This window comes from Thamnophis elegans, chromosome 1 (assembly GCF_009769535.1).
Source record: "Thamnophis elegans isolate rThaEle1 chromosome 1, rThaEle1.pri, whole genome shotgun sequence".
Lineage (NCBI taxonomy): Eukaryota > Metazoa > Chordata > Lepidosauria > Squamata > Colubridae > Thamnophis > Thamnophis elegans.
The window spans coordinates 63980462-64052550 of record NC_045541.1 but is presented as its reverse complement, the minus strand read 5'-3'; the positions used below and the strand labels follow the sequence as shown (position 1 = coordinate 64052550).

Genomic DNA, 72089 nt, shown 5'->3' with positions numbered 1-72089 from the left:
TCAAGTGTGGTTGTTCCACACAACCTCTGCCCCAAGCAGAGAATCCTCCTAATCAACGTTACCACCTTTTCCTTGATGGGATCAAGTTAGTGGTCTGTCAGAGCTAAAGGCTCCGGATGTGACAGTCTGGCATAAATTCAGTTTACAAGCAAAAGTAGTTGACAAATTACAGCAACCAAGCAGGACCTGCAATTGCATAAAACGGGGATTATTACTCTCTAATTGATGGATTTTTATCTTAAGGCTATCAGATGCATGTTAGAGATACAAATCTGGGGTACATATATCTGTAGAGCCAGTAGAGGGAACCAGAGAGACAAGGCTAAATCATTGGCTTCCATATAATGGTCACATGGAGATTTGCAATCTATATCTGGTGGCTCTAATGAAACTTCCATAAATTCCTCCTATTGGCTAGGCTGCCTGGGATACATGATAGAGTAATAGCATCTACATGGCCAAAAATTGACAAGCTTGAAGAATCATTAAATAATGAGCTGCAACTCATCCTATTTGTTTAATGGGGGAGGAGGCAACTTTGTGCTGGCTGGCAGCTGCCCCCCCACACACACACACTTTAAGCTGTTATTCTGAAGAATCTACCATAGTGCAAAGTAAGGGAGGGTAGCTTTTCTGTTTGAGTCTACAAGGTTTTTAACTATACCAAAGCTACATAAAACAAGGCTTTTATTTGGTTTCCTGCCTGAAAATGGCAAATATTTGTCTGAGCTTCAGTGGCATGATGAGAGAAGGTTTTGGAGATTGCAAAGTAATTCTGAAGCTGAATGCAGATCCAATACCTGTTCATTTTTGCTACACTTTACGGTATATTTCACCAGCATATATTATCATATCATACATGCACTCCTCAAATATGAAATGAATGAATGAATGTATTGCATTGCTGTAGAAAAGAAAGATAGCAGCATTATGACTTACTGCAAATGAAACTATTTCACAGAAATTTGTCCCTTCTGTGTTCTATGTGTGAGATAATGCATTGTCGGTAGTGTAATTTCTGTCTTTTACAAGTCTGGTTTCCAATCTGATAATATTTCCTGCTCTCCGATCTTGTCTTTAGAGCTAGAGCAATTAGGAGCTTCTGGATGTTTATTCAGGAGTAAATCCCATTGATTTTGGTGCAATTTACTTTGAAGTAAACATCAGCAGGACACAGTCCCAAAAGGGAAAACACCTGTAAAAAGGTGAATGATCCTAGGAGAGCATAAGAAGAAGGGGAACAGCCTGGCTGGGTCTAAATAAGTTTGGTTCAGCAGAAATGTGAGGCCACAAAGCCTTCTTATGCAGGAGCTGGAATTCAGATGCATACAATTTTTATGAAATCCCTTTTAAACCCTTCAGTTAGTAGCCATCATTCTATCCTACAGTGGCCAATCCCCTTATTTCACTATTTGTTTTATGGAGTACATTGATTCACATTATTTGCCAGCTGCTGTTAGTGCATTTATGAATGAGCTCTTCTGGCATTTCTATCAAAGGGAAGAAGAAGATGAGAAATGAATATCCAGATCTGCAGCCTTTCAAATACAGAACAGATTGGCATAGCTTCCTATATTTAAGCTACTGTTCTATCTTTAAACCATAGGAAGGAACTTTTAGGAAGAAGCCTGGTTAAAATAGCAGTGTTATACCTATATCAGAAGAAAGAGCCTTTGCCTTGCCTGATCCCTGACATACATGAATGAATGAATGAATGAATGAATGAAGATTATTCCATTATAGAAGCAAAGCCTCAAGTAGAACAGTCCTAAAATAAATTCATCCCACCTATTATTTGTGCAAGGATGGCTAAAATAAACCTTGTGTAGCTCTACTGGATGCAGTATTAGTGGTGGCAATTAACTGTTGACTGAATACTATTTGCAAAATAAACTTTTTTAAACTTAAAGTAAGTAAAACCAAGTAAAACCAAATCTTGGGTTATCCAGGTACACTCTGACCCACTCCTTGTTCAAGGCTCCCAAACACCCCCATATCCACCACGTTCTTTGTCCTTATCAAAAGATCTGAGGTATGTCATCCAGTCTTTCTTGGCCATCAATGCATGTTGACATATTTTTTAAAATCTTGTCAACTATTTGAAACTAGTCCAAGCCTTTGCACACGCAGGATTTATTTTCGTAATATCGCCTATCATTGTGAGCCATTGCAAATGTCTATTTAGACAAGTTTGTTTCCTCATGTTGCATCTCACCTCCTGGCTTGATCCAAAGGAGAAATGGGGGGAAATGTACAGAGATGCATATTTTCGTAGACAAAAATATGTATTGGGAGTCCTCTATGCCTTTTTTGTGGAATTTGTCATCAAATAAAAATATCAAAGCAAGAGTTATATGGAAGATGTATTTCTTCACCAGTTTGTTAGTCCAATAAAACTTTCTATTCTTGGCATTTCATTTTCTCATGTGATGGTTTTTATGAACTTATTCCTAGACGCTGTAAACTGGAGATGAGGTCCTTTAATTTAGGCCATTGTGAAACATTGTAACTGGTAAATGGCAATGATAATCTTCCTTCTTCCCCACTTACCAAGCAGAGTGCTGGGTCACCCTGAGATAGGATCTGATCCTGAGAGATTGTAGAATAAAGGCTTTATTACTTGAATCCCAAATCAATGTTGGCACTAACACCGTAGGTACAGTAAGAATGGGATGAATATACTGCAAAATGGAGATTTGACCAATGGAAGGCAGAAGCTTGGGATAAACATCTAAGGCAAGCTAAAACTTGCTGTAAGATTATATTTATCCTGAGAGATTAGCTACTTGGCTATTTGGAAAGGGCCAGACACTGTGCAGATAATCTGCTACAGGCAACTTGCTTCAAGATGAATATGTAACATGTCTAGATCAATATAGAAGTTTGCTCCCATCGATCTCGGTGAACTTCTCAATCATCTTTTGAATCATTGATACCCAAATACACTTTTGTGAGATAATCCGAGTTTAACAATTGATACGTAAACAATTGACAATTTATGGCTCTTCATTGACATATGAACTATACTTTTTAGCATCATGCACCATCAATCGTATTGATTATAAATGAAATTCACCAATATAAATGAAATGAAAGCAAGTGTGTGTAATCACCCTTATGTACAGAGTAGTGATGTCTGCTTGATTCTCTAAGACTGTCCTGTAGAATCTAACGAACTTCAGTGTGATTTATATTTAAAATATATGTTGTCAGTTCAGGGTGGATTTGAAATGCTATCAATATGCCATTCCAATATGCAGTTCCTTCCAGCAGTTCCAAAAAGGCTCCACAACCAATTGCACTACTCAAGTGACCCTGAGGACACAGATAAATCTCCAAGTGGCCTCAGCGACTCTCTAAAAGAATGCAAATGACCAGCTCTGTGCAAGGAACATAAATCCTTCCATTCCTCACCATTCAGTCAGAGCTGAAGAAGCTTCTTGGATAAGCAAAATGTTGTTTCAAAGAAAAAACAAGAAAGTCCAGTTGCCTCTTGAAAAAGCACCTTTGGGACAACCATGACCTGGACATTTATCAATATGTTAGCCACACCCAATTACCTTTTTCAGGTAATTTCAATCCAGGTGCAGAAATGGTGCCTCTAGAAGAAACACTGACCTGGAAGAAAGCAAATAGTCTCAAATATATTCCCACGCTTGTCTAACACTGCTACTGCAGAGCTCTTATGACCTGGATGAGGCATCAAAATAGCCTCTGGACACAGTATTCTCCTCATATTAAGCTATGTGGTCTGAACATGCCCTAGTATGTAACCCTGCATCTAGAAGCCAAGCAAAAACTTGTGGCCATTGCATTATTTCTGCATTACTCATTTCTTACCTACTGAAGGTACTCTAGGAGTTGACTTGAAGAATTGGGAGTTCCCAGTTAATAAAGACTTCAGTTACCAATCTCATGACAGAGATTAGGTGGAAAACTCAAGGCTGTATCTATGTTTACTAATTTGTGTTCTGACCTGTAAGATGCTGATTAACTTTTCAATTGTTTTCTGCCCGATGCACAAAACAGATGCCTTGGTTTGACTTCAACTGTCAGAATCTTAACACAACATCGCTATATTGAATTGGGATTATAGGATTATAGCGGGGGGGGGGGGAAGAGACCTGCGTTAGAAGTATAGGGACCTTCCTTAGAGGGGCAAGGGGCATGCTTAACGACTTCTAGACCTGCAGCACGGCATATTTATTTATGGGTTTTCCCAAAGCCTCCTTTCCTAGCCCTAGCTACGCCAAGATGCTCTTTAGGAAAAGTACTGCTCTGCGCAATTGTCTGACATTTTGTACCAGGCATGAAGATTATTTAACCACCCGGATGTGCCAGCGCGTTACAGTCAATGGCGTGGGGGATAACGCGGGGCATCCATTTCGGAAGATCTGAACGTGGCCTCCGCCAAGCCTTGTAGGGTCACGCCCTTGCCTTAAGAGCCGATGAATGAAATTACAGCTTGAGAAGGAACGGGGGCCTGAGCAAAAGCCGAGCTTCCCTTTCCTATTTTTATTTGGAAGCCCCCCGGAAGAGAGAGGCGTCCCCCCTGGAGAAAAGGAAGCGGCATCGGAGCGGGCGTGGGGGGGGGGGGGCGAATGCTGTGCCTCCCGGCCATTGGCTCCCGGGGAAAATAAGCAGAGGCTTGGGATTGGCTACCCGTACAGAGGCGGGGCGGGGCCAGGGCGGCTTTCGCTCGGAGCTGCGGGCGACTTCGGAGAACGCTCCTCCTGATCGCCGGTTGACCCTACTTTCTCCAGCCCGGTGGACTTCGCTGCGGCGGCTCCCTTCGGGTCTCAAGGCGCCGGCGCGGCCATTGCGTCCCGCCCCTGCCCATGGCCGGTGTGCGGGGCGCGCCTGGGCAGAAGCTGTGAGGACCTTCCCGTAAAGCAGCAACTGGGGAACCCGCCGCAGCCGCCTCCAGGATGGGTACAGTGCTATCCCTGTCGCCCGGCGGGTCTGGGAAGGGCAGCCATGGGGTGCTCGGCGAGAAGGCGGCTCCGGGCAGAGCTCACGGCAAAGGCGAGAGCCGCTTGAAGCGGCCCGGCGTTTTGATTTCTGCCCTCACCTGGAAGCGCCTGGTGGCCGCCTCTGCCAAAAAGAAGAAGAACGCGAAGAAGGTGACGCCCAAGCCGGGCTCCGGAGGCGCCTCGGATCCTCTGGTGCAACAACGCAACCGCGAGAACGTGCGCAAGTCCCAGCCGGACGGCACCAAACAGGGTCCCTTGGCTGTCCCGGTGCCAACTGTGCCCGTCTCGGTCCAAGACAACGGAAAACCGCCGCCGCCCCCGCCGCTGCCCAGCAACCGCTCGGCCGCGGGCTCCCCGCGGAGAGTGATCGTGCAGGCTTCGACGGGCGAGCTCCTCCGCTGCCTCGGGGACTTCGTGTGCCGCCGGTGCTACAGGCTCAAGGACCTGAGCCCCGGCGAACTCATCGGCTGGTTCCGCAGCGTGGATCGCTCGCTCCTGCTCCAGGGCTGGCAGGACCAAGGCTTCATCACCCCCGCCAACCTCGTCTTTGTGTACCTGCTGTGTCGCGAAGCGCTGCAAGGCGACCAGATTGGCAGCCAGGCGGAGCTTCAAGCCTCCTTCCTCACTTGCCTCTACCTGGCCTACTCCTACATGGGCAATGAAATCTCCTACCCGCTCAAGCCCTTTCTGGTTGAGGGTGACAAGGAGCGCTTTTGGGACCGCTGCCTCTCCATCATCCAGGGCCTGAGCGCCAAGATGTTGCAGATCAACTCTGACCCGCACTTCTTCACGCAGGTCTTCCAGGACCTCAAGAATGAAGGCGAGGGGGTGTCCACAAAGGACTCCTCCAGCACCAACAAACACTGGACTATAAGCTTGGACCGTTAGGAAATTCGGGGGGGGGGGCTCCACAACACTCCCAAACTTCTAGAAAGAGCTCACCTCTTCATCCCCTTCTCACCCAAAGGCTTGACTCAACTAGGGCTTCCCCTGGAAGAATTAAAACCAGGGGTGGGGATTGGGGAGCTGCGGGGGGGGGGGGGCATAGCCCTTAGTCATCCTCTTTTGTACAGGGAGCATCATGGAACTGCTTCCCATTCTGCCCCACAAGCCTTTGGTAGGGTTTGGTCTGTGTATGGGGATGGAGGAGGTTTGCTACAGCCACTCTTTCAACACTCCATTTGGGGGGAGGGCACACCCAGAATTACATCAAGCCCTTTTCACAACTGCAGCAACTAGATGATTTGAGGATAGGTAAGATGGGATGGTTTGGCCCATATTGTATCTTTCATCTATGAGCAGAATCAATCTTTGACAGCAAGCTGCCATGGACAGTGTGGATACATTTAGGGCTATATATATATAGCCCTAAATATATATATATATATATGCATTGGGGAAGGGTGTCCTTTTCTCTTTCTTCCAAATGGGAGAATCCCTAGACATATTAATAGATCAGCCTGAGGCATTATTTATCGGTAAGGTTCTGACTAGTGCGGGAGAAAACAGCGGCTATGCCCTTGTTTGAGAAAACCCAACCTGTCCGCCTGATGGTTTGGGTCTCCCTGCTGCTACTGTGAATCACAGTACAGACAGGGAATTTATTCCCCTCCACCCACCCCAGTTAAAGAAATCCCTGCATGTATTTATCCTTCCTGCTGTTGGAGCTCTGCCATAGTGGTTCTAAAAAAAAAAAAAAGATAATGGTCACAAAAGACCATTTACTGCAAGTCACCTGCCTTTTGTAATTTTCCTTTCTTTTCATCTTGGCACAAGGGGGCGGGGGGGGGAGGTGTGTATTCATTCCCAACACTGAAAATAAGTGCTGGGGAAGCTCTGCTGCTATCCTTCCAATGCTCCTCCACTTGACCTGTTCTCTCCATCTTGCCACCCCCACCCCTCAACCGCCTCCCATCTAAAGCAGAGGCTGGGAGCTGTCCATGGTGCTAGCCTCTTAGACCTATGTAGACATTTGCACATTCTTGAAGCTGAAAAAAAATCAAGCCATCTCATGGTGTTTGAATGTAACAGAACAATGTCTGACTTATGGGATGTTTGTGCCAATGTTGCTCAAATGTACAATAACATATTGTTTTATATTGTATATTTAAAAGAGATAAAAGTAATGAGTCTAAACAGAACTCCAAAACCGTTTGATATTGAGAGATTCAGCTGTACTAGGAGAGAATACTAAATGCATTGGATCTATGAGAACCAGTGAAAAGGGATGCAAGCAATAGCAATTCATGCTGAGGCTTTACTTCAGGATGGAGGAGGCATTAGTAGCTGGCTGATGATTTCCTAAATGGCTGTGTTGGCAGGAGATCCCAGACTTGCTAATGGGATTTGATATTGAATTGCAGTCCATCTTATTACAGAGCCCTTTTAGGCAAGGACATGCTCTGTGTGTTAAGATTTGGCCTTAACAAATCTCAGTTAAAAAAAAGAAATTAAAAAAAAACTGATTTAACTACTAAAATGTCTGAAAATGTAATTGTTGATAAAATAACAAATTCCTTGCCCACCTGCTTTATTGTTTGACATGTTATCCTCTGTAACTCAGGCCACTTAAAGAGGCCATCAAAGTTGGACCTATTTTGAATTGTTTCTAATTTCAAAAACTAAAAGTAATCCAGAATTTTTCCTACTGGCATCCTGATCTTCTTTCAAAGGGCATCTAGTAAAAATGGTACATTTATTAAGAATACGTTGATAGTTTTTTGTCCTCTCCTTCCAGATAAGAAGTATGCTTTCAGTTTGGCATCCTTAATTGCTGACCCTCTGAAGAATGCTGATGGGCAGGTGTCTCTGCTGTGCCTTATTATTCTTTAATATTATTTTAGGGTGGCAGGCTTGGGTTACTTTGCTTCTTCGGTCTCTCTATTGCCACTGTCGCAGACGTTTTTCTTTTCCAATTTTCATTTCATAAAGTGCTATGATAGCACTGCATAAAAGATTTATTATGTTCTCAACCCTATTTTTTTTAACAAAAAGGTGGAATTTGATCAACTATTCTGTTATTAACTGGAACTGTCAACAATTTTCAGATAATTTTGTTTTTTCATGAAGGAGTTTACTGCACCATTTCACATCAAACAGGCAAAAATATAGCAGCAGAAATTTTAAGAGGAATTCTTTTTTTCACAACAGCATTGAAGTTCGCTGTCCATCTAGTTAAGACCTCTTATGGATGCTTGCTGTGATGGAGAAGTCCATAGTGATTAGTTAGCTGATAGGATTAGTTGGTAAAACTTAGCTGATAGGGTTAATTGCTACAAGTTAATAAACAATTTGACTCATGTTTTAACCAAGTCAAAATGGTTTAGGAATTTATAGACTGATTTTTGAGCTTGACATAAAATAATTTAGAGAAGACTGCTGATTCTGGATTTACAAAGATCAGCAGAGAAACCAAGTCCTCAATTCAAAAGATTCTACCTTGCCTCATGACGCTGTCTCTGTAATTTTGATTTGAAAAGGGTTTTGATCCCAGAATCCTGGCTCTGCATGTGTTAAACAACAATGGAAGACAGCAGGATGCCTGCTGTTTTTGTAAGAAAGTTATGCTATTTCTTCTTCTTTGCATACCTCTCTGAAGGATTACATTATCAGAAGTTTAAGCTTTGACATTTTGGCAAATAATTCAAATAATAAACTTGAAAAAATGGTGAACAGAAAAGAGGAGTTTTGTTTCAGAAGCATGTTCTTAATTATAGTGCAGATGAGTTGTTATTATTAGGTATAAGTAAGTATAAGTATAATCTTTATTGTCATTGTACTTAAATACGAGATTGGTTAGTATTATTAGTAGTTACTCTTCTGAAGTTAGCCTGCCAATTTGGATACCTGTGTTTTAATACACCTGACGTATATATATATATTTTAAAAAAAACACGCTTGAGCTAGAATAAGAGATCTGGGTCCAGATCAAAGTTACAAAACAATTCACCATTTACATCTTGTATTCTACAAACCTATGCTGATACTGATACTTGTTCCTACTTCTGCTAACATATAGTTATTCTGTTTTTAATTTGAATATTGTTGAAGTTATTTGAACTCAAATTTCAATGGATCATATTCTTTGCCTCAAGACTAGCAATATATTCAGGGTAGTTTCCTCCCATATGGGACTTTTTAGGGTTGTCCTGATTGCAGTCTTCAGCAGGGAGTTTTCATCTCAACCCATTTCGGAATCTTTTTGCCTGCCTTCTTGGTCAAGTGCTGAAATGCTGTGAGTATATCTCTCTTTTTTGTAGCATTTAAGTATTTACATATTGTTTATTTTTAAAACCCCACTGTGATTTATAATAACATAACTACATATATAAACAACCCAATGATTATGAAGAAACAGCAGTTGAAGAATACCAACATACATTCTAAAAGAGGCAATGGTTATATCATTATTGAGGCTAGAGAAGAGGTCACTCCATAAGGCAGATGTAACTGCAGAGAACAGCATATGCTCTCTAACTGAACTTGCAAATCATAGCAAGGCCCTCCCTGAAAATCAAAGATGACTGAGGGCTGATGTAATTGGAGCGATTTTTCAAGGTAGCGGTGTGTGCTACATTTAGGACGTGTCTAAATGATTGTACAGTTCCGTTTATTTATTTATTTTGCTGATTCGCTTTCCCCTCCCCTGCTATGTGTTGAATGAAAATGATTTTTCAGCAGGCAACAGTTTTTAAAGAGAAGTGGCAAATATATCTGAAGATGAGAAAAAATAGAAACTACAAATTATACAGAATGTACAGCTCACAGGGGCTCCTTCCAGAAAGTTCTTTCAGAGAAGATTATCATTATGGTATCAACAGTTTATTTCAACAGGGTTTTTCTTTAAAATTACCGTAGTTTTCGCCGTCTATGGTTATGGAGGTCCAGAACTGATGAATTCAGTTCAAGGGCAAGTTGTTGTCTCATATATGGTAAACCAGTAAGTATGGGCAGACTTCTCAAGGAAATACCTTTGAGTCTTGCTTTCACTATCCAGCTTTCCTGGTAATAGAGAAGGTGTCCTATCCCAAATGGTTTTCTTGAGTTCTTGGGCTACTAGCATTTCATCTTTCTATTCTTAACCTGAATCAGAGATCCAACCACTGCTGGGTCTGCTATAATGCCCATCATCACTATTGCAAGCCCTCAACACAGCTGACCACTATGCCTTCCTGCTGGCCAATATGGGTACACCAAAATCAGCTTGGTAGTGAGTGTGAGAGAGAGAGTACATGAAGGGCAGCTATCTGAATGATCACAGGAAGCCCTTTGTTAGAGCGCTGAGATTCTATGAGAAGTTAGCTGGAGGGGTTAGCTAAGAAGCCAAGAGGAGGTAGTTCTGGGATTTCTTATCAATGGGAAATTGATTCAGCACCAAGTACAGTAACTTTTTGCCATTCAACATTTTGGAGAGTCAAGTTGCGAGAAAATTGGTTAGACTGCTTAGAAGGATCATACCATGGGAAGCCAGGAACACAGTGCTACTGTAAGCAAAATCAAAGCCCTTTCAAAGTACCATTCACATTTTTGGGTTATTCTCAGTTCTAATTCTGGATCTGTTCATTGATCATACCTCCTACTTTGTCCTTTGATTTTGACTGCTGCTTTGTCTCACAGCTTCAAGTTTCCCTCTCACTTCAGCCTCAACACCATAGGTAGGGTGTTACCATTAATACCCAAAAATGATCTTTTACTGATTTGAACCACTGGTTCATCTACGTATTGGCTGTTTTGAGCAACAGAATTCACTCAGGTTTCCAACTGCATGGTATGCAATTAAGAGAATTTAACAGGTGTGGTTGACAAGTGGGTAATGTAAGGATTTAGGAACTTTTTTAGAATGAGGAACTATAGTTCTGTATGGTGTTGCTTGTAAAACACCATAGAGAAAACTTGCAGATGTGGATTTTGGAATTCTTTCCAACCCCAGAATACAGTAGTAACTATTCTCAGTCAAATGATCAGGAAGTAGAGGGACTTAAGAATGGAGCAATTGGAAGCACACCAGGGCTGTTTCCCAACTACTTCTCCTATAAATTGAATTGGGAATTATTTTCCTTTTGGATTTTTTACTCAGTTCTCATTCCATTGAGGTATCCAAACTAGCAAATTTGCTGTATCATTTAGACCACTTTTATAAGCAAAGCAACCCAGTAAAGTCTGCATGTAAAGCTGGACAGGGTGGGAGATGGGAGATGAGCTTTGCTACTTCAACAGAACGTATCAGGTAGTGGTAGCAAAATTTTGGCTGAAGCAGTATGCTTTGGGGGATCGTGAACCTGGACCAAAATGCCTTGAGCGTTGCATTTTCTACTGCTGGACCATGCTGACTGAGCATGACTTCATAACTCATGAATGTGTCAATAAACAATATCGGACACCAGTTGTGTCCCTAAATACTGTCTCCAACGTGAAACATGGAGAATTTTATAAATGTTGTGTCCTCTCAATCACTGGAATCTGAAATCCAATAAAGCATTTGTTCTATAAAAGATTATCTTTCTTCATGTCTGCATCTATTCCCAGAACTTTCATGTTCTAGGTGCATTCTATATATTTTCATTTTGATTAGGTATCCTGATAGGGTCGGTACATTCCAGGTCCCTTCCCTTAAATGTTGTCACCTAGCAGGGCCAGGACAGCATGCTTTCTTGGTAGTGGACCCTGCCCTTTGGGATACCTACCCTCCTGGCTTTCTGAAAAACGATAACATGGCTTTTCCCACTAGCCTAGGGGTCTGTGAGGCTGCAGTCCAGAAATGCACTCAGGTTTCTTTCTGGAAAAGTGGTGATATATTGCATTTGGGGGGAGCCACGAAGGCTTTTTGGTTGGTTATTATGTTTTCTTTATTATTATTTATTGTTACTTTATTGCAGCTTGGGAGTTTCTTAGGCTTATGCTGTGTATGATGGGCAGCTACAGAAAACTCTTAAATAAGTAAATTACGTCAATATGGCTTGGCATGATGAGTTAACACCCATCAGGAGTTCAGGTCATGTATTTAAGACCTGAATTGCAGATGGGTGTGAATATATCATGCCAAGCCATATTTATGTAATCATAAATTGTCAAATAAACCATAACTTATTATATATGACACACTAAGCCAGGGGTGTCAAACTTACATCGTCACGGTGGCGTCATGTGACATATCGGGACTCCCCCCCCCTTTTTCCAAACCGGACGACACCAATGCATGACGCATATGGCCCACGGGCCAGGAGTTTGACAGTACTGCACTAAGCCATGTAGATGTCAGGGTTCCAAGTAACACTCCAATGAAAGAAGACTCCAAGTCTTGAAGTTCCTCAAAGTTCCATTTTATTAGAGATGTCATATTGGCACAGCTGGAAAAACCCGAATCTGAAAGCTTCCAGGTTTTCCCCACCCAAAAGAAAGTCCAAGCACCTACCCAGCACCCACATGCCCATCACATGGTCCAATCAAAGCACCGTCCCAACTGGAGATGCCTCCCAGTCACATCCCTCCAGGTGCAGGGCAGAATGTCCTTGACTCTCGGAGAAAGGAATGTTATTATGACTGTATCAGAGGAAAGATGGAAGGAAAAAGAAGAGGATGACCAGCACAAGACAGGGGAACTCAGTTACAGTGGCAATGAGAGTGCCATTTGGGAGTCTTGAAAGAGCATGTCAAGGATAGATTGTAATGGAGAAAATGTATCTATGAGGGCCCTAGGAGCCAATACCATTTCGATGGCATATAATTTTTTTTTACAGACATTTTTTTTTACAGACATTTATTACGATTTATAGGCCGCCCTTCTCCCTGAGGGGACTCAGGGCGGCTTACAATCACGGGAAGGGGGTGCAATAATACAAGACAAACAGTGAGTAAACAAGATAGATACTAAAACACCAACTTGCATTCAACAGTCAACCAACACTCGGGCGGGTAATTTAAAAACTTATCCCCAGGCCTGCTGGGAGAGCCAGGTCTTAAGGGCCGTGCGGAAGGTCTGGATGGTGGTGAGGGTACGAATCTCAACGGGGAGATCGTTCCACAGGGTCGGAGCTGCAACAGAAAAGGCTCTCCTCCGTGTAGTCGCCAGTCGGCATTGACTGGCGGATAGAATCCGGAGGAGGCCCAATCTGTGCGATCTAATTGGTCGAAGGGAAGTAATCGGCAGAAGGCGGTCTCTCAAGTATATAATCAATATCTCAAACTCTCTTTGGCCTCATATTTATCTTTGGCTATTGCCTGCAGCAGAGAACATTAGACCAGAGATGGCTGCTAAGGAAAAAGTAAAGAGATTCAAAAAGAGGCATGAGGAACTGCACTGGAGGGAAAGAAGTCGTAATTTGTTTTAGTGGTCCTGAAGTTGCCATCACCAAATAAAATCCAACAACTCAGTTCCTAGTGCAAATAGAAAGATAATTCGGGTCAATTTTATAGTGCACCATCCTATGGCTGATTCAATAATAATATACATTTTAAAATCTTATATTGTCTTGTTACACCATTTCCTTACTTTATGCTTGAATAAAGACACAGTGGTTTCTTTGGCTATATTTTTTTAATTCTTGTCTCCAGGCTTTGATTGCATTTTTCCTGACAAATACTCTAAGAACAAGTTATTTACACTTTAGAACATGTTTATGGCCACTGGGCTACTAAGACCATATCTCTAGACTTACAAAACTCTTTTCAGATGCAATTAAATGCAGATAAGAGATTAACTACAGAGAGATTAGCTATTCATGGAGCAGATTCTGAAGAAGGAAATAGAAGGGGAATCCTTTTGAGTTCTAAGGAGTTTTGAGATTTTATTGTAATCAGAGATGTAATGTTCCCAATGTCAATCACATTTTGTTTATAGGAGAGCAAAAGGTTCTGTCTATTAACAATTAACAAAAATAGCTTATGTTAAAAAATATCTCAAGGCTTTTGTCTGAGTGAAGAGATTTGACAGATTATCAACAAAGTGGGAGCAACTGATCAACCAATCTGGTAGGACCAAGGCTTCCCATACTTTGATTCAACTTAGACACTGGGTGCTGTTAGTGCACCATTATCATTCACCACCAATCCCCCAGGAATAAGTATTATTTTCTTTAGAACAAGTAATACCTAAATTTCCCAGCTCTGATCCCATTAATCATCATCTTCCCAGCTGGAAAATAATTCTGCTTTGATTCCTTCCTCCTACACATATAAACACAAGGCAATAAGTTTGGAGGAAAACAATTATTTATTGCTGTGAAGCAGGTTAAGAAGTTGGAAGCATGAAAAAAAATGCCCTGCTTCTCTTCAAAAGCCATCCCACATCACAGAGGAATCGAATGTCACACATCACATTGAACCATTGTATGGGCAAGTCTCAATGGTGATGAGCTAAGCCCTAAACCATGATTTGTAACCTGCAGAAATTAGGGTCATATAATCAGCTAAGTCAAAACCAAACAATCTAATATAATTTCTCATCTTAGATACTGATTGTAGGGGTTAGTGCCTTCCATAGGTTATCTGTGTTTGATAAAAACTTATGATTTGATGCCTCTGCAGACTTACCCATGACCTTAAAAATGGCAGATATATTGAAATGGTAGGACATATGTGCATATCTTCAATACAGTGTGTTCTGTTTATCAAATTATTGTTCAGTTTCTCAGCAAAGGAATGAGCAAAGGAGTGTTGTTTCTTTTTCCCTCTCAAAAGTTAAGCAAGGTTGAACATGGCTAGTACCTGAATGAGAGATTACCAAAAAATTCCCAGGGCTATACTTAGTCACCAAGAAAAATGTTGATGAAAGAAAACAGCAGCCAATCATTTTTGTACTATTCTTGAAACAACTATATGGACATGTCCATGCAATCACCATAAGCTTGACTTAAAGAAGTTGTATTTGTTATAAGCAATGAAGTTATTTTTCAGAACACATAGAGGGCTTGGATACATATACAATGACATCCTCGGGCTGTCACTGCTTTCATCAGAATGATGAAAGAAGCATCACAGTATTTCATCACAGGCTCTTTTCCTTTATTCAATAACTTTTGCATGTATTTTTTTCTGCTTGCTTTTTTTTGGTTTGATTAACGAAAGCAAGAAAAAGAATTTAAAAATAATAATTTTAAAAGAAATTAAGGCATTAGGGAAGATCCATAGGCAGTGTTAAATGAGGCTTCCCTGTTCGTAGGAAGCAATAGAAAGTGGAACAAAAATCAATCAGCTAGTAAGCCATCCAGGCAGAACAGATGCAGTGGTATAAAAGAATGAGCAAAGGCTTGCTGCCCTGCCCCAATTCCTTCCCTGTTAATGAAATACCTCCCCTCCCCCACTGCAAATGGAAAAGCTGAGACTCTGGCTCTGCAGTCTCCCCAGCTGTTCAGGGCATGGCTTTGCATTACTGGCTAATTTGGCAATTGTGCGCTGTATATTTATCTGACTCTAGCTGACACGCTAGACTAGAGGAAGTGCTGAATGGCGGCTGTCCCCCACCCCCAGCCCAGGGACAGTCTGGGACAGGTCCTAGAATAATTCCCTTGTTTGCATCCTTCAGAGCCTGATTAGAAAGCTGCAGATTGAAGGCGAGCTCCTTCTTGACAGTTCAACTTCATAAACTTAGGCATCAAAGCACGTTGGAGGGCAGGAAAAGTCTGCATAATTATTCCCCATCCCTGGGGAGCTCTTTCATGCTGCCAAAGAAGTGCTGCCCCTGAACGCTTCTAGCATACAACAAAACAACCAAGAATTCAGGAAGCCTGCATACAGGAAAACTACTGACCGGTTTCAGGTGCTGTTTGGAGCTAAGTTTTTGTTGGAAAAACCAAAATTCACACATCATGGCAAGTCACAAATTCTGGTTCTGTGTCAATACAATACCATACACTCTAAGAAAAAAATGAGTAAGTGACATTGTGGCTTTGATTGACGTATAAATTCCAGGAGATTTTTTTAAAATGTTGCTGTTTCTGATAAAGATAGATAGATAGATAGATAGATAGATAGATAGATAGAGAGAGAGAGAGAGAGAGAGAGAGAGAGATAGAGAGATAGAGAGATAGAGATAGAGAGATACACACACACACACACATTTGAAAATTTCTCATGAGTTATCCACACTATTCTGGGTTGTAACCCCAGTGTTACAACTTTCATTCAGCCAATTGACCTTTTAAGTCACTATTATTAAGCAAACCATACCTTATATGCAAAACCATCCATTGACTTACAAGAGTGACACTTCGTTATACTGGGCCCCCAGGGAGGATGAAACATATTCCTTTTATTATTTCCCCTCCCCCCTCTCAAGTATATATTTGAATAGTGAGCCCTCTTGAACTTCTGCTAGGAAGACCTTAACCAAATATGAAAATACTTCAGTGCTAAAGCAGTTGTAGGTAATGGGGAAAGATCAGTACAGACAGAGTGCAGCAGGAGGGATAAATTCCACCTCCCCCACAACCATTTTCTTCTCCTGCAGAAGCTACATATTTCGAAAGAAAACTAGCACCTGGCTGGGAGAGAATAGCAGATGGGGAGGAAGTTGCTTTAATCAGCACTGCTGCTAATTGAAATTATTTTATCCCTAGATCTGGTAGAAACTGATAGCTCTTTTTTTTTCTTGCACACAGATTTATACTGTGGCTTTATTTTTAAATATAATGTTTGGGAAAGCCTTAGTTAGTTGTCCCACATGATATTTACTGACTGCTTTAACTCCGTGATTGAACCAATGCAAATACAGTGTAGGGTTTTTTTTTTCCATTTTGAATTGTGTGCTGATTTACCTAGACATGGAATAAAACAATGCATGCATTTGCATATTTGGGTCTGAGCATTTAGACAAGGAAGCATTTGAATCGATGTATTGATTTGAAGGCTATGAAATGCAAGAAGAACACCGTTTTCCTGTTTGTTTTCTCCTCCTCCTTTTTCATTCCCCTCCTCCTGTTCTCTTAACCCCTTCTGCACACCTGTAAGAAAACTTTATCAAGTTTTTTTATTTTACTGGCAGTGATTTGTACTCTGTATACATTAAGTATGGGTTCCATAGCTCTAACCAACCAACTGGAATGCTCTTCAAGGGTTTTCCTGATCAGGTATTTCAAGTCTTGGGAAAAGCTGTTGCACAACCCAAAATCAAATCAGGACTCAGCAAAGTATGTAAAGGCCAGTACTCCCCCGGACAAGCACACTGAAGATGTCTCCTCAAATGGGGACAAAACATTTGTAACCAAATTGCCAAGCTTGGAGGTCAAACCAACAACATAACTACCAACCTGAGCTACTAATATTCAAAGACATTTCAAAGCTGTCCCTTTGCTGCATGTAGAACATTCAATAATAGAGTGGGAAGGGACCTCAGAGGTGTTTTAGTCCAGCCCCCTGCTCAAGCAGGAGAAACTATATCATTTGAGACATATGGCTGTCCAAGCTCTTTTTGAAAGCCTCCAGTGATGATGCACCCACAACTTGTGAAGGCAAGCTATTTCTTTGGTTGATTGCTCTCACCATTAGGAAATTTCTCCTTAGTTATAAGTTGCTTCTCTCCTTGGTTAGTTTCCCTCCATTATCTTGCCTTTTGGTGTACCGGTAGATGTAGGATCACCTGCATGCAGGTGAGGATGCTATTTCAGTCTCAGTCAGGCTGAAGAATTGTTTACACACCAAGAGATTATCAAAGCACTCCCTTAACCTTCTTTCTAAAAATACCCTGTAATTCTGTCATGTTTTCCCCTTTATTACTCAAGCAGAGTGGACTAATCCTTCTACTCAATGTATAAGCCCAATAATTATATTGGGTCACACTGAGGTAAGGGAAAATGTATGAAAGTGCCAATCATGTGCATTCTTATAAGTGAATGGGGTAAGAAGCTTTTTCCAAGTGCATTTGCAGAGAATGAAGTGATGAAGGCACCTAATGTTAAGCAAACTGTGGGAAGTTATCATCCAGCCCTCTCCCAGAAAAATGAAATATCCTAGGAAATATTGAAAAGGCAGAATATTTCTCTGGATGTGAAAAGAAACATGTTTTAAAAGACAGAATAGTTGCCTATAACTTTCTGCCCATCCCCAGCTAATGGGCCATTAAGATGGCCAGGCTAGCCCACTTTACATAATAAAGACTTCTCCTCACTGCAGCTGTAAGGGGGAGGGATATTACTCAACTGACCACAAGGCAACTGAGAACTCATCACAGCCTAGAGAGTAGCCCCCTGCATGGCACCATGGGAGTCTGACAACCAGTCAGAATACATTTCTTACACAGGAACAGGAAACAGAGAGGTGGGACTGAACAGGGTATAAAAGCCTAGCAAGCCCCTTCCTCAGCCCTTCTCTTCTTCTCCATCAACATTGAAACATGTGATCACCTTTTCTGGTCAGGGCTCAAGCCATGTGGCCCTGTCCAACAATAAACCATCTTTCCAAGCAGCCTCCATGTCTCCAGTGTCTTCTTCCCCACTTGGAGCTGAACCCAGAAGGACATTTCTTTCAACAAAACATTGTCTGAGTTGGAGGCCATTCTGGGGAACTTTTAGGAGGTGAGAATTGATATCCCCTCCCATAGTAGTGGCATCTTATTAAGGCTGCAATGGGAAAAGAGTTTTACGTGTCCCTGACCATGCAAGCATGACATGAACCAAGGACAACAAGTGCCCCACCTCACTATATCAAACCCTAAAAACTAGTTAGGCCCCTTAACAAAGCCTTCCGTGAGCCTTTTCTTGATGAAAAGAATGAAGCTTTTCCTATCATTAACAAAGCCAGAATGAAATTCAAAGTGAAATAATTGTGAATGAATTCAATAAATGAAATAATTCAAAACATGGTAAGTAAACCAAAAGATCCAGCAGCCATAGACAAAAAAATAAGAACCATTTAAAACATACCAGGTGATGACTGCAACAGTCTCTATGTAGGAAAAACAGGCAGAAGACTGGCCAAAGCCATCCATGAACACCAAGTGGAAGTCAGAAGACATGATGAAAACTCTTTAATTTTGTATATATGGACAGGCTTAACCCTAGTTTCCATTGGGAAACTGTGGTCATCCTAGACCAGGACAAGTGCAAAAACCACAGGGGAATTTCTAGAAGCCTAGGGTACAAATTAGCCATCAATAAACACATGGGCATATCTATATGCAAAAGAGACAACCAACAAGCCAAAAGGGAACAAAAGACCAAAACATCTCCCCACCAGCAATTAGCAGCCAGATGAGCATAGATTAACTCCAAGATTAACATCAAACTAGCAATCAAGGTATTAGCAATACCTCAGTCAAGGAACTGCCAAAGAGCCAACAGTGAACAGCCCAACTAAAGAATCTCTAAGACCACCCCAGCGCAAGCCACTAGAATGTAAATTGAGAGCAAACCCTATTCCTTACAAACAGTGATGATGCTACCTAGTTTGGGTGAATGAAATGTCTGCAAGAAAACAACCAAGCTCAGAGAGCACCAAGAACCCCTCAGAGTGAAATTGACTAAAAGCAGTTGTGCAATTGACTAAGGCAGAACTAATAATCACATTGCAACAAAGTACTGGGTGTTAACTGCCTGATCCAATCAATGATTCTCTGCTTGCTAACAGGAGACAGCTGTTATTTTTAACTGCTGCCCCTTTTTAAAAAGGACATTTTTCTTAGCAATAAAACTAGTCTCCTTACGCAAAGAAACTTACCTTGTTTTCTCCATTTAGTCCTAAGATCCTGGCCATGAATCAGAACCCCAGAATTCCCATTCTGCAATGCAAAATCCTTATAAAAGGTCTTACTCTTCTATTGTTCTCTGACCTTCTCCTTATCAACCTAACCATTGCTGAAATAAATGGTTATTTCTAAATGCTATGCATTCTTCTTCTGAATTCCTTGACAGTCCATGTCTAATTTTTATTCTGCTGTTGATGCCTGACAAAACATGGATCTAGGCCAGGGGTGTCAAACTTGTGGCCCGCAACCTGGATGTGTCATGTGCTCACCACACCCACCCCTGTTTTAGTGAAGGGGGGGAGTCATGATACATCACATGACTAGAGGTGAGTTGGTCCCGGTTCAGCTGAACCAGTAGTGGAATTCAGCATTGGGTCACAGAACTGGCAGCGACCCAGGCCTGCAATGCCCCCAAACCGGTCCTTTCACTGATGCTGGGATGACACCATTTTGGATTTTAGTGACTCTGTATGCGCAGTTCACTGTAAATTCTTCTGTGCATGCACTATTTACATTGACTAGTGCATGTGCACAGGTTGCAAACCAGTAGTAACATTGGCAGCAACCCATCCCTGCACATAATGATGTCAGTTTGACACCCCTGATCTAGGCTTTCTAAGAGTTTACAGTCCTCTGCACTTGTATCATAGTTAAGAACACATATTTTCGGGCTTCCGGGGGGCGTGGCCTGTTGCCGAGGAGGGCTCCACCGAGCTCCTCAGAGATCTGGTCTGTATATCTAAATAAGATCATAGATAGCACCCCTTTCTGGCTAAGAAAGGGGCAGGGAGAATAGCCCCGTAGGTTAGGATCTAATCGTAAACCACAGCCTTTTTTCTTTTTTGGCTGTGGAAAGAGATTAGTTCCGGCCGAAGCGGAGCTCTTATCTCCAGCCATTTCTTCTCAGCTGCCTTTTTTTTGGCAGCCCCAGACAGGCTAGCCCCCCCCCAGGACAAGACAAAGTTTTTTTTTTCAAGCTAGAATTGATACGGGCGGGTCCCACCCCTGTGAGATTTATGTTTTTAGTACTATCGTAAATACCAGCACCATTCGTCTTAGAGACTTCTTTGTCTAATTAGACCTCAAAATGGCGATTTCTCTCCGTGGATGATTGATATACTTAGCCGGTGTTATCTTCCTGCAGACTGCTCCTTAAGAAAATAAATTTTTCTTTTTTGGAAATAGAGGGGAGCGAAGCTCTGCTTACTTGCTTATTTATTATGCCATCCAAATCAAAGAAGCGTCTTGCTACAAAAGAATTTAAAGAATTTTCATTGGAAACACAGCCTTTGTCTCCTATGTCTTCTGTTGAGGAACTTTTAACACAGGAATATCTCCTTAAAATGCTTAACGCTTTTAAGAAAGAAATCAGGGAATTTGTATTGGAATTATTTGATGATTTACAATCTAAAGTTAATCAAATGAAGGCGAATACTTTTGCAGCTGTGTCTGCCCTGTCAGATTACTCTGCTGAAATAGAAAACAAATTGGAAAGTCTGGAGAAGGCTAATTTTAATTTGACTACCAATATTCAAATTTTACAAGAAAAAATTAGAAATAACGAAGAACAGCTTATGATACTAAATTTTAATAGGAAGGCATTTGCAATTAGAGTCAGAGGATTCCGTGAAAAGAAGCAAGAGAATTTAAAACAGACCTTTGCTGAAGCCTTCAGCCACGCGCTGGGAAGCCCGGGACTTAACTTTGATTGGCAGATTCGGAAAATCTATCGCCAGAACTCATTGATAGCGGAACAGCGACAGCTCCCGAGGGACATAATTATATATTTCTCTACAAAAGAATCTAGAAACGCGATTGTGCAAAATTTTTATAATAATAGGCTCCGAATTGATGACCAGGACCTGATTGTCTTCAAAGAGATTTCTTTCCAGATATTGAGAGCAAGAAGGGACTACGCCTTTTTAACTAAAGAGCTTAGGAGTCAACAGATTCGATACAGATGGGAGGCCCCTGCCGGCATCACGGTTACATTTGAGAATCAAAGATTTCGTCTTAACTCTATTTCGGAGGCTCAAGATTTCTATTGTAGGATTCTGAAGGCGGGACTTCCTGACGCGCTCGGAAGAGAGGAGAGACAAGCGGAAGGAGAAAGCAAACGGCTGGCCATGCGGCTGCAAGATGGAGGGGGTAGCCCCTCCTCTCTCGGAGAAGCAGAAGAACGCAGATCGAGAATTTAGATACTTCAAAAGACTTCCTAAAGTTGAGGACTGAATGGGGGTTTGAGACCTCTCTCCGGTAGAAAAAGTGGACTAATTTTTATCAGAAGGGAAAGCTGGATGAAACTACTTTGAGCTAGATTCTAAAGTAACGTTAGCACAAATTTGATAGTGGTTAAAAGAATGCGGAATGATTTATGTTGTTTAAACTTTGTTAGATGGGACTATTTTAAAATAGAAGGTTAACTGACTCTTGCTGAAAGTATTATTTGAAAATGATCCATGCTATTTAACTTTTATTTGAAGGGAAAGTTGGTTGTTATAGTTACTTTTTAAATAAACGCTAGTATAAATTTGATAGTGGTAAATATTAGACAAGCAAGAGATGAGGGTAAAATGTATGTGGAATGAATTATGTTATTTGTGGTAAATACCAGACAAGCAAGGGAAGAGGGCAAAATTTACGTTGTTTAAAGCTTATTAGAACAGGAAGCCGCTTGGGATTATCTTAAGATAACTGTAAAAAGAATGCGGAATGATTTATGTTGTTTAAACTTTGTTAGAAGCGACTACCTTAAAATAGAAGGTTAACTGACTCTTGTTGAAAGTATTACTGGAATATGTGGAATGATTCATGCTACAAATCGCTCTGAGCTATATTTTAAACAAATGTTAGCATAAATTTGATAGTGGTAAATATCAGACAAGTGGGGGATGAGAGTAAAATGCATGTGGAATGAACTAAGTTATTTAAATTCTACTAGAAGGGGAAGTCGGTTGGAATTATCTTAAGATAGAAATTGATTCCTGTGTAAAGTAATATCTGATCTATGTTGCTTAACTTTACTAAGAAGGGGAAATCTGGTTAGATTATTTTGAATTACGGTTTGAAAAAGGGGTAAAGAAAGATCATTCACGTTGTTTAAATTTTACTAGAAGGGAAAGTTTGATTACTTGTCTGTAAAGTTATATTTGAATATATGGCAGGAACTATGCTGCTTAAATCTTATTGGAAGGGATCATGAGGTTTAGGAAGGGAACGGGAGAGTCTACAGAAGATCGGGGTAAATAGCAAAGAAGTAAGAGACGAGAATAAAATATAGATAGAATGATTTATACTATTTAAGCATAGATAAAGATGGGGGGCTGAGATCAACACAAAGAGTGGTTTCTTTTTTTTTCCTTTTTATATATTACTTTTATTTTTTAATCCATATGTATACAAGATATTTTAGATAGAAGGTAGTGCCAGGTGTGGGCCCTGGGAAGCCGGGAGGATTAGGGATGGGGATTGTGGGGGGTGGGGTGGGGGGGGGTTAACATAATCTTAATAAGAACAAGAATGTATTTATATACGGTGGTTCCTTTTTTTTATTATTATTATTATTATCTTTTTTTTTCCCTTGGTTCATTTTACATTTATTAGATCAAACAACACTCGAATAAAGGCATACACCAAGGAGGGAGGTAGAGGGAAGGAAGAGGGAGGAGTAAGGAAGGAGTAAGGGGAATGTAAGGAGTATGTAAGGAGGGTGTCTGGGGAGTAAGGGGAGAAGGAAGGTTTGAGGGGAAAGGGAAGTAGGAGGGGAGTGTTAGAGGGAGAAAGGAAAGTTGGAGGGGGTAGATGGGGTGTATGGAGGATGCAAGGGTTAGGTGGGGTTGGGAATGATGAGTTGTGTTTCCTTTTTATCTGTTCGTTTTATTCCTTTTTTCCTTTTTTTTTTTCTTCTTTTCTTATAGTAAATACCCTGTGTATAAATGATTGCAAATGGAATGTGAAAATTGAAAATTGAATAAAATATAAAAATTGGAAGAGTCAAGAACACATATTTTCTTGCTCCTGATGCAGTCTTGCATGTGCAAATCTGTGAGATTACAAATATCCTGGTGTCATGGAAAGGATGCAGTAATATAGGTTAATTCTGTAAAAATGCAAGATGCAAATATATACAAGCAAAACTTGTTTGTACATACTTGGAAAAGTAAGATATGTTTTGAAATGGTCACCAGTATTTTTGGACTTAGAACTGGAAGTAATGCAACTCTGAATTTTATTCATTCCACTTATTATCAGAGTTTTGCAGAAGCTGTAGATACTGAATGCTATTAAAGAATACAATAGTATTTCCTTTAAAGTGCCTAAAAAGGGAGCAAATGCAGCTATCCTTGTATAGACAGTCTGTTAAACCTTCTTAAAAATGACGTGAGATTTGGTAAATGTGCTGTTGTTTTCTATTTTTTTCCACAGATGTAATCCAAAAATTGGCCATTGGACAGTGACAACAGCAACAGGAAAGAAAGAATATATCCAGGTAATAGGATTATTTCTACCTGTTACAGCTGAAATGGGCATTTATTTATTTGTTTGTTTGTTTATTATTGGCCTTTTCTGGGCTTGAAATTTAAACAAATTTGAATCTGATTAGCATTTGGATGAGAATTTGAGAGTTGTAGCCTACCACACTGATGAATTGAAAGAACAAAAATCTAGAGAATAGCCAAGAACAAACCTCTTCATTGCTCTGGCAATGAAAGCTGTATGATTATCTTTGCCATACCTTCCAATTTTTCTTCAAGCAATTCAATGTCCTGCACATAATCTTAGAGGATCCCTTTATCTTCTCAATCACTATGGGAAGGAAGTTATGTTGAAAGCCAGGTTACTTGGCTCACAGTGACCTTGGGAATTTTATGGCCATGTAGGCAATTGATTCTGATGCTTATTCACTTTCTTATACATGCCACGTTTTAATTTATTAAGGCCAAGGGATTGGAGGTTCCCTTTTAAATATAAAATTTTAATTGCATCGAGACCAATACAAATATGTGAGCAGACTGAAAACCTCTTACAGGCGTTTACCCAATTCATATGTGATGCCTCTACAGTCCCATGGATTATTCTAAATCCTGAAAATTGCTGGACTCTTAGCTAAGATGCTGTTGTTCAGCATCTTTGCCTGCATGCACAGAATCAATATGGAAATGCATCACTTTAGCTTTGAAACAGGCCCTCTGGAGGGGCATTTGAAGCTGACAGGGGAAGGTAGAGGTGAAATCAGAGGAGAATAACAGAAAAGGATGACACAATCCATGGATCTTACACCTGTTTTAGCCTATTTCTTTATGCCAGTATTTGTGTGTGTGTGTAAATACAGTATACATCATTTAGTTTACTAATTTTATTTTATATTTTTTTCCTTATACTCTTCTTTTTTTAGAGTGTTCCCTAAAGCTGGAATCAGTACAGATGACTCTCTTTATCAAAAATTGCCTCCATTTATCCTTCCCTGGGATATCCTTTTCTAGCATTAATGATTAATCACTGTCACTCCCTAGGGACCTACAATTTTACCTCAAATAGGCTGTGTTTGTTATGTTAGGCTGGTCGTTCCAGAGACCTGGATAATAGCTCTCGTCCCAGATATTTTCTGTATTTTACAGAAAGGCACAGAGAGACATATACAAAATATGGGTCCTTATTAGGGGGGGATGATGTTTTGTGCAGTTCTTTAAAGCATCTCATTATATCCCTTTCCTCCTATTAGCACCTTTACTCCCCTGAGGGTCTGAAAAAATCTTCCCTTTTTCCTGCAATCTCACTTTCCACTTAGGTAGCCAGATGTCACAGGCAAATGTGCCCAGAAAGACAGGCTCCTAACAAATATGGGGATGGGAGATGCCTCTTTCTATTCCATCTTCCCCCCTCCTCCCTAAACAGCCATTTGTTTGCTTTATTGCTTCCTTGGCTATGTAGTAAGCGGAGCCCCGCCCTGTCTCCAGTCTGCAGAAGCTAATTGTAATAGGGCGGGGGCTTCATTAGGGATTCCTTTCTGAAAATTGTGAATAAAGCATGCACCACATGGCTGAGGGAGCGCCGGCTTTCTGATTGGCTGGATTTTGCTGCAGTCTATTCCAAGCTGTCATTTACTGACTGAAACATGCATCATACTCAATGCCTCAGCTGAGTCAAAGGCTAATGGACAATGGAAGAGAGCCACGGCCACATGTTAACGATGAGCTACTGCTGCTGAGAAAAAGCATGTCCATCATTGTATATAGGTGTACAGAAGTGAACGAGTATGCACATATTTGTTCAAGGCTGTGCTTGTTCAGCCTAACAATGGTTAGGATTCTTTAACTGAAGCATCCTTGGTTCCTATGGTAACGTCACCATGGTATCATTTCCCAGCATCACTGTTTAATTGGGTATCTCCTTGGCTTCTATCACTGAAATGCCTGAATGTCTCTTGGGTGCTTCTAATACAAACAGACCATACAGTTCAATTGTTCCACGCCCTCAGAAGCAAATGCTAACTAGCTTGTCAGTACTCCAAAAGCTGCTATTCATATGTATTTGGGGTGTAGGTGGGAATTACAAGGTAGACTTCATCTCCAGTTTTGAGAAATCTTCTCTTTGTAGGGCCACGTTGTTCTTAAAAACTATCCAAGTAGTTATTTCTAGAATGACAAAACAAAAGGCAGAAGTCTAATCCTCGGATTTATAATTTTAAATACTAGGTAAAAGCTTTTAAATGGGCACATAATTTTCTTCATGCTGTGAATGTTTTTCCTGATTCATGGCTTACATATGCAGGTGCTTTCCAGCCCAAATAAACGACCAAGTACCTTTGTAGCCTCAGCGTGGTGCTAAAGAGAAAAGACATTTAGTAGAGTCTGTCTCTGCTTCTTCCAGTTGTCCAGCTGACCCTTCCTTACCCTACTACATCCTCTTTACTCTGAGAACTGGCAGACACCAGCTGAGGGAGTGTCATTAAAGGCACATGTGCAGGCCATGTGGACACACAGATAAGATTTTCAGGAGCTGCTATCCAAATAAGCTTCTGTCCATGGTGCTGACGTCCTGGGTGACCCATATCACTTAAGCTCAGGACATATTTCCATCACGAAAGCATTTCCTCCCTGGCCAAAAAAAAACCCCATCAACAACCTCACAGAAGAATAACTGGCTTCCTTTTTAAAACAGTTGAAATGAATAAAAGGGGGGGGGATCCTTATATTGAAATGCTAATCTAATCTGTATCAGACACACCTAAGCCCCTCTCAGACTGCTTAAAATGGTTTTAAAAGAGCCAAGAGATTTGGTTTAGTTTTAATGGATTGCGCTGAGAATGTCTTATTATCGTCTTCAGAATTATCTGATTTCTACAGAGCTTCAGCTCTTATGTTACTTATGCTCTCAAAATGTTTTATTGTTGATTTTTAATGGTTTGGAATTATTTTTATTTTTCTGCTTTTAAGCTGCTCTTGTTTTTGAATCAATATATATCACTTTGATCTCTCTTTGAATTAAGGGATTACAATGTCATAAGGGAGTCTTTATGGTTTCTTAACATACCTATGCCATTGGTTGGCTAAAAAATAAAGATAATAAATAAATTACGATCCTGTTTTTATGAATTATATTGACTACTTCAAGCTCTATATAAAGATTTTTGGTGGGAGGGAATGTACATTTAAAGGTATTATTAAGCAATAATCAAACTCCAACAAAACAGCTCATACATAACTGTATAGATTACCCAGGATAAAAATTCAGGAAGCCATTGCTTTTTCCTTTTTAATGTTGGGTAATTCATCCAGACCTGGTTTCTGAAATCCTGACTGAATCTGGTTTGAGAAGACTTTTCCAAACTGAAACTGAAGGGTGCCAGATACCTTTCAGGAATCACCCCATTTACACTTATGCTCCTTGGGACTCACTCATAGCAGACACAAGGGACAGGATTATAGCCAAGAAGAAATAGGGCAGCCAAACAGGAAGCCAAAGTCAAAGGACTACCTCTTTTAGCTTTTTTTTTTCATTCTTCAGGAACAAAGCTGAACCCGGGGCATGTAGTCCATCCCTACACACACACACACACACACACACACACACACACACACACACACACACAAACTTTATTGTTGTTCAAGGTTTTTGGGTTTTTTTGAGAAAACATACCAGCCTGGAGTTATCTAAAGCCCCTGGAACATTATCCTGCCAGTTGCAGATACCTGGGGAACCTTGAGCATACCTGCTTGTGATTAGGATAGTGAAGGCAGGAAGGAGACAAGCTTCAACCAAGTATCGGAGAATGATAGATTGCTTAGCAGATGCAAAATGGTTCTGTGATTTCTAAAAACCCAGTTCCATTTTAATAGTTCTCCCCCTCCAACCCGCAACCACACCTTTTAGCAAACTGTGGACTTTAGCAATAGCTTTTGCAGTGTTTTTATCATATGTGACTTGGTTTCTCCTATCAAAGAAGGACACAATCAAATCTCAGAGAAAACAAAGCTTCTCCGGCTGTTGAAGTTAAAGAAAAACATGTGTTGACTTTAGAGAAATCAAAGAAGAATCTGTCTATCAGTAAACCTCCCACCATCCTGTGTCATCACACTACCTAATGGGAGATACATTTCCTTCATCTGTTACTTAGGACTGTATTTGGATTTGTCACATATAAGAGCAACATGTTCAAATGGATTGATTCTTCACTGGTTTTCCTAAATCTAAGACCTGTAATCTGAAAAGAAACAAAATAAAGGAAACAGACAGTAGGGTGACAAAAGATAGAAACTATTGTATAAATTCGTGATTAAAACAATTTGATTTTGTTTCCATGTCTTTGAACAGGAGTTGTTAGGGAAATAAGTACATTTGCAAATTGCTGGAGTACAACTCCCATCAATAGTAACTATTTTCCCATCCTGAATGGGAAAGCTGGAATTAGAATTTTAAAAATCTAGACTGCCAGATTTTCTTCACTTCCTCATTAGATAATTTGTTCCATTTTTACTTTATTTTTCCCCCATTTAGGAAGAAAAGGTAGAACCCACTAAGGTTGCTCTGCAGATTACGTAAAAGAGAGAAGACATTGGGAAGCTCGATATAATCAGGTTCATATATATTAACAATTAATAATTAGCAATATGCATGTAGCTTCTCCCCCAAAGTCTGGAATGTCTGCCCACTCATGATGCCTGCCCCATACTGGGCTAATTTCAGTGACATCTATTATTCTGTGCATATTTTAATCATCTTATTTGTTGGAATCAAGCAGGTATGAGATCTCTCTCTCTCTCTCTCTCTCTTGTGGATGAGAGAGAAAGAGAGAGAGTCAGAGAGAAAGAGACAGAGAGAACATATATGTGCACAGGGCAGAATTGAGGGATATCAAGAAAACCAGTTGTGATGTCAACAAAAAGATAAAGGACATCAAAATTGGAATTTGCTTCCCTCAAAGGGGAGAGTGAACTTCAATGCATTCCCCACTTCCTGATGCAAGTGCATGCACCTTCTGTTTGAAGAACATCATGAACTGGATTGTGTTGCTAATAAAACAAAAAATATGCTGGAAAATAAATTGAAATGTGCTCTGTAACTTGCAAAAGTCCCAAAGACAGCAAATAACTAAAGGATTTTAAGGGTGGTAGAACATTTGAATTAGGTAAATAAGGTAAATAAGGTAGATGAAAATCAGGAAAGGGCAACATGTTGTGTGAGATGAAATGGAGAAGATTAATGGAGATGATGAGACTAGATGAGGCGTGTGATGAATCTGCTTCCTGTCCAGATTTTAACATCAAGTAAATCCTGAGAGGAAAGAAGGGTGTCTGTGTGTGCGTGTGTGCGTATGTGTGTTTTATGTTAGGGATGATCAGTAAAGAGAGAAATATTCAATAAAATAATTATATCAACCAGAGACAAAATTACCAATCAAATGCTTCATGAAAATAAGATAGAGGAGAAGATGGTGGTCATTTTTATTATTTGTTTGTTTGTTTGTTTGTTCTTTTGTGTGTTTGTTTATTTAGGATAAACAGTCTTTGCCTTCCCTTAATAATGATTGAATCATAAATAAGGATTTTATGGAATTGGTGAATGATTGGCATTATGTAAGGAAGCTACCTCATATTACAAATCACCAGTGCCCAGTTGCTAAGTGATAGAGATTGTTCCTTACGTGCCATATATGCACTCTGAGAAAATAGAAGAAATAGGCTGTCTCTCTGGTTAAAAGTCATAGGATTAGCCAAATGGCGAGGTTATGTTATCACTCACAGCAGTATCAGTAAAACTCCAGTCCATCTGGGAACCCAGAAAGATCTTACTGGAAATTAAGAATGGTGTTCTCTCTCCTGGTCTACTCATGGGTAAATATAATTATTAATGACAAACCAAGTTGCAGGAGAGTTCATTTAAAGGGGGGGATTTACTGTTTAACTTGTGTACCGGGGTGGCTCATGGCCATGCCGCCACTGCGTGGGCTTGATACACACTGCGTACGCATGCACAGTGCAATAAAACTAGTCCGAACCAGTAGGAACCCGCCACTGTTGTATACCTATATAGTTTGTTTTATATATATGTTCTCTGTAGCTCAAAAGGTTAACTCCCTGCCTGGGAGGCAATGGAGCACAGGTTCGATTCCCAAACTTGGGTATGGCTAGCTGATGAGAGCTAAATAGCTTGAAATAGATCTATACTAGTCTCCCTTTATTTATTTATCAGCATAAATATAATAAATGTAACAAAAAAGGCAACAGTAAAAAAATATTGGGTTTCTGTCTGGATGGTCTCTTGTGACGAGCCTAATGACAGAGAGTGGAAGTGTGACCTTCCTCCCATACTTGGGCATACCAGGGGTTGTGACTTTAAGTATATATATATATATATATATATATATATATATATATATATATATATATATATATATATATATACACATATACATATACATATACATATACATATACATATACATATACATATACATATACATATACATATATATATATATATATATATATATATATATATATATTCTGAGGTTTTCGCGGGTGTTAGTATGTAGGTCTCTAGTTGTTCGGGTTTTCTCCCGCGTAGAATTGGAGATGTCTTGGCGACGTTTTGACGAAGTCTCGTTCGTCATCTTCAGGCTGCTTCAGGCTACTTCAGGCTTGGTGTTTCCAGGAGTTTCTACTCCTTGGTGTTTCTACTCCTGGAAACACCAAGCCTGAAGTAGCCTGAAGCAGCCTGAAGATGACGAATGAGACTTCGTCGAAACGTCGCCAAGACATCTCCAATTCTACGCGGGAGAAAACCCGAACAACTAGAGACACACACACACACACACACACACACACACACACACACACACACACACACATATATATATATATATATATATATACATACATACATACATACATACATACATACATACATACATACATACTGATAATGGATAAGAGCCTGTGGCCTAATGGCTAAGAAGTCTGCCTAGTATGTAATATAGCCCAGGTTCAAATCCCAGTAAGGGTATGGCTAGCTGATGAGAGCTAAATAGCTTGAAATAGATCTATACTAGTCTCCCTTTATTTATTTATCAGCACAAATAAAAAAAACACAAATATAACCAAGGCAACAGTAAAAATATTGGGTTTCTGTCGTGATGGACTCTTGTGATGAGCCGATTGACAGATGATGGAAGCAGTTAGCTTCCTCCCATAATTGGGGCTTACCAGGGGTTGTAAAAAAAAAATCTAATAGATGCCTTTCACCCTGGCTTCGCTGATAACGGATATGAGCCTGTGGCCTAATGGCTAAGAAGTCTGCCTAGTATGTAATATAGCCCAGGTTCAAATCCCAGTAAGGGTATGGCTAGCTGATGAGAGCTAAATAGCTTGAAATAGATCTATACTAGTCTCCCTTTATTTACTTATCAGCACAAATTAAAAAAACATATATATGTATATGTATATGTATATGTATATGTATATGTATATGTATATGTATATGTATATGTATATGTATATGTATATGTATATGTATATGTATATGTATATGTATATGTATATGTATATGTATATATGGTAATATTTATTCACTAGTTTCAGATTATTCAGAATGCCTCCAGAAATTGCCAAACCTATTGTTACTGGCTTAATTGTGAATGGGAAGGGTCTACGGAGGATATTATAGACTTCATGGGCATTTAGAAGTTGTGAATATTGCTGTCTGATTGCATGGCACATACACACACAGATTACATATTAAATCCAGTCCCACTGCTAAATAAATAAAGACTCTAGCTAATTGGTTGCCCTTCAATACGTACTGAACACTATGCTAACACAGCCAGTCGTTCTACAGCTATTATGCTCCCATTAATAAATGAGGCCAAAAGTGACCAAACTCTATGATAGTTCTGTACCAAATTCCAGATTCATAAAAAAGAATAAGCAACCAGATATTTAATTGTTATATTTTCCATCTTGAGAGGCTTGGTTCACACAACACACCAAGTCACGATATGGTTTAAGATTGGCATATATTGTATCCCTTCCGTCATTGTGAACTTATTGAGTTATAGTTTATTCAATGACCAATGATCAAAGTCAGATCTCAGCAGGATATGTGAGTCACTTGATAGCTAACAATGATTTGGGTGAATATTTCAGACAATCAGAGATGGACCTAGGGCTGTGATGGCGAACCCATGGCATGCGTGCCACAGGTGGCACACGGAGCCCTCTCTGTGGGCACACAAGCCATCGCCCAGCTGAGCTCCACCATGCATGCGACCCAGCTGGCCAGCTGATTTTTGGGTCTCTGCTGCACATGTGGGAGATGCTCACCCATGTGCAGGGGAGTTGGGGGTCACATGTGCTTGTGCAAGGGTTCATGCATGTATGCGTGGGGAAGGGTTGTGCATGCATGCATGGGGATGGGGTAGAGTGCAGTGCACCCCTCCCATTTTTGGTTTTAGGAGGCTTCAGGGAACTCTGCTAGGCCCAAAACAGGCCATGTGGGGAGGGGGGAACATGTGCGTGCTGTCACATGCACGCACACAATTTTGGCACACAAGGACAAAAATGTTAGCCATCACTGACCTAGGGAATATGATCTTTTGTCGTGCTCATGAGGGGGTTTGGGTTGATGGAGACCTTGATAAATCTCCAGCTTCATTCATTCACTTCCTGAATATGTTTGACATTGCTTTCTTTATAATTATAGGTAGTCCTCAATTAAGACTGCCTCATTTAGTGACCAGTCATAGTTACAAAGGTTATGAAAAGTAACGTAATGACCAATCCTCACATTTATGATCTTTGCAGGTCTATAAAGCAAAGGGAAAATGAAAGTAATATCAGAAGCCCAAACGTTTTCACAAACATGTTTTCATGTTTACCTGCTTCACTTAGTAACTGAATTGCTGGTCCCTATTGCTGGTCCCTCATTTAGGGGGACTCTATATCTTAAAATAGTGTACAGATAACCAAATAAAAATATTAAAACAAAACTATCATAAATTAATAATGGTACAAATACCATTTATTAGTATAAATATAAATATGAGAACATTAGTATAAAATCATGTATATTGGATAAAAAGATGCAAGGGGGGAAAGTCATAAATTTCAGGGTAGGCCTGGGTAAAGGAATTCATTTCAGAAAAGGAGTACCTTCCAAAAGCTGCCCAAAGAAAAGCCAGTGAGCTTTCAGAGACAGAGGAGCCTCAATGCTGGCTAGAACTCAGGTCCAGCGCCAGATTTCATTCAAGAAGCTAGTTTATACGCACTCTGTCCTGTTTCCTTCATCTTAGAATAGAATAGAATAGAATAGGAATAGGAATAGGAATAGGAATAGGAATAGGAATAGGAATAGGAATAGGAATAGGAATAGGAATAGGAATAGGAATATGAATAGGAATAGAATAGAATTCTTTATTGGCCAAGTGTGATTTCTCTTTGGTGCATATATTCTCAGTGTACATAAAAAGACAAGTTACATTTGTCAAGAATCATAAGGTACAATACTTAATGATAGTCATAGGGTACAAATAAGCAATCAAATCATACTAGGAAACAATCAGTATAAATCATAATGATACAAGCAACAAAGGTATAGTCATACAGTCATAAGTGGGAAGAGATGGGTGATAGGAATGATGAGAAGATTAATAGTAATGCAGACTTAGTAAATAGTCTGACATTGGTGAGGGAATTATTTATATAGTGATGACATTTGCGGAAAAACTGTTCTTGTGTCTAGTTGTTCTGGTGTGCAGTGCTCTGTAGTGTCATTTTTAGATCCAGTTTCCAAGAGAGGAATAATTTTCAAGAGCTACCAGTTCGTGCAGAAGTTGGAGAGACAGCAAGGAAAGCTTGATCAGCTTAGCAGTTAGCACATCTGTCCCCAAGTAATGGCAGGCTTGATGCACTGATAGTCTCATGATTCTGGGTATTATTATTTATTATTATCTAGCCCACTTAGGGACTGCTTATCTAACTCACGGAACAACTCTGGGTGGTGCACAATCAAAAACATATAAAATATTACATCTTGGACAAAAAAACCAGTTTAACCAATGAGAGGATAATTAAAGTTAAAAAGGCAGGCTTCCAGATGTAACCAACTCCAAGGTTGCAGGCTCATCCCAGGTGAATCAGCAGAGTCAGTTCTTCAAACTCTTCTGAAAGGCCGGGGGGGGGAGGTTGCCTCACCTTGATGGAGGACAAAGTTATTTTAAAAGATGAGGGTGATGACAGAGAAGGCTCTCTTTCTGGACTCTGCCAGTTGAGATTATTAACTGACAAAGTCCATAACATTCCTTTTGTGCCTGAGTGCCATGGGCCAATGTAATGGGGAATAGACCAGTGGTGGATGGTTCCTGGTTTGGCCTGGTACTGGTGGCAGCAGGAGGCTCTCCCCACCCACCTGGATGCTTCCACGTATGCACAGAAGTATTGCATGTGAGTCTGTACCAGCTGAAGCTTCCTAATATTTATCAAGGGTAGCCCCATGTAAAGCCCACTGCAATATTCCAACCACAAAGTATAGCCAATGCCTCTCTATGGTAGTGAACAACAAACTGGCTCTTTGGGAGGCTGTTACAGGTAGCTGTGGCCAATTGTCCCATTCCAGTTCTAAGTAAAGGGACAATATGTCTCTGCTCTTCCCCTCTCTTGCAGAATGATTTGAATAACCAGCGGCTTTTGGCTGAAAGCCTTAGGGAGTCAGAGCATCTGGCAGGGGGCCAATTACCAAAGTCGCACAAGGAGAAATTATGTCAGCTCCAGGAAATCCAGGGAGGAGCCCCATGCCCTGATCCAGGCAACAAGCTAGTGGACCCAGGGAAGAAGAAAGACGGTGACTTTTGCTCAGGGAGGACCTATGAAGAGCAGAAAACATGAAATGCGAGCCCTGGGGCGGGGGGAAGCTGGTTTGCATATGCTTCCCATTTATTTGCCAATGTCTATAGCTGAATTCTATCAATAACATTATATATTTCTGCCTGGAAGTGAACGGAACCAATCCCTCATCAGTCAGCCTCTGTATGCATCAGAAAAATGCAGATTGACAATGATATCACGTTTTCATCGGTTGGGTTCTTCTGCTTTTCTATTTTGATGGCTGAAACTGGCAGATTTAAAAGAAGAAGAAAACGGAAAGGCGTTTGCAAGAGGGATTGAAGCATTGACCTGAGATGCTAAAACAGAGCTTTAAAGTAAAGACATACAGCTCTCTATGACACAAAATGCAGCAACAAAACTAAAGAAAAGATGGGAAAGCAGACTCTGTGGAAACATGCCAGGTAATGTGGTGAAACGGAAGGGTAGGATTTCAAAGCAGAATCGGATAGATGGCACAGTCTGCACTTACACAGACAGAAAACAGAACGAGCTGAGGTGAATTCCATCGTAGCCAGACACTATTATATTATGGCAGTCTGTGGCCAGAGATGGAATGCACAAGCTCTATTGTTTGGTTTCGCCCTCATCAATAACAAATCCTTTCTTGAATTTAGGATGCTCTGATAGTGGGACATCGTGTGGTAGGTTCTTGCATCACACCTGCATTGCTCAGAGCATATAGCAAAAGCTAGGAGGCAATTGATCAAGATAGGTTGTGTGTTTTATGTGAAGTGCTGTTTCTCTGCCTTTGCTGCCTTTTTGACTGTTTACCACATTCCTTCTACTTCCATGATTATTAAAAAGGGCCCCCATTGTTTTCCGTTCATAGCAGCAACAGAAATTAAAATATAAAACATGAAAAAAATGTAGTAGTAGCCCAGACTGTCTCTACAGATTTATGGTACCTCCGAGTTCTTCAGTCTAAGAAAAACTCTGCACCAAAATATAAATCACAAGTGGTAAAGACCATTCACTCTGCATTCTAGGAAAAAAATGATTAATGCAAAGGTCCAGAAAAGGAAGGTGCCTGGCTATATTTATAATTTTTTGTAGGATTAGACTTCTCTGAGGCGGTTAGTGATTGGATGCTCCTTGGGAAATATAGCAAGATTATGACTGCTCGAAGAACTTTCCAATATGTAATTTCAAATATTTATTAAATTGTAAATAATAATTTTCCTCCATTTAGTTTAAAAGAGCTGTGTTAATTTGTGAGGTAACTGAATTTTATATGTACAGAACTACTTTTAGTCCTCATGGTATGTCAGAAAAAGGCAATATGGTGGGTTTTTTTCCTAACCAGATGAAGCTTTTATAGGGTAATGTTCTACTTAAAACAGAATTTTGTGGGAAACTCAAAGAATGGGGGCACTACTCCTAGAATATTTCTAATTCTATTTCTATTCTAATTCTGATTCAACATGCACCAACAAGAAAAAAAATCATTTAGGACAAAAACTGGAATCATCTTTGATTGGTATTATAGCAACCATCCATTATATTATATTGTGTTGTGTTATGTTATATTATTATAATATAATATAATTAATATAATATAATATAATATAATTAATATAATATAATATAATATAATATAATATAATATAATATAATATAATATAATATAATATATTATATTATATTATATTATATTATATTATATTATATTATATTATATTATATTATATTATATTATATTATATTATATTATATTATATTATATTATATTATATTATATTATATTATATTATATTATATTATATTATATTATATTATATTATATTATATTATTATATTATATTATATTATATTATATTATATTATATTATATTATATTATATTATATTATATTATATTATATTATATTAATTATTATAATTACATTACATCATATTATTGTATAGTATAGTATAATACAGTACTGTACTGTATCGTATCGTATCATATCATTATATTATTTTTACAGCAACCATACATGGAATCAAACTGCAATAAATTATAAGAATAACCTGGAGGAAGAGGAAGAAGAGAATTTATTTGATTAATTGACTGGTTGACATCTGGCTTGACCATCCACAGTTCTCTTTAAGATGAAGGCAGGGAGAGGGGAGACAGATTGAAATTTACAAGACTGAGCTCAGCTCTTTGACGTACAGAGCAGCAAAATCATAAATACCAAAACTACTTTTATTATTTAGGGTGACAGTATCAGAATCTTACAACTCTGGATGTGCCTCTCCATCTCTTTATCCCAAAGAGAACCAGGAAGGTTCAACTCTGAGATGCTTTCTCAAATTCCATTTGTTCTCTTCCTCAAGGTTTTTCTCCTGGCCCATTACACTTACCCACTATCTCCAATTGGATCATTTTAATCTTTAAATGGTCTTCTTTCCTGATGATCCACCTGCTTTATTCTTATTCACTAGAACCACGTTTAACTTTTTCCTTTTTTTAGATTACGTAGAGATGCTGTTATCTGGAACTTGTCATAATTTAATAGTATCTTGGGGAGAAAGGGAGGAGGGTACCAATGTGGCACTACTGCTCCCTGCTGGACAATCAAATCCAGCAATTTGGCAAAACAGAAGCCATTCTCAATACAGAAACCATTCTGAACCCGGTACAAACATTTAAAAATAGAAGAGCAGCAGTTTAAGTGTTGGTGATCGGAAGCTAAAGAAAGAGCATGTGAAACACACCATTTCATTGTTATTCTTGTTTCCAAGCATGCTTGCCCAGAAGAATGCCCTCTGGTTTAGTGCAACTGGAACCCATATTAAAACATGGAAAATGATCCAGACTGCTTGCCAGTTTTAAACCCCAAAATTCTGAGGTGGATGAACTTTTGCATTGCCTTCCAGAGATTGCCAGAAAGGAAAGAGGTTCCAATTCCCAATCAGGAGCATGACTGTGGAAAAGTATCCACTGGGGAAGTTATCAAGTATATACTGGAATCTATGATAAAATAAAAATGGCTCACTCAATGTGTGTGTTTGTGTGTGTGTGTGTGTGTGTGTTCCAACATAATTCTGAAACGCCTCAAGCAATTTCAACCAAACTTGGTACAGAGATTATTTATTCTCTGGAAACAAATACTGGGGGGGGGGGAGACACCCCTAACACCTCCCTCAGGGTGCGTGTTCTGTTAAAATACATCCTGTTGTGCCTTAAAATGGCTTCTACCATACTGCCTTAAAATGACTTCTACTGTACAGCGCTGGGGAGTTGCCATGGTAACAGCTTCACAATACTCCACAAGGGGGCTCCCTCTGGTAAGGAGGAAAAACCAACATTAGAAATTGCGGCGACGAAGGAGGATTGGAATAAATAAATACCTGGGCAGCCTCGGGTTATCAGCTAGTCTATGATAAATGAAGAGAGAATACCATGCTAAATTCAAGGGACCATTACTGGAGACTTGTGTCTGAGGATCCTATAGAGGAGATGATGGGGAAACAGAAGCAGCAAGGAAGGGTCAGACAAGTTACAAGGGATCCGAATAGGAGAAGGCCCCAATGGGCCCAAGCCAGGTTGGACAAGCAGTAGATAAATCCCACCATATGGCATGAAACAAGACTCATTCAAAGGATCATGAAATTGCTTCTATCACATGATTATTTACAAAGGAGACATGGAATCCTATGCCTTGGATCAGGGGTGAAATTCAGCAGGTTCTGACAGGTTTTGGAGAACCAGTAGTGGAAATTTTGAATAGTTTGGAGAACCAGCAAATACCACCTCAGGCTGGCCCTGCCCCATCTATTTTCTGCCTCCTGAGTCCCAGCTGATTGGGAGGGAAAGGGAATTTGTAGTATCCTTTCCCTGCCATACCCACCAAGCCACGCCCCAGAACCAGTAGTAAAAAAATTGAATTTCACCACTGCCTTGGATAGATAGATGTGTAGATGAGGATGGCAAGCTACTAAGCCTGCAGAAATGCTCTCTTTTGATTTAATTAACCATTAAGGTATTAGAAACACCATCTTCTTTCAAAGAAGGGCTTTGAATTGGGAGCTTCAGAAGGAAATTACTTCTTGGGAATGGAAACAGAAGAAATTCCAGCACTCTTGAAAGGTACCCTTGACTTTGCAGAAAGCCTGAGCTGAAAAACCCTAACTTGGAAATGGCAAGGAGAAAAGTGCTCAAGACTATAACTTAATTGGTCGTACAGTTAAGAGATAGTGCTGAGTCTGTTGAAGGAACCATTTCAGCTGTGAAAAAGATGGAAGCTTCTATACAACATGCTTTGGAGTTCAGCATTTTCTAATGATCAACAAGGGCCAGTGTTCATTCCCAAAGGCTCCCAGTCCCACTTTTCTTTCTGCTTTCAGCCCATTCACTGGCCTGCTATAAGGTTTAGGTTTTATTATTATTTATAGGCAGCCCTTTTCCCTGAGGGGACTCAGGGCGGCTTACAATATATAGGGAGGGGAGTACAAGACAATAAAACATAAAACAATACATAAATAAAAAATAGTACACACCATTCATCATTCGGGTGGGGACGGATTATGACTTTTATCCCCAGGCCTGACGGGATAGCCAGGTCTTGAGGGCTGTGCGGAAGGTTTGGACGGTGGTGAGGGTACGAAGCTCCACGGGGAGATCATTCCAAAGGGTCGGAGCTACTACTGAAAAGGCTCTCCTCCGTGTAGTTGCCAGTCGACACTGACTGGCAGATGGGACTCGGAGGAGGCCTAATCTGTGCGATCTAATAGGTCGCAAGGAGGTAATTGGCAGGAGGCGGTCTCTCAAGTACGCAGATCCACTACCATGAAGGGCTTTATGGGTGGTAAGTAGCACCTTGAAGCGCACCCGGAGATCAACAGGTAGCCAGCGCAGCTCGCGGAGGATAGGTGTTATGTGGGCGAACCGAGGTGCACCCACAATCGCTCGCGCAGCCGCATTCTGGACTAGCTGAAGTCGCCGGATGCTCTTCAAGGGCAGCCCCATGTAGAGCACATTGCAGTATTCCAGCCTAGAGGTCACAAGGGCCCGAGTGACTGTTGTGAGAGCCTCCCGGTTCAGGTAGGGTCGCAACTGGCGCACCAGGCGAACCTGGGCAAATGCCCCCCTGGTCACAGCTGTCAGATGGTGGTCGAAGGTCAGCTGTGGATCCAGGAGGACTCCCAAGTTGCGAACCCTGTCTGAGGGGTATAAAATTTGGCCCCCCAGCCTGAGTGATGGAGCACTAGCCAAATTATTGGGAGGGAAACACAACAGCCACTCGGTCTTCTCCGGGTTGAGTACAAGCTTGTTAGCCCTCATCCAGTCCCTAATGGCTTCTAGACCCCGGTTCATCACGTCCACCGCTTCATTGAGTTGGCACGGGGCAGACAGATACAGCTGGGTATCGTCCGCGTATTGATGGTATCTTATCCCGTGCCTCCGAATGATCTCGCCCAGCGGTTTCATGTAGATGTTGAATAGTAGGGGGGATAAGACCGAGCCCTGTGGCACCCCATATGTTAGGGGCCTAGGGGTCGATCTCTGCCCCCCAACTAACACCGACTGCGACCTGTCCGAGAGGTAGGAGGAGAACCACTGCAAAACAGTGCCTCCCACCCCCACCTCCCGCAGTCGTCGCAGAAGGATACCATGGTCGATGGTATCGAAAGCCGCCGAGAGGTCAAGGAGAACCAGGATGGAGGCATGGCCTCCATCCCTGGCTCTCCAGAGATCATCGGTCAATGCGACCAAAGCGGTTTCAGTGCTGTAACCAGGTCTGAAGCCGGACTGGAAGGGGTCTAGGTATAAAAGGCAAGAGGCCCCTTCCTTCACTTTCCTAGCATCTGTCCCTCTCCTAATGACCTCAAAAGGAAGGACCATGGCAGAAGTAAGGAAGTAGCTTCTTGAAGGGATTTGCCCAGCTGCTTCTCTTTCCTGATCCTGCAGGTGGCACTGTAGGATCAAGCAAAACCAAAGCAGAAATCAATGTAATTTCATTCATGGGAATGGGATTTCTATCCAGTTCTATTTAGTCCTGTGGGGCAAGTATTCACAAAGAGAGTTCTTCTGTTCCCCGGACTTGTCTTTAATATCACACTGGTGTTATTTATCAAAAATCACTGCACTTTTAAAATTTGAGTTTTGCCTTTTCTAAATTGAGTTTTTGAATGTTCTGCCTTTTTTGAATTGAGTTTTTTTTTTTAAAAAAGGAATGACAGGTAATGTGTAAATTCATAGCTATGATTGCAATTTAATCTTTAAATAATTCAGAGCAAATATTTTAATGTCATTTCTCCTCAACCTTCCAACACATATACATACACACAGAAACCTGGAACAGTGTTTTTATCTTACATCAAGGGAAACAGTGTGAATGTGTAAATGCTCATCAATCTAAGAATGGAACCAGTGGGGATGGTGTTGTGAAGGGGAAGGTCATAATCCAAAGCCAGAGGGGAAAAATAACAGCAAAATCACACTTTGAATAATAATGTCCAAGGAACAGGGTCTTTTTTTTTAAAAAAAAAGTATCTCTAGCATTAAAAAAAACGAACATGTGAAGAACAGGAAGCCTTAATTTGACTTTTTGGGACCTGATTGAAATTTGTCAACCAACCTTTTCAGACTTGAAGATTTCTAACCCTTTCCAATTTCTGATTGAGATTAACTTAGAACAGAAAGCAAAGGCAAGATGTTTATAATACATTCTTGCCAATGTAGGATTTATTTTTTATTAAACTCTCATGAAGTCCCACATGGGAAAGCACCTTGTTTAAAGGGCAGCATTTTGTTTGTCTTTTGAGCAGGAGGGTGGATCATTCTAGTTATAACTATGTAAGTCTAGGCATGTTCTTCCGTTCGACACAACTGTAAGCCCTAAAGAACCGGTTAACATTTAGAAATTGAGGAAAATAAAAAACATTCGTGTAATTTGAATTTTGTAAGGCGTTGACCTCTAGATCAATGTTTGGTAGATCTCTGATTGAAATTGAAAGCCAATTGGTGGTATATACTTGACAGTATTGTGTATGATCTGTGTGAATTATAATAGAATGGTCAGAGATAGCTTCGCCCATTTTATCCAGAGATATTCAGGCTTAAATGGATATCACTGTCACCAACCTATCTCAGAGTAAAGTATCTTGCTGGTTCTGATACTTTTCCATCAGTCTCTTAAGATGTGTGATTACATGTATGTAACTTTCCAGGGGCAGAGGATGGGGGCTGTACAAATTTTCACAGTTTCGAAAGTTCCACGTACAAGACAGTTTCAGAATCACTCTAATTTATTGTGGGTTTTTTAAAATGAAAAAATAGGGAAATTACTTAAATGTTCCCTGGAAAATATGGATTCATTGGGATGAGAATCCAGTCCACAATGGCTCTGGGTAGATTCAACTCCTGTGCTGAGATCCAGACTGTCTCGATAAAGTTTATCTTTCCACTTTACAAAATAGCTTAGATTCAGCCATCTGCCTAATCCCTGGTCTGTTTCACTGTTGTTATTGAATAGGTTGTAGTGGCTGGATTGACACATTGTGCTATGCCACAAACCATAAATAGCTGGTTTCATGTATTACATGAAACCAAAACCAGGCAAAAACTACTTTTTGTTTTAGCATGATGGGTGAAGCTAATAAATTTTTTTTTTCTGCACTGGAAATGTCTAAGCTGAAATTTAGGGGTCAAACTTTATTGTCCCAGCTCCTCACCACACCCCATGCAACCAGAAGAGGTCTAGTGGTAATGGCTGTTCATGTTGTTGATATGAGATGTTGCCATGGTGCTGAAGGGCGTTGAAGCCTGCAAGCCATGGCTGGGATACAGGGCAGGGGCGGAGCCTGGCCAATAGGAGAAACTGGTTGGGGTCACTCCTGAAGCCATGATGTTGAGTTTGGAGATGCCAGAGAAGGGAAGGGGTGCCTGAAATTTGTACAAGGTGTGGTCAGGTGTTGCTGGCTGGCAGACCTGGGCCAAACCTTGGAAGTCAAACTTGTAGGCATAGCGCTTGCCATGAACCTTGGTCATGATGTTCTTGTCGTAATAGTAGCGCAGGGCCCTGCTCAACTTGTCATAGTTCATGTTAGGCTTGCTCTTGCGTTCGCCCCAGCGCCTGGCCACCTCATCGGGATCGAGCAGTTTGAATTCGCCATTGGTGCCCTCCCAGGCAATGCAGTTGAGGTTGGCCCGGTCCGAAAGCAGCTCCAGGAGGAATTGCCACAGCTGGATTTGCCCACTGCCTGTAAAACCAAGGGAGGGGGTTAGAGAAGCTTCCCCTCCCCCTCTGCCCCTTCCACTCCCCAATGAACATAGGAACCAAACAGAATCAGACACTTTGCTGCAAGTCCAGCTTATTGAGGTTGACAGCCGGAACAAGATATTCTGAAGATAAATAAGAAAAATATTAGTTGGAAAAGTTACCAGGGGAGAGAAAAAAAATGGAGGGGAAATTTGGAAATACGCCTAACCATATATATATATAAAGTTACAACATGAGACCTAAAAAATATGGGTGCTTAATGATATCTGAAAACCTGAATCTGTCTCATACTTCAGCCAAAAAAGAGGCTTGTGGGGGTAGGAAGAAACAAATGGAACTCGTATATAGGTATACCTTTAAAAAGAGAAGGTATGTAAAATTAGTAATATGGAAAATAGTTTTTTGGAATATAATTATTAATGCCACTGATATTGAATGGGGTTTGCTCAAAAGTTGAAATACACCATGCAAAATAGAGAGTGGAAGGGAGAAAAAGAGCGGGAAAGAGAGAGAGGAGACAGGAGAGAGAGAAGCAGAAGGGAGGAAGGAGAAAGGGAAGGTGTGGGAAGAGGGAGAGGAGAGGAGAGGAAGAGAGCAAAGGGAAGTAGAGATGAGAGATATGGCAGAGAGAAGAAAGGAGGTAGGGAGGAGGCAAGAGGGAGAGGAGAAGGGTTGAATATGAAATAAACTATAATATAGTGAAGGGAAAGCAGAAGAGCAAATAACCATTGATGGGGCTTCATAGCAAGAGGAATCGATATATCATTGAATATTTTTAAAAAAATGTTTGTTAAGATGTAAGGTATACTTTGGATTATATGCATGTTAAAAAATAAAAATAAAAAAATTTTCAGAAAAAAAATATTCTGCAGACACAAGGGCACTTTTGCTGGCAAAAGCAACAAATTCTAGAACTCATCTCCATTGTACTATCAGTATGAGTGTAAAAGGCTCATGGGGAGCCTGTTAGTACCTTTTCCAACATACAAGTTGTGAGTAGCAGTCACTCATGTAAACTTTTGCTGCCATATTTTGCTAACAGGGATCTCCTCTCGCGGTGTCTCTTCATGTATATATTTATTTATTGCATGTCTGTGGCTGCCATCTCAAACAAGTGACTCTAGACCAGGGGTGCCAAACTCGATTTCTCTGAGGGCCACATCAGGATTGTGTTTGACCTTGGGGGGCTGGGGTGGGCAGGGCCAGCTCAACATCACTTGGACGGGCGAGGGGGCTGTGGAGGCCCAAGCGTTCTGCCAGCAAAAACAAGCTCCCAACCTCCATTTTCGACTGCAAGAGCCTCCTGCAACCCTCTGCCAGCGAAAATGGGGCTCTGGAGGGCCATACGCAGCCTTCCCAAGATCTGTTTTCCCTGGCAGAGGCACTGCAGGTTGGTCCTTCATTGTTTCCAGGGCGGCCCCATGAGCCAGATCTTCAGGCCTTGAGTTTGACACTCCTGCTCTAGACAGCGAACAATCATACAATCCATTTAAACCAAATACAAACACAGTACAAAAAAGTAGACCTGGAAACAAAATCATTAATATACTCAGGATCCCAGGCCTGGACACATAATCAGGACTTATAAATAGCCATCAGGATCACAACCAATTAATCTCAGGAGGTAGGATGTTCTGAGGGGGAAGGAGCAATAGAAAGGCACATTTGCTATTCCTTGGCAGCTGCCATTCCTTGGCTGATAGGATCCAAGGATGTTTGTCCTAGAGGACCAAAGTGGATGAATAGAAACCCCAGGAGAATATAGTATCTCAGATATTCCCATGCCACAAAGGGCTTTAAAGGTGACAACCAGGATTTAAATTGCACCCAGAAACACACTGGCAACCAATGCAGTTCATGAAGCAGTGGTGTTACATGTGTTGAATAACTGGCACCATTTACTACCTGTACTATTCTGCACCAGTTGAAGCTTCCAAATACTCTTCAAAGGAAACCCCATGTAGAGTGCATTGCAGTAATCTAGATGGGAGGGCCTGAGTGACTGTGACCAGAGGCCTCCCAGGCCAGGAATGGGTGCAACTGGCACACAATACAAAGGTGCACAAAGGATACCCTAATCACGGCTCCCACCTGCCTATATATATATATATATATATATATATATATATATATATATATATATATATATATATATATATATATATATATATATATATATATATATATATATATATTTGCATGTGTAAGCTTCTACTCTACTTTGGATCCTCAAAATCAGGCTTCCCCATTATGGCTTCCAGACTGTTTTAATATGGGAATTAAAGAACTGATTTTCATTCAGTACACTCCAATACACTAACTTCTGCTCAGTGCACTTTTATTGCATACAATACTGTACTACACTGCAGCTGTGTTAACACAGTAAGATCCCTGGGCAACCTCTGGCTCTGTTTGAAAACCAACAGATAGCAAAGACTTTTCCCAGCCATTCTGAGATTTGAACCTGAGACTTCCTGAATGCAAAGCACGTGATTTCTGCTGAACTGCATTAAATTAACTTATTCTAATTTCAGTCGGCATTATAGGATTAAAGCAGTGCTATGTTAAAACAGGCTAAGATGATTAAACATCTAACTAGGATTTAATTTGATGCTTCTAATTTCTACCCAATGTTTTGAATAGGATTATTCCATTTGTTTATCATTTTTATTTTTGATGTCCTGAAATTGTACCTAACATTTTGCAAAAGCATTAACAATTTCAGACAAAGAATTATAATATCACTTACTATTTAACAGTTTAATGTATATCCTGTCTTACTATTATGGCAAATTTTTAAGGCAGCCAAACAATAGTTTGAAAAGATTTTAAATAATGTTAGGACATAGATTACAATAAACATGAAATTAGATACTCCAATCATTTCACAATGAAAAGCTGGCAAAAGCGATACAGCATGATTAAGAGGAGGGTGGGGAGATGTGAGCAAATTCATTCCAGAGCTAGAAGCAGAGAAACACACGTCCCTCTGCGGAAGCATATTTTTAAAAGCTTCCCTGAGTGTTTTTATCGTTGGATATATTCTGCCATTCAGTAAACCCATTGTTCAGGGTCTTTCTTTCTTGTAATGAATGCAATAAGCATGGTTTTTTTATCCTCACATGGGTTTTGCTCTGTGCTTCTAAATTTTCCATAACAACTATTACATACTCAGATAGAGAGTTACTCTCTAGACTTACATGGGTTGTTGCAGTGGTGGATTCCTACCGGTTTGGACTGGTTCAGCCAAACCGGTAGTGGTTTGATGGCCTGGGTCGCTGGAACCAGCAGCGATCCAGGCCTGCTATGCCCCCAAACCGGTTCTTCGGGTGGCACTGTAGGCTCTGCCATCTTGTTTTTCAGTTCTGCAGATGGACAGAACAATTTTAATTGCACTGCACATGCACACACTGCACATGTGTGCACAGCGCACACATAAGCGAACCAGCAGTAGAGCCTGTTGGAACCCACCCCTGGGTTGCTGATATTAACCTAAGACAGAAATATGCAGATGCCAGATCCGGCTTTGAAACCTGGGTCTATTTAGCATTTTCTGTTTGGCACAATCACGTGCCTTTTTCTTCTTGGAAGAAGCAGCATTACTTCAGAAGCATTCCTTAATGGCGAGGGAAGCTACTGACACTTTAATGGTAACAAAGTTACATTTTGTGCACCTTTTGAGTGTGGAAATAATCACCAAGTACTTTGTTTTCTTTCTTTCTTTCTTTCTTTCTTTCTTTCTTTCTTTCTTCATCCTTCTTCATCTCCTCCTCCTCCTCCTTCTCCTTCTTAATCTACCTTCCAGCATTGAGTATTGATAGGTTTTGATCTTACTTAGCTTTATATGAGATAACTAGGGACTGGACATGGTGACATATGAGGTAAATATATGCTTATAGCCTGCCTGCCTGCCTTTCTTCTACCTATTTACAATAAGGACAGGGTTTACAATTATCTGCTTCCAGAATTTTGTTTTCTTTTATTTCTCTAACCTATAGTCCCAGCCCCATTTAACTTGAGATTCAACAGACAGGAGGTGAGCTGTTCAAATTATGGAAGATACAATAACTTTTCGATACAATCTCCAAACCTTAAAACCAGAGGTGGTATTCTGCAGGTTCTGACCAGTTCTGGCTCTCAGGAACACTCTGCAGGCTTCTGCAGGGCTGGGGGAAGGGAAAAATGCTCCGGTTTTTGCAAAAAAATGGGCAGAAAATGGCCTGTTTTTTGAAAAAACAGGGGCATGTTCCCCTTCCTCCAGTCCTGCAGAGTGCTTCTGGAGACTGGGGGAAGGAAAAAACACCTCCATTTTTGTGAAAAATGGCCCATATCTAGGACCTCTCTGGGACTGGCATGTGCATACTATTAAGGAAGGGGAAAAATTACATTTTTTCAATGAAGATTGTTCTGCGCATGTGCAGAACAGAAAATAAAGATGGTGGCGCCGAGGATAGAACCGGTATGGTCACGTGTCTACTGCAGTTACTACCTATTTGGCCGAACCATACCGTACCAGTAGGAACCACCTCTGTCTATCATTTCTGCTTGTTGTTATTGTTAGTTGCCTTCCTGTCCTCTACCATTCTCTGGAGTCCATTTAAGCTCACGCCTACTGCTTCAGTGACTCCATCCAGCCACCTCATTCTCTGTCATCCCCTTCTTCTTTTGCCCTTAATCGTTCCCAGCATTAGGCTCTTCTCCAGTGAGTCCTTCCTTCTCATTAGGTGGCCAAAGTATTTGAGTTTCCTCTTCAGGATTTGGCCTTCTAAAGAGCAGTCAGGGTTGATCTCCTCTAGGACTTGCAGTCCAAGGGATTTGTAGGAGTCTTCTTCAGCACCATAGTTCAAAGGTCTCAATTCTTTGGCATCCATCCTTCCTTATGGTCCAACTTTCGCAGCCATAAATTTGCAACTGGGAAAACAATTTCTGTTTAAATGAATTTAAACAACCCTCCCATTTTACTTTTATAAAACATGCTTCCTCTGTTCTGCTTTCCTTTATTTGTAGGTAGGTAGGCATCATTCATACTTAGAAGCCATATAATATAATGTCCAACTTTGACTTCATTTCAAAAAACACAGTAAAATAAAGAGATGGGTCCCACCCAAGTCTTCTCAGAAGCCGGTCGAAACTGGTTGGCGGCACTTGTTGGCCCTGAAGCCTGAGAGAGATTCAAGGGTTGAAACACTCCAGCTGGTTTCTTTAGCCAGTGGCACATTTGCCTCTCTACACATATTTTACACTCAATGGTGCCGTGTGTGCTTCCTCTTTCCCCACTTAAAAGAGAAAAAGAATAACCAGGTCCAGCCAAAGGACTCCTGGGCCTAGAATCAGCCCAAATCCAGGCAATGCCACCACCTCTTGGCGGATTGAGAAACCTGCCCAATTCAGGGATTGGGGGGGAGGGGGGCAGCTAGTTCGAGAAGGAAAAGAAGGGAGGGAGTGCAAAACATTACTCAGAGGATAGATTTATTTCACATACTATTGTGACTTTCTGTCGGGGATATTGATGGTAGTTTTAGCATGGTTCTTGGTTGTCTCTCTTCCAGAAGGATTCTTGAGGGTCAGCCAGGTGTGAGCTTGGAGGAGAACTTGTTTCTGGAGGAGCCAGGAAAACAAAAGCAAATTTCAACTTCTCCCAGCAGTCCCATATCTCCTCCTCCACTTTCCGAGGCAAAAAAATTCCAGGTTAGCTGGATGCGTGGGAATCGGTCGCGCTGGAAGCTGGAGGGCTTCTTCCTCGCCGAGGGGGGGGGGACTGCGCACGTTCACACGGAGCCTTTCCTAGACGTCGCGAGCCGACCTGCCTTGGGCATAGCTGACCTTTCTCTTCTAACCTTCGCTTTCCCGGTTGGGGGGGGGGGGGATCCTTTCGGCCGATTTTTGAAATGCGTATAAAAGATTTACAAATGGGGAAAAGTCGCGTTCGAGGCAGGGGCCCCGTGAAAGGAACTGTTTGCTGCGCGGCTGCTTCTTCGGATGCTGCTGACACTGAAGAAGACGACGCGTCACGGTTGCTCGGGGAGCAATTTCGGTCAGGGATGAGGAAAGGCGGAGAGCAGAGCCGTCCAAGCGGGGATGGCTGGCGCTGGTCTGGTTCTACGCCGGCGCTTGATCCGGGAGCATTTGCTCTGCGGGTTCAAGTAAGTAACGTGGGGGGAGAGTTTTCGACGCCTTTTCTTCCATACTTTTGCAGGGCCATTTCTTGCGACAATGTCTGGCCTCGTCGGAAGTTCACTTTGAATGGTTTCCAGAAGGAAACCTTAGTCTTGGGGAACCTTAACATTCGCCCCGTGTCTCTGCAGGAGCGATCACAGCATATCGGTCTGACGCAGGGAAGTAAAGAAACTGTAGATTCCGGTTTCTTATCTTCAATCCAATTTAGCATGTCTAGGTCACACCCAGCTGCAGATGACTCTCTCGGCAACCCTTTCCCCATTATTTTTCTCTTCCTTTCCATTCACCCACCCACCTCTATGCATAATGTTACCCTTTCCAGAATGTATTCCCCTTATGAGAAATGGGACCAAGAGTAGATACTAAACGTGGCGTCCTTAAGAAGCCGCAAGAATCTTCGTTGAGTGCATCCCCACTCCTAGGCAGAGATGTTAAAAAGGCATTTAGCACCCCAGAAAGGAGGCCCGTTCCAAGAGAAGCCGATTTTCCCAAACCCTTTAAGGGAATTTATGTTTCCAAGGGAATCGTCTGTTTTAGTGCGAAGCACTGGATCGTTGAAAGGGAAACTCCCGTTAAGGAGGATATCACGTTAATCAGAAGACGTGGTTCTGGAACCCCGGGAGTTTTTATATCTTTGTTTTTAAGCAATCCGATCTCCCCAAATTGACGTCGTTTTCAGAGAGAAAGAGATGTTTTCCCCTTTATCAGGAAAACAGCCTTTTGAAAGGTCGTCAGAATTACTGTGGCGCAAATTTCCAAGTAGTACATTAAAAATAAAACGAAAGCTGAAAGTACATCTGCATTAAGTGCTCTGGATCAGTTAGATGAGGCTGTTCGTTTGCTTTGCGTCAAGGTGACTGCAATGCAGGTAAACGTGTGTGTGTAAGATAGAGGCACAAATGATGTTAAGTTAATTTGATGGTCTGCTGGATAAAATATCTCTTCAAAGGAACGGCCATATCCGTGTTGCTGTGACTTTTTGAAATAGTCATCCTTGCATTGCAATGTTCAAAACTACTTTTTAGCAAGGATTTCTCCTAATTCCAGGTTGCTTTTGTATTTCAGTCCCACGCGGCATTCACCATTCATTGGCATATTCTTTCTGGGGCTATATAAAATTCAGCTCTGATTTCACCCAATCAAAATGGGTTAGAAATATTTTCCACCTTGGTTGTATCTACCACTTTAGGCAAAGGATGTGGGTAGGCAGAGGGAGAAATCTCCCAATATAATGTAGGAAGGAAGGAGAAGGGAAGAAATACGGGCTCCTATAAAGAAGGGGGGGACATCTTTTGTTCTTGAAAAATAAGTCGACCAATCGGCCAGAGCAACCCCCCTCCCCCACACACACACTCAAGTCAAATTTGTCCAAACACCTTTTTGCACCATTTGCAAACAAGATTACGGACCTACGAACCTGGGGTGTGTGTGTATTGCAAAGCTCTCCTAAAATTTGGAGTTTAAGGGGAAAGGGAGACAAAAGTCCCTTGCAAGCATTCACCGACTCGGCACCACCCAAGTGGCCTCAGCCTTTAAAGGATTCTGTGCTGTTCTGTTTCACGTGCTATTCAAAGGCATAAAGATGAACGGGCGGGTTTTCCCTCTGGATGATGCCCGGCTTCCGTGCTGGCCACTGTGAACTCTTCGTTCAGGACAGGATGGGCGATAAATGCGCGTTTTCTGCATCCAAACAAAGAGAGAAGCGAAGGATACCAAGTGGTGAACCTTTGAGCCAAGCGGAAACAGTTTCCCTTCCATCAGAGACAGCTTCTTCCCAAAGCAACCCTTTGGAGCAAAAACTTGGGTGCGCCGATCTTTAGTAAAAGGCATTTTCGAGAAGGAGGACAGCGGGCACACTTCATGCATAAATGTGGGCCATCCAAAGTATGGTTCCGAATTTAAGACAACCCGATAGGTCGACATTCCCATTTAAAACAGTAAAATTAATCAGTTAACAAAAGAATCCCAAGATTTTGTCCACAAGCTTGGCTTGCTTCTTGGTTCCATTTATGGGATCACTGACTCCAGTGCTCAAACTACATACATCGATAAACTATATATGTGGCGATAAAGGAGTGATTGGAAAGAATGACATCATCTTTCAAAGGTGACCGGAAAAAGTCTTATCAGGTTCAAGCATCAACATCTAAAGAGAGGACCCTACCAGTCCGCCTGCCAAAGGGGTTCTCACAATACACTTACCCGACCGGTTAAAGATTTCGGGGCTGCAGGAAAAAGCAGGCTAAGCTTGACTAGCATCGAACCTGGTTAGTTTGTTTTAAGAGAACAGGCCATTGGGTTGCTAAACGTATTGTATGAAATCAGAAAGTGAGTTAATTCAATAACCTGGGCATTCAAGTTAGGGTTAAATAGCTCTCTGAGTCGAAGGGGATTTCGGAGCTAAGCTTACGTTAAAACAAATAAAAGCCAGCCTTACGAGGAAAGCGTTAGAAGTCAGATAGTTCCAGCTCATTGGGCTTTCGCGTCGGGAATAGCTAACCGCGGACATGGAACGCATTCTAGCTCCAATGCGTCTCTTGGTAAGAATCAAACCATTTTTCTCCCCCGGATCAGACTCCGCCTTCGGCGCAATTTGGCCTAAATTACCCTTCGCGATCGGTGCGGCTGGTCCCTTCGCATCTCCATGCCGCTTCCGTTGGCTTCGAGACCACCAAAAGTGAAATAAATTAAAGTGGAGCAGGGACGAAAGCTGCCCAATGCGCCTTTTTCGCCATTCAGAAGCGCTGCTCCCTCTCATCCCTGCGAAGGGGGACTCCGACCGACGGGACAACCAAGACCCATCGCTGAAAGCGGGCGCCTACCCTTAAAATGAAGCCCTTCGGAACAAGCTAGTGGAGTCGCCAGATCCTTAAAGCTTCATTTCCGCCCTGCTCCCGATCACTTCTGTAACAAACGGGGGGGGGGGGGACGACCCCAACTCGCGCTTACCTTTCTGAATGCCTGGCCCCAGCGAGCCCCACGTCTGGCTTTTGCCTTCTTTGAACAAAGTTTCCCCAATCGGATCTGCAGGAAAAGAGGAAAGGGTGGGGGGGCAGGTAGCTGAGGAGTACAAAACCCCAAATCGGAGCCGATCCCCGTCCGCAGCCTCGGTCAGCTCATCCTTTGGCGGGAGCAAAACAAAAAACAAAAAACGCCGTTCCCCGAAGGAGCCTCGCCTTCTTCCTCGTCCCTCGCCGCCCGCCTCTGCCGCTCCCCCGCCTCCCCGCCAAGTCGCTATGAAGCCAGGAAACGCGTCCAGGAAAAAGGAAATCCGACTTCCGACGGGAGCCGTCGGGGCCGCTTTAAAGAGGGAAGGACGAGGCGGCTTTCCGCGCGCTTTGCCAGCGGCTAGCAAACAGACAATCAAGGGGGAGGAAAGGGCTCGATTCCCCCAGCCTCCACACACACCTCCGGCGGCAAAAAGCAGCCACGCCAGGCCCGGGGAGAGTTTCGAGCGACTGGGCGGCCGAGCCCGCCTCTGCCCTACCTGGCAGGTACATGTTGAGCAGCAGGGTCCGGGCCGCGCCGCGTCTCATGGCAGCTCTGCGCGCACCCCGCGCCCGCGGGGGGTATTATGGCCTTCGCCCGGGAAGAGGGTGGCTGCGGCTGCGGTTGTTATTATTATGTATTGCCATCGCCGCCACCCGCCGAGGGCGAGCGCAGATTCGGGGAGGAGGAAGGAGAGGAGGGGCGAGGGGGGCGCAGCAGTAGCCTGGCAACGCGCGAGGGGCGCGCGCCTGCAATTTCCTCTGCGCTTTAATTAAAGGCGCGGCGCGGGCACTTATCGGCCCATCAGACTTTAATAAAGTTTCCCCCGTTAAAGATCGCCGTTTCTATGGAGAGAGGCGGCCGCGGCCGCCGCGTTTTCCGCCTCCTTAACTCTTTGCAAACAGGCACCGCCTGGCATGGCCTGGCCTGGCAAGGCCCGGACGGCTCCGGCGGCGCTTCTGCTCCAGCGCTTCTGAGCCAACAAGCGCGCGAATCTCGGCTGAGGGACGGGGGCCCGCCGGGTCCACTCCACCCGGGCCAAGAGGAGAGCTCCATTTTGGGCGGGCGTGGAGATGGCGGCAGGGTGGGAAACCTGGCCGGAGACTCCAACGGAGCCTCTGGGCCTAAACTTTTTCATTCGGTGATTTTTCAGCTTTCTGTATCGAGAGAAAGCCCTCTCCAAATTCATTTGGCTTTAGAAGGGCAGAAATGTCATTCAAAGCCTAGTAAGAAATGCCAGTAATAGAGTAGCTCGGCTGAGCCCTGCAAAGCCTACCCCCCCCCCTCTCTTCTGCTATTCTGAGACTGACTGGTTTTCTTAACTTCTGTGGTTTTCTTAACAAAAAGTTTTTCAGAAGGGGTTTGCCATTGCCTGCTTCCTAAAGTTGAGAGAAAGTAACTAGCCCAAGGTCACCAAGCTGGCTTCCTGACTAAGGTGGAAGTAGAATTCCCAGTCTCCTGGTTTCTTGCTTGATGCTTTGACCACTACACTAAACCGGCTCTCAGAACCTGTATAAATGGGGATGGTCGGCACTTTGGTGCACTTAGGCGCACCCCCTTACAGGCTCCTTAGGAATGGGGTGAGGTCAACAGTAGACAGTCTAAGATTAAAGTTTTGTGGGTTTGGGGATGAAACCACAGACTCAGGTAGTGTATTCCAGGCATTGACCACTCTGTTGCTGAAGTCATATTTTCTGCAATCAAGTTTGGGGCGGTTTACCTTGAGTTTGTATCTATTGTGTTGTATCTATTGAATATTGAATCTAATTGATATCCTCCATATCAATTAGTTTCCAGTCTCTATCACTCGCAGGAATACAACGGGAGTCCATATTACACTGTTAAATTCAATCAGTACCTATATGAACAGCCTGTAATGCAAGGTGTTTAATCCTGTTTCACTTCTCAAGGAAATCTCACAGACCTCCTGGAGTTCTGGCATTGAGGTCACTTAGATTTCAGGCTTCACAGTTTCCATTTGTTTTTATGTCCCTGTATTTGTTCACCAGCTTCTAACTATAACCTAACAGGGAATAACCGTAGAATCATGGAGGTGGAAGGGAACTATTTTAGGCCATCCCACTTTCAGCACTTGCCTGTTCTGTGTAATAATCCAAATCAAAGTAACCCAAAGAGATGGCTGTTTAGCCTTCACTATGCATCTGATGAGGTTGCTATGCATAGATGTACCCAGTACCCTTGGTAATCCTTGGATCATTTCTATTCTGCAGCTGTGGAAGGATGCTGGAGGCCTTTCCTCTTGTTCCTTGAGCTGGCAGAAAACTCTTTGACCTCCCCCACATCTCTGTCCTGTTTCAATTCCCAGTCATACAATCACCTGACTTCTCTCCAAGGCAATGGATGATTGAATCTAACACCTTGAGGCTGCCCTTAGAAGGTGTCAGAGGTGGGGAGGGGAGGAAGAATGCTTAACACCTGTAAAGCTAAGGATGACACAAATCTGTCTCATTCAAGGTAAAAGTAATATCTCACAGATCCAACAGAAAAGTAGTATTGATGGGGCATGAGGTTTTTTTTGCCATGGGGAGATTCAGGTGAGGAAAGGCTCTCAATGTGAAGTGTATCTCTTAATATGATTTCATTTTCCAAAAATCAAGACTTAGGGGAAATTTTCCCTTGATTTAAGGCTGTTCCATTGAACAACTGGGATAGCATAGCATTGTTCTTGATTCATAATAGTGGATTACTGTGAGTTCCACATGATGTTCCATTGGAAATAGAGGTAGAAGAATAGCATTGTGTTAGTTTGCACCATGTTTTTTTCAAAACTTTTTCACGAAAAAGCATTTTTGAAATGCGGGGATTTTTTAAACTAAGCCTGTGATTTCTCCCAAACTTAAAATAAACTACGATTTTTGCCAATGATGCAACAGCATTGTCTAAAAGCAGAACCTGACTCCAGAGGTTTCATCTAAGCCTTGTGTTAAAACACAGGCACAAAGAGTGGATTTAAAAATAAATATTTATTTTACAATATATTATCAAAACTTTTTCTATCTCCCTCCACCTGCTTGGCTCACCCTATCTTGTTCATCAAATTCCTATTATTTTAAATTTGCATCTCTACACAGCAGAGACATCTAGTGGCTGCTTTTGGGGAAAGTGAGGTACATTTTGTGATATAGAGCAAGTGGCAGCAGTAGAAAAGGATGAGTTTTGGTGAAAGAAAGGAAGGGAGTGGAGTGGGGAGGGGAGGGGTTGGTGGGGGAGGGGAGAAAAGAAGGGGAGGAGAGGAGGAGAAGAGAAGAAGGCACTTCAGAAATAGCCAAAAATCCTATGCTTCCCCCCCTCCCTTATCCACATGGGTTGTGTTTATGACACCTGGTGAATAAGAAGAAGACTGCGTGATTTACAGTAATTATGGGTGCACTTCCTTTACTGATAATATGGATCAATGGCTTTGTTCAGCTGGTGCTCACATTTTCCCAAATGCTGCAACATAGACTGCTGATAAGAGGCCTCAGTGCCTGTTCTGAGAGATTTTCAAGGGATTCTCTTCCCTATAAACTAAAAATGTGCAGAAGATTATTTATTTATTTATTTATTTATTTATTTATTTATCATATGTATATGGCCACCCATTTCTGGTGATATGACTCTGGATGCATACAAACAAACCCAAAAACAATTTTTAAAATATTCAGGAAATACAAAAATTAATATTACTATAAAAGTAATATTACAGATTATATTACAAACAATGGGGATAGCCCATAAGACACCCTATCTCTCTCTCTCTGTCTCTCTCTCTCTCTCTCACACACACACACACACACCCTCTCAGAATTGGTCCTGACGAATGTCATGATTGATGATATCAAAGGCCAATGATAGGTCAAACAGAGCTAGAATGGATGCACAATCTTCATTGTGCTTTTGTCAATACTGATAAAAAGCACAACCAATACTGATTCCATCTAATACCCAATGTTGAAACCTGAGTGAAAGGTTTCAACATCAGGATCCAAATAATCTACTTCATCCTGGAACCTCTGAAACTGTTGCACTTACTCTACCATCTTGTCCAGAGGTGGTATTCAACAGGTACTGACCAGTTGGAGAACCAGTAGCGGAAATTTTGAGTAGTTCAGAGAACTGGTAAATACCACCTCTGACTGGCCCTGCCCCCATCTATTCTCTGCCTCCCAAGTCCCAGCTGATCGGGAAAGAATGGGAATTTTGCAGTATCATTCCACTGGAGTGGGGAGGGAATGGAGATTTTACAATATCCGTCCCCTGCCATGCCCACCACGCCATGCCCCCCCCCCCCCCCCCCAGCCACATCCACAGAACCAGTAGTAGTCCTGGAATGGACCCCGGGCCTGCATTCCCTGAGAACAGCCTGCTCTGCCATTCCTTTCTTATGGTTCTTCCTGCTTAAAATAACAAGAAAGAACAAAACAAGATTGGAGACTGGGTTTCACGGATAAAGCTGTATCTAAGGTAAATAAATGGCTTGTACCTTTTTTGTAAACACAGTATGTGAGCTTCACTAGAAAAACAAACACTTGGGAGCGTGTGAGGTTAAGTGTTCAAACCCAGTTGGTTTCCATACCATCAGCGCTGTTGCTGTATCACTCGGCCTTTGGCACTTTGCCTCTGGCACTTTCTTAAATATCAAGAATAGGACTGGTGGGGCGTGGTTTGGAAGAGAAGTTCTCTGTTTTCCAGCACACTTTCTTTTTTTACCACCATACAAAACCAAGCAGGCTATAGTATTTCCTTTCACCCTTGAAAAAAAGGCTTCCTGGACTTGCCTGAGGCATTACCCACTAATTCTACTATAAAGAACTGAACCCACAAAAGCTGAAAGAAATGGGTAACTCCTGAAGGTCCTTTTTAAAAGTGGGAACGTTTACTGAAGAAATGCCAAATATCACCACATTTTGTGATATGGTCCCTTGTGCCCAGCATATACAGTGTCAGAAGATTGCACCCTGGACATTCTCCTCTGTCCCAGTGTTTGGAGGGCTTCTCCATCCAAAGGCCCCTGTTGCATAATTAACGGAAGATGCATTTCTGTTGATTCACCTTTCATGCCCCAGACTTGCTTTAGCTGCCTGAGTCCTATTAGCCAGCCGCAGGCAACTGAAAACAAGCCCAGTACAAGTAGGTAGATGGCAGAGAGCAGTCGTGATCAGTTTGGGTTCTTGCTTCCCAAAGCTTCCTATAGGGTCTCTGGAGAAATGCTGCCCTGAGCCAGTAATGGACATGTGGAGTGGCTATTCAAGGCCTTCTCCACCTGGGTGAGCAGCTTGATTTGCAGAACAGGCAGTCAATGCACCCTCAAGATCTGCTTGAAGGCCTGCTCTCCAAGAGAGGTGCAGAATTCTAGATCGAATCAAAGTGAGGTTGATACAAGGAACCCTGAGAGCAACTTCTGGAAAATCACAGATTCTCTCTTCTCTGCAGTTCTAAGGCAGATACTTTGAAGAGAATGTTCAACATTGGTGAAGAATCATCTGCTTTTTCTGTCATCACTGTTTGAACTCTGCCCGTGCATAGGACATGAAGGGGTAATGCAGAAATTTGGAACAAACCATTTTCATTAACTAGGGAATAAGGAGGATGGGTAAAAAAAAGGTTAGGAATAAATATTTACCATCGCCTGCATAAAACTGTGGAGCCTTATGAACAAACATCTATCTCAAAATTTGAAGCCCCCCAAACCACATCAATTGAACCTTACGTCTAACAATTGTATTTTGCTTCTGCTGGTTGTATGGAGAGCTAAGGAGTCTCTCTATCACAGGGAATCCTCCTTGGTGCTCCACCTCGTTTCTGATATTCTCTGCCCTAAACCAAGTGCTGGGTATCTCTGGCAAAAGCCTGGAAATGAACTTAATTACAGGAAGAGCCCTGGGATATGTAAGATGCTTATAGTCAAAGAAAACCCTGCTAAACAAATTGGGGTCAATTTGTTTTGTCCCCAAACCAATTAGGCTGAAGATTAGGACTGCAGCTGGGAGTAATCTGGAGATTTGGGGCTGAGGGAGTGAAGCAGGCAAGATAAATTCCAGCTTCCAGAAATGTGGCACCGGGAGGCAGGAAGGTGATTTTAGCCCAACCTGAGACAGGCAAGATACAGTAGTGGCCAAAACTGTGGAAACCTTTTGGGAAAAGTATATTTTTGAGGTTTAATGGCTAATAAAACCATTTTTTTGAGTTTCAAGATAATCATATTCCACTGCTGGAATGGCCTGGGAGTAGCCCAGACCTTAACCCCACTGAAAATCTATGGAGCTGACTAAAGAAACTTGTAAGTCTGAAGCGACCCAGCAAAAACACCCAGTTAATAGAAGCAATCATTCAATCTTGGTTTCACATTACAACAACTGCAGAACTAAAAGACTTGGTTCTCTCCATGGGAAGACATTGTAAGGCCATAATTCATGCTAAAGTTTACCCAACTAAGTATTAACTGACATGGTGATAATTTTTGTATATCATTTTTTTCTATGGTGATAATTTTTGTATATCTCGTTTCACTTTTCTTCTTTATAATTGCTATTCTAATAGCAAATCCTTCATAAAAGTTATTGCATTACATTCTTGATTAAATTATCTTTCCATTGATATATAATCTTATAGTACTACTGCAAACAAAAGTGATGTTATTAGCTAGTGTTAGAAAATACACTTTTCCCAAAATTGTGGCCACTACTGTAAATTACACAGCTTGTGAACTTTTTTTTCCTGTTGAGATCAAGAAAACCATAATCTATGGCTCTCCCACATAGTTAGAAGTAGCTGGCTGGGTAACTAGCACTTTACCTCTATATACAGATCAAAAATGAAAGATTTAACCACTTTGACCGTAAGAACAATCCAGTTTGCCTGACCTGCCCTTTCTCACCAGAATAAAGCAATCTTGTGCACCTGCACTACTCCAGGAAGTTTTCTCTCTCTTGAAGCAGGAAAGTGCAGTGGCTCCTTCTGAAACTCTTTTCCCTTCTCTCACACATCAGGCATTGGAGCATATGCCCATAGCACAATCCACCACATTCCTTGTTTCTACTTACCGTTAGGACTGCTGAAGGCAGAAGCTGACGTGGCCCTGGCTGTGAGAGCTGCAGATCTGCTACCTGTTTGGAAAGGGGAGGGAGGGGAGACCACAGAGCTCAGGATAGGAGGCTGGAGGTGCAGAGGAATGTTTGTGCAAGGGGAGAGGCTTGCAGCCAGCACTTCCTTATTGGAGACTGGAAAGGAACAGCCTCAAAATAGATTGTCTGTGCCAAACAATACAGAGGAGAAGGCAGCCATCTGTTTTGGTTTCAGAGGCTGTATGACAAAGGAAAAGAGACTAGCTGAACCAGAGCCCATTATCACAGTGCCATCAAGTTAGCTGAGCTACTATCAGTGGGTCATTGGTAATGGTAGAGAGGCTTCTCGGAATAGTTATTCGACAAAGTTTTCCTTTAAAAAGTGTGCACCCCCTTTTGCACACACAAATACACCGTGGCTAAGCTTCTGTAGACTTGCGTCATTTACAGGATGGCAGAACTGGTCCCCACTTTGCAGACCAATCACTTTGCATACAGCAAGATAAATCCACGCACTAAATTTAGCATCTTAGCAAACTTAACAGATTGTCTTGGGAATGGTAGTGGTAACCAATGGAGAAAGCAGAATGTAGCCGGCATTAAAGATAAAAGTTCCCCTTGCACATATGTGCTAGTCGTTCCCATCTCTAGGGGGCGGTGCTCATCTCCGTTTCAAATCTGAAGAGCCAGCACTGTCCAAAGATGTCTCTCATGTGGCTGGCATGACTAAACACCAAAGGTGCACAGAATGCTATTACCTTCCCACCAAAGATGGTCCCTATTTTTCTACTTGCATTTTTACATGCTTTCGAAGTGCTAGGTTGGCAGAAGCTGGGACAAGTAACTGGAGCTCACTCTGTTACGTGGTGCTTGGGATTCAAACCGCCGAACTGCCGACCTCTCAGATCGAAAAGGTCAGCATCTTAGCCACTGAGCCACCGTGTCCCTTTAGCCGGCATTAAGCAACTGTAAATTTCTTTACAATGTTGTCTATGTTGCTAATCTAAAAGCTCAGATCCTCTGGGTTGTATGATGTTGGTGCTTATTAGCTTTTTGGGGTGGGGTAGCTATTACTCTTTACTTGTTTGGGATGTCTGTATTTATGCTGAATTTGTAACTTGAAGGCTATCTCCTCCGAGAATCAAATAATAAGAAAATCTGTAGCCTTCTGTGCCATGGTTTTAATGATGGGTTTTCATTCCAGTCATGGCTCTGAGGTTGCCAGGGGTTGCTTCTTCATTCTTACATTATGTCCATGGTGCAAAATGCAGTTGCGTGGCCCCACCTCTTCTGGACACGAGGTTTACCTTGGAAGCATCACCTGCATTCGAGTCCCATTGGATTTCCGTCAGATGGTGGCAGATGGGCTCAATCTAAAGCAATACAAGTGTCATGTGCTGCCATGTGGGATGACTAGTTATATAACTACAACAGATAAATAAATAAATACTATCCACCAAGATGAATTGTGCAGAGCTAGCTGCAAAGTCTGCTTCTATTCAGACAATGTTCTACTTGCAGATCAGGAAACTGACACAAAAAAAACACCAACAACAATCTCAGGTAGGTATTTGGCAGGAATAATATTCTTAAGGTGGGACATTGCAAAGGATTTCAGCAGAGAGGGGAATTTTTGTTACAAAGTTGTTCCATTGTTATAAAATTAAACTATTGGGTTGCAGGGGCTGCTTGCATGTTTTGTGTGTGTGTGTGTGTTTTGGGTGTGACCAGTTAAGGTGGGGGAGGGGTCAGAGAATAAGAGCATTTCTCGGCTCCATTCCAGGGTGTTTGCATGTTCTTCCTCTATTCAGGGTGGAGAGGCTCATTACAAACCAAAAGATTTGTCCAATCCCGGATATCTAGGCGGATATGAACTCATAGCTGAATCTGAGAGGTGGAGCCAACCAGGGCTACTGTTGGGGACGGTATGCTTCTGTGTGCAGGACTTAAGTAATTTGCCAAGCCACATAGAAAGAGGAATGATTTTGCAAAGGCACAAATGCCTCTCCTACTGAAAGCAAAACTTTCCCATTGGTGTCAAAGCCTGGGCTACTGTTCTCTCACCCTGTATAAAAGCATGCTCCAAGCTCTGTGGGCAGACATACATGAAATGTTGTAGGAAACAGCCTGTGTGGACCCATTTCTTGGAATCAAACAGCACGCCAGCATGACTTGTCACCCCCCAAAAAATGACTTTTCTTTCAACAGTTGCCATTTAACGCAAATCATTGACTGGGAAACACAGTCAATCGGTTCAGTCTTGAATGAAAAATGAATAGATTGCCTCTGAGCATCTACAAAGTATGTTTTTTGTATTATCGTGTATTATTGTACTCCTTGTTATTATCGCAGATCTGGGAACAGCACTAAGATCTTCCAGTTCGGAAAGAGACTATGACTAGTATACATTTCACAGCTTCACATGTTTTCCAATGGTCACCCTTCCTCCCAACTCAGGAAGCCCACTGAGATGCTATAATGAGGCTGCATTGAGATCGTGGGCTGTCTAGTTAGCTACAGATGCCCAGCGATTCATGTACGAGTGAGTGAGCATGGTTTCATCGCAGTCTCAAGTTCTGCAAAAGGTTACTGTTCTAATAGCTGATCCAGTATTTTTAGAAGTGAAAAACTTTTACCTGCTGATCCTGCACTTCTAACAATTATTCAACCCAGTAAATTTACAAAACATTTGTGCCTGCTTGGTTTTTTTTAAAGTTGGTAACCTTACCCCAAGTCCAACCGTCATCATTTTAACTGCTGGGAAAGAGGCTACTAAGTAAATATCTTTTGTCAGTCCGTGTTGCTAATAGGGCTCTTCAAACAGTGTTATAACTTTTGACCAAAGTTTATGCGATAATAAATCAAACATCAAATTGCCAAAAAAACAACCCTTTGTTTTTGTATTTGTATGTGAATAAAAGATTTAGATGATTAACCCTCTTGGAAATACTCTCAGTTCAGCTTCTTGCTAAATGTTGCTTGTTCCTTTGTGGTCCTGACCATGAGCCAATCTCAAAGTAATGTGCTACCTACCGTGTATTGACTTTTTTTTTCTTTTTGTAGGAGAAGGAAAGCAGGTAGAATCCATTTTGCAAAAATCCATATTCTGGCATCTTTTTTCTATTGCAAAGGGATTCCTTAACCAATCCTCCCTGGACTGTAGAACCAAATGGGATTCTCATTTGTTGATTATTTTCAACTTCCCACAGTAACTGGACCCCCATCGGCAGTCTGAGGTACGAACTCTAGGAACCCTTAAGAATCCTGGCACAAAGTTTTCATGGACAGATGGACGAAACGAAAAAGAAGTTTGGTAAATGCCTTTATTAGCTACTGGGTGCAGGTCTACTACTTGGCCAAAGTGAGGGTGTGGGTTGCACAGGGAATATAATGCTACTGTTTCTGCTGCTAAGACCTGGCTCAATGCTGGACACGGCGGATGGACTGGATCTGGCTGCTGTGGGCTTGGCTGCTATAGTCGGTGTACTTCCGATATTCACCATTCTGTCGGTCCCGCTCCAAGATATATTGGTAGCCTCGGTAGCCTGGATATTGATATGCCACCCACCTAGGAAGATAAAACAGATCATAGGGGTGATAGGCAATCTGACACATGTTCCTTCGTTGGAAAGGGAACAGCACATCTTTCCCTAAGCTGGTGTTTTGGGAATGTGTTGATACTGCAATGCCTGAATTACATTAGTTGTGAAGGCTAAGTGATATAATCCCAATGTATCTGGAGGGTGGCAGGTTGAAGTAGCATAGTACCTCAATGGTCTTCAGTCCTTTGGATCTCAACTCTTCCAGTCCTTGGACTAGGTAACCAGCCCCAAGGGAGATGTACCATAAAAAGGACTGGGAGTAGGGGAATGAGACATTGTAGTACTTGTTGCTGTTTTGAAATGCAGAAATCAATTTTGGAGAAACTGCATCTGTGGATCTGTTGTATTTATATTTTTTTATATGATGGAGCCATAGATTTTTATGCAGTCCTTTAAAAAGCCACCAAACACTGAGAAATATATTTAATCTCATACAATATGAGAACAAAATTTGACACAAGAAATAAAACTTGCTTAGGTCTCTTGAAAAGAGTTGGCTTGCTGCGCTTTGTTAAATAAGTCGCTATGGGAATGCTCAGTCATAAACCATAATTTACCCACCTCAGTAACCAGTTCAATATGTTAAGCCAAATAACCCCTTGTGGCTTAATACAATGTGTGATCAGAAACAGAAGAAGCCTGTTTCTAGTTCAAACCTGATTATGGAATTTAAAACTATGGAGAAGAGTGACCAGCAAACTCTCTGCTAGAAAAATGTCAGATCACCTTCCTATTATGGGGATCTTCAGATCTACAGTAATACTGATCACTGTAGATCTGAAGATCCCCATAATAGGAAGGTGCACCATCATCATAGCTACTTTGCTTGTGAGTAAAGTAGCCCAATACATATACAGAAGATACCAGAACTGTAGGGCGGAGGGTCTTATTAAACCAAGGTAATTACTCAACAGGTGCTCTCTGATACTTATTACCTTGAACAGAAAATTGCACCAAGAGAAACTGAAGGCATTCACTTACGCTCCAGAGAGAACTCTGATGGAGGCTACTTCCTTGCTGCTCCATCCCATGGCTTGCAATGATGGATAATCATCAGTCAGCTCAAACTTGTATCCTTGGAAGTTCTCTGACTCAAATAGGGTCACTCTGCTGTCATTATGATTCTGCAACATAGCATAAAGTGGAAGATGTCTCAGAGTAGGAATAAACACAAGCAAAAGAGATCACAATGACTTTTCCAAGTCTCAGGCTTCCTTTCTCCATCTGGTACTTTTAGATATTTTGGGGATGCCTCTACAATGATAGGTAGGTAGGTAGGTAGGTAGGTAGGTAGGTAGGTAGGTAGGTAGGTAGATAGATAGATAGATAGATAGATAGATAGATAGATAGATAGATAGATAGATAGATAGATAGATAGATAGATAGATAGATGATAGATAGATAGACAGACAGACATATGCATGGTGGTAGCTCCCAAGTTTCTTTCCACTTTTCCTCCAGATTGTTTAAAGATAGGGCAACATGGTTCATGTGTATTGCTTTGACTTGTCCTGGCCCTCCCCTTCCTAATATGTCCTTCAGCATGTAGGGATCTCAACTATCAGAGTTCCCAATTAGAAGCCTCAATGACTCTATGGCTGACAGTTACTGTCCTAAAACACAACCGGGGGGCAGCAGAGTTGGAGAAGGCCACATATCCTTACCTTGAGACTTGCCCCTGTTTTAGAGCTTTCTGCTTCCTATGTCAACATAGTGCACTACAGTATTAATTGCTTTGCTGGGTCAGAACCAATTGGGAGGCTGGGCTAATCTGCCAGTCCAATAACTGCTTTCAGGCATTCATAATTTAAGTGGGATTATAAACCCTGTCAATATGGGGGGGGCAGCGGGGGGCGGAAACAAAGTTCCTTGGAGATAAACAATTGCATCAGCAACCCTATAACTTTCATCATTCTTTCTTTTCATTTTCGTTCCCCCACTTATACTATTAATCCTCTTTTCTATTTCAGTGGTCCTCTAATAGCTAAATATTGCAGAATTAATGAAAAGGAAGATAAGGGCTTCTGTGAATTGTAGTTTAGACTTTGTATACATAATGTGCTATGCACAAGTGAACCTCTAGCAAATTAACTCATAGTTCATTTACTACATTTATCTATTATCTTATTAATCTTCTGGACTTATGCGATTCATTGTGTCCAAAATGATCCATATAAACCAGATTCAGACAGCTTATTAGGCTAAAATTGACTAATGTATGGGAGCTTTTTATTTTTGCCTCCTAAATTAAGGTCGCCGACTCTCGTGTAGCTTAACTCTGCATCGTCCTTGGATAACAACTTGTGTTTTATAATCAGATAGCCCTCATGTTACAACCATTCACTTAGCAACCATGCAAAGTTACAACGGCACTGAAAAAGTGACTTACGGTTGGTCCTCACACTTACGACCATCATAGCATCCCCACACTCTCACAATCATAATTTAAGCCTGTATCTACAACAGTTGCAGTCAATTTACGACTTTCCCAGCCAGCTTCTGACAAGCAAAGTCAATGAGGGAAGCCAGATTCACTTAACAACACAATTCACTTAACAACGGCAGTGATTTGCTTAACAAACATGGCGAAAAAGGTTGTAAAATCGGGTGCAACTAACTCGATTACAGTCTTGTTTAGGCACGGAAATTCTGATCCCGGTTGCAGTTATAGTTCTCTCCAAGCAGCTATTTGGCTATCTGGTTATAAAACACAAGTTGTTATCCAAGGACGATGCAGAGTTAAGCTACACGAGAGTCGGCGACCTTAATTTAGGAGGCAAAAATAAAAAGCTCCCATACATTTCTGTCAATTATTGTGAGTGTGCATGCATGGAAACATCAGATAACCTGCTTCTCAGGTGGGGGAAAAATTGAAGCCCTGGATATTACATGTAGAAAATGCCTTCCAACATATCAAGTGTTTAGGGTTTTTTAGGTTTCCAGGATCCCATGGATTTAAGGGGTTAAGCTGGCATCATTCCGTCTCCCTCTCTTCCTTCCATTGCACCCCCCTGCAGCCTGAACTCCGCCAAGTGATCCTGCCAGCCGAAAAGGAGATGCTATCTTGCAGTCCTTTATTAAAGTGCGGACATAATCTGACTGGTTCTTATTAAAGCCCACAGATGGGGACGTGCACAGATTTTAAAGCCCAGTTCAGAACCGAAGCAGCTGCTTTAGAGATAGAACAATACGTGCTGGCTATATCTTTGTAGCAATGGGTGTTATACATTCTGACTCACACTCACACTCCCTCCCTCCCTCCCTCCCTCCCTCCCTCTCTCTCTCTCTCTCTCTCTCTCTCTCTCACACACACACACACACACACACACAGCTTCCCATTATCCCTCTTTTAAAACCATGGCAGATAACACTGCAGCCCATACTGGTTATTTGCTTCTGGTAGCTTTGTAATATATGGCTGCTCTTCTTAAAATCAAAGTGCCTAACTTGTTTGTCTTCCACCCAAGGCTAAATTATTATGAATGCATTAAAAAAATGTCCCACAAAGGTGACCTTAGCCCCACCCAGTCTTTTGGATGGGCAAATTTGGACAGGATTAGCACAACCCTAGGCAAAAATCTGATTGGCTGGTTTAATGTAATAAATGTAAGTTCTCAGGCTGTAAAAGCAGCAGTGGGAGAACTTACTTTCAGACTTGCAGGATTCTTTTAATGTAGCTTTACAGTAAAGTAGAATTAGTTTACCTGGTTGTGTTTCCTGTCTGGTCTACCTAGACAGGCTGACATCAATCTTGCAAGTCTAGTACTCTTGTACAAAGAAGGAATTTCAGGAATGGCCTCCTAACCTCATGAAATCCTGCTATGTGCCAAGCACCTGGCTGCTTTGTTGCTACACCAAAAGTGGATGCATAAATGATCAATTTGCAGAATGCCATGATATAACTAATGCAACAGAGCTGGGGCAGAATTTGATGTGAATGTGAACATGTTTATGACAGGCAGGCCTGGTGGCGTTTCCCACTGATTGTACCAAAGTGACTTTTGTGCTAAGCTTGCTAAAGAAAGCAGCAGTTAAGTGGGCAATACTGCTCATGAAAAGCAACAAACAGGTGCAGGACAACTTATCAGGATTTCATGCATAAACTTCGAGGACACTTTGGGGATCATTGCTAGGAGAGAGAGCTGGAAGCTCAAGCAAAGACAGAGGAGAGTAAGGTCATATATTTTGGACTTTAAGTTACTTGCTGGCAATGCAGGGTGGAATGGCTTAGCCCTGATTGACTTGGGGCTGGCTGAAGACCTAAGAGATGAGCTGATGAGGCAAGGCACCCCAAATACCCTGGAAGAGCTGTGTTAGCATTGTGTACTAATGGGGTGCTGACCAGAAGAGTTAAGGCAGGGAAGGAACAATAAGGGAAAAAGAACCCACAGCCAGTCTCCCTCCCAATGGCCTCCTCAGAATCCAGCATGGGAGAAGCCATGCATATCTGAGCAGCTGAGAGACCCCTGTCACCCGGAGAGAAGCAAAGAAGAAGGGATCGAGCACTATGCTTTTACTGTGGGACCCCAGGACACATAGCCAGATTAATGCTCAGTGAAAACATCAATGAAGTTCCATCAAACACAGCAATGAGATGCAGAACTTGTAAATGAACAAAGGCACGTAGCCAGCAAATGCCCAGGTCACTCTGAAGCAGCAGTTCCAGGAAACTTCATTAGTCCCCCCCCCTCCCAAGACCTCTGAAGGAGGACCCTCCACAATTTGAGGATAGTTCAGACAGCCAACAGAAGAGAAGCATATTTAAATACTCCTGTTATTTTAGATTCCAAGCGGAGGATTTTCTGTTGTTGTAGAGTCTGGGGCAACCACTGGTTTCATTAGATATAGAAACAATATAGAAACTAAAGTTGCATACTCAAGCTATAGAAAAGCTCAATAATAGTTGAGATGATTGATGGGCAGCCACTAAGAGCACGGCCAATTCTGCAGCTCACGGCTCCTGTGCCATCAAAGACCACACAGCGTTCGTAATGCTCTATGCCACCTGCCTCCTTCAACTGCCCACCATTTTGGGAATAGAGCGGCTTCAGCTGCATGATCCACAATATAAGTTGGGACACAAGTGACCCTCTCATTCTGCTCCCTTAAAATGCCTGCAACATTGCTTGCAGGCAATGAAAGCATATCCTCCACCCCACCCCAATGCAGAACAAACCAGAAAAATATGCAGACTTTGCAGATATGTTTGGAGAGGAAGAGAAAGGTCTGCTACCCAACCCCTCCCAATTGGGCTTGTGATTGCACCATCAATTTGAAACCCGAAGCCCAAATCCCAGCAGAGACGGCCCGTTCCATTTCTACCTGCAAATTAGCTGTTTTCAAATTAGTTGCAATAGTCTTTCATGCAGTTATTTTCCTATAAGATCAATTCAATGAAGCATTTGTCCCCCACCCCCATGTTTTGCGCTTTCCTTGTCTGGTGGCCTTCTTTTTAAACAGAAAGGATCCTTTTGCTCAAGGGAGAAATTCAGGAAGGGTCCTGAAGTATTTAAAATACTTTTGAGTATTTTAAAGAGCACTCACGGCACATCTGATAGTCCGGAAAGAGAGTAGATGCTCGGTCTTATAAGCACTGTTTCCACTCCAGGCCTCCCAGTGAGGATAGTCTCCTTTCTCCAAAATGAATTGCTGTCCTTGATATTCAGGATACTCAAAGCCTACCCAGCTATGGGTCAAGAAAAGAGAGAGGGAAAAGTATGAGGACATGTGGTTTCTAAAATCAAACTCAAATTCAGCTCAAATCTTAATAGCATCACACAAAAAGTTATGGAAAAAAGGTATATGATATAGGACATTTCTCCCAATTCTTTAAGAGTTAAAAAAGGTCGGGCAGTCTAATTCCTACATATGTGATCAGCTTCTCTGCAGCACTGTGATTGCTGTAAATATTAATTGATGTTTGGGGTAAACACAGAAGAAGTTGCTTTGCAATCAAACTAACTATTGTGCTTTGTTTGATACATAGATTCTGATTGCCAGCAGGGTTTCAAGAATTCAAGCAGAGTTATTTCAAATGAATGACTATACCTACATGTAGCTGGCAGAGATGGCAAAAACGACTGTTCTAATGAAAGAAAAGAATTTATCTAGTTTTGTTTCCATTTGGAAACCTCTTCTGGATTTTGTACTCAAAACTGGAAAAAACCAACACTTTGTTTTTGGATGAGTAGAACGACCTTGCTGTTATAGAAATGGCTTGAAACATTTAGAAATGTAAAGCAAAAAAGTTGAAATGGTAACCGTTTATGTATTCTACTGCCCTGAAAAAATGGGAAGCAATTACCTTTTTTCACTTCTTTCCTCTTTAACTTTCCTAATTTGGTTTTTACTTTATCTTATAAACTTTAAAAAAGAAAGACTCAGTTGAAAAGACCAGAAACCGCTGTGAGCTTCCCAATGTACACAGTGAACTGCAAAAACACTTACGGGCCATTTTCCACTTTGATGGAGCGAATCTTGCGGAAACCACGTTCCATGACATTGGGGCATTCCATCAGGAATTCAGAACGCTTCCCCTGGAAATTTTCTTCTTCCCAGACAATGATCTTGAATTGCCCCATGCTCTCCATGTGGCTGGTCATGGGTAGATCTTTGGCTGTGGAGGTGGAATAGGATGGTTAAGAATGCATTTGTGGAGCAGCAGGAGAATGTATGTGTATGTGGAGAGAGATGCTATGTGTGAGTCATATCTGTCCCTTCTGACAAAGCCCCTCAACTATGGACCAAGATGTCAAGGAGGAACAGTGACAAGCATTATGCAAGATTGCCAAATAGAGAAGAGGAAGATTTAGGGAACACCTGACAGGCCGAGAAAAGGAAAATTGTTCAAAAGTTTGTTTTTGAACAAAACAGGATTGCATGGCTATTGGATGGATTGCAAACTGAAGGATACCACAGGTAAGTGATCTTCCTTTTCATCTACTTTTCTTCTCCCTTCATGTTATTTCTCTTTCTCCCTGACCAATTTACATAATGGAGCACTATTTTCTACTTGCCATCCAGAGACCAAAGTCACACAGGTAAAGAGTGTGACACCAAAGAAGGCCTTAATAGATTCATTCATTGAATGACATGGCACCTCAGCTCTTACACATCATGTAGTCTTGTATATTCTCATACAAGGCATTTTTCGTGTTCTAGACTAAACCATGATGTATTGATTACGCCACCATTGGCTGGATTCAAACATAATGCTTAGCCATAAACAGAAAAAGCATAAGTGAGGTCACACAACACACCAAGAATCAAACACAGCTTACTGTGATGCTATGCACTCACCATAAAGACCTACACATGCCAATAGCAATTATGTTAGACTGGAAGGAGAGTCTTATCCTGAAGAGCATGTTTAGGAGTATTATTTAAGAGCAGTGTAGTCAAAAAGTTGGCATTATCTATTAGTGTTATTAAAATTGTCAGCATTCACTCAATATTCAATCTACTGAAGAATTAGTGGTTATATTCACACAGCATGCTTTAATCTTGTTTAAGCTTGAGCAGGGTTTAGTATATGGCAAAGATAGCCTGAACATGCAGTAGAGCATAGTATTTGGGCAGAGGGATTTTAATTTTGCTGAATTGGGCGCCAAATGCCTTCAGCAATCGCCAATCCTTTTAATTCATAAATCCCTGATCCAGAGGAACACCAGAGGATTCTGGAATAGAAGGAGGCCAGCCAAAGGGAATTCCCAAATTCAAGGAATTTTCTCTTGCTTCCCAATTGCATAAGGCGAGCCGCAGCCGAGAGCCTTTCCTTTAAGGCTGCCTCGTTCGCTACCCTGGTGTCAGATTTGCACCCGCGGAATTCTACACACGCCTCCTAGTCCTGGGGAATAGTACACATTTGTGCACGCACAGATCGTGTAGACATGCGCTCAAATGTGTGTGCGCGCACACACCTGCAGACCTCGGCGCTCCGCTTCTTCTCTCTCGCTCAGTCGACATAGTCTAATAGCCCTGCTGAGAATATGCGAGACGCGAAGAATTAGAAAGGAAGGTGAACAGCGAAATGCCATCGGACCCCGCCGGCCTCGAGGTCGAGCCGTCCAGTTGCGAAAGAGGCTCCCCCGGCATTCCGACCGCAGCATCCTGCCCCAAGCCAGCTAAGAACAGGAGTAGCAGCCATCCAACGCCGGCGCCTCCAAAGGACTTCTAAGGCAATCCAGGCCAAGAAAGCGCCGCATCTCGGCTGAGCGCGCTGATCCTCCGGCGACCGGCCAACTGCAAACTTAACGTCCCAGAAAAGCCACCGCCACCACCACCATTCACCACCAACCACCACCACCACCACCCATCAGTCCACGGCAAAAAATGAGCGCTTCCCCAAGCCCAGGGAAGGCGGGCGAATCCTCAAAAAAGAGTGCCAGGATACAAAGCAGCGCGCAGGGACTTACCGTTAGCGGAGCAGAGAAGGGCAAAGGTTGGAGATAGGGGGCTGGAGGTCCCCGGCCGCATTATATAGCCTGGCCTGGCCAAGTGACAAGGGGAGAGCACAACAGGTTGCGCTGAGTCAGCGAGGGGCAACTATGGGAGGGCGGTCAGCCGGGCCTGTCCATTCCTCTTGCCCATCCTGGCGAGATGCCTCGCCTCCCCGAGGCCCATAAAGGGATGAAGCGGGCATGTTAGTTTAGCAGTCGAAGAGCGAAAGATAAAGGCCCTGACGCACCGATTCCCTTTCACCTCGGAACAAAGCCCAGCTCAGCTCGAGGATTAAGCTCGCCGCCCTTTTCCCAGGCCATTGCAAGGGAGGGACCGGCCGCCCTTCCAAAGCGCAGGGAGAAAGCGTCGGTGGCGCCGCCGTCGCAAGGCGAGATTAGCGCCAGGTCTCCCTCGAAATAGCCCCCTTTTCCCCCTTCAGAAAGAGTCGCGCTTAACTGGTACTTCGAGGACCCTCCGAATTATTTGGCTTACTACCTAGCAGAGGGGGAAACCCAGTTGGCCTGCTTCGATGGTTGCTTTTCCCTCTTAATCACACCCCAAGGAGGGGATCCACTCTTCTCAA

At 42.0% G+C, this 72089-nt stretch overlaps 3 protein-coding genes across 3 annotated transcripts; 1 reads left to right on the top strand and 2 right to left on the bottom strand.

The window, feature by feature from the left end:
• The first annotated feature begins 4928 nt into the window (after positions 1–4928).
• On the top strand, positions 4929–5861 carry CDK5R2 (cyclin dependent kinase 5 regulatory subunit 2). The gene has a single exon (XM_032211871.1). The coding sequence runs from the start codon at positions 4929–4931 to the stop codon at positions 5859–5861; it is 933 nt and encodes a 310-aa protein (XP_032067762.1).
• A 36852-nt stretch (positions 5862–42713) lies between these two features.
• FEV (FEV transcription factor, ETS family member) lies at positions 42714–52949 on the bottom strand. The gene is made up of 3 exons (XM_032219533.1): positions 52901–52949; positions 52363–52437; positions 42714–43216 (listed from the first exon to the last, which is right to left on the bottom strand). The coding sequence occupies exons 1-3, from the start codon at positions 52947–52949 to the stop codon at positions 42714–42716; spliced, it is 627 nt and encodes a 208-aa protein (XP_032075424.1).
• Positions 52950–62885: 9936 nt separating this feature from the next.
• On the bottom strand, positions 62886–69669 carry CRYBA2 (crystallin beta A2). Its single transcript, XM_032233116.1, has 4 exons — positions 69515–69669; positions 68612–68753; positions 64049–64191; positions 62886–63033 (listed from the first exon to the last, which is right to left on the bottom strand). Exons 1-4 carry the CDS (start codon positions 69667–69669, stop codon positions 62886–62888), a joined length of 588 nt encoding a protein of 195 aa, XP_032089007.1.
• Between the last annotated feature and the right edge of the window lie 2420 nt (positions 69670–72089).

What these genes read in the sequence shown, in the direction of transcription:
- CDK5R2 (XM_032211871.1), top strand. Translation starts at nt 4,929, where the DNA reads ATGGGTACAGTGCTATCCCTGTCGCCCGGCGGGTCTGGGAAGGGCAGC.
- FEV (XM_032219533.1), bottom strand. Translation starts at nt 52,949, where the DNA reads ATGAGACGCGGCGCGGCCCGGACCCTGCTGCTCAACATGTACCTGCCA. An exon ending in GCTCAACATGTACCTGCCAG is followed by an intron (nt 52,438 to 52,900) that starts GTAGGGCAGAGG and finishes CTTTTCCTGCAG; the next exon opens with ATCCGATTGGGGAAACTTTG. An exon ending in GGGGCCAGGCATTCAGAAAG is followed by an intron (nt 43,217 to 52,362) that starts GTAAGCGCGAGT and finishes TTGGTTTTACAG; the next exon opens with GCAGTGGGCAAATCCAGCTG.
- CRYBA2 (XM_032233116.1), bottom strand. Translation starts at nt 69,669, where the DNA reads ATGACCAGCCACATGGAGAGCATGGGGCAATTCAAGATCATTGTCTGG. An exon ending in TCCGGACTATCAGATGTGCC is followed by an intron (nt 64,192 to 68,611) that starts GTGAGTGCTCTT and finishes GCTATGTTGCAG; the next exon opens with AATCATAATGACAGCAGAGT. An exon ending in ATCAGAGTTCTCTCTGGAGC is followed by an intron (nt 63,034 to 64,048) that starts GTAAGTGAATGC and finishes TTATCTTCCTAG; the next exon opens with GTGGGTGGCATATCAATATC.